Source organism: Perna viridis, chromosome 9 (assembly GCF_037379345.1).
Source record: "Perna viridis isolate PV_CMFRI_1.1 ecotype Kerala chromosome 9, ASM3737934v1, whole genome shotgun sequence".
Classification (NCBI taxonomy): Eukaryota; Metazoa; Mollusca; class Bivalvia; order Mytilida; family Mytilidae; genus Perna; species Perna viridis.
Window position 1 is genome coordinate 3250329 of NC_142453.1, and position 55202 is coordinate 3305530.

The following is a 55202-nucleotide window of genomic DNA, read 5'->3' on the forward strand; positions in this document are numbered from 1 at the left end:
CGTAATAAATACTGGTTGTTCATCTCACTAAATTGATTTGTCATAAGTGTTTTATCCAATACGATACTATTTAATTAATCAATAAAGTAAAACTTTGTTTACTACTGTTGTGTGTGTATATATCACACGTATAATTTCCCAATCCCCGTTTCCCGTTCTTTATGCCCCATTCACTTAGTGTTGATCCAGGTCGTGCATTTTCAATAGCAAAATAGTGGTAAGATTGTATTCTAAGAAAAGTGGTAGACTTTTTATATGTATTTTACTTGTAGTGGCTATATCAGCATTCCGTTGCAAATCCTCTTATGGCATATCCTATAAAATCAGACGGTGTCCTTCGAAAACACGTACATTTACATTATTTGCAAATGTTTGCGCTCTAAAGTACCTTACAATGATGTATATGTATCAAATGGTCAACGAAAGCCTTATTTTAAAGACCGAAAGATCAAGAGTGTTAAGCATATAAAATACATGCATCGATTCCGGAGTTTGGATGTAGCATAGACTTAATTATATGGTATATGCTGTGGGATACTTTGAATATGCCAATAGAGTACAACAACAATTTGAAACCATTTGATCGTGATAGAAATGATGTATGCAGCCATATGTGATGGAAATGTCTTGTGCGGAGTTAAACTGTCTGTGGAACACGCGCTTTATAAGTCAACTAAACAATTTTCACAAAAGGAGTCTACAAACCAAATGATGTTGATGTAAAATGTCGTTAAACATGGTTCAAGAAAAAGGATATCAAGATTGTAAAGATAGCAAATTATTAGAATGCACTGCGCTGGTATGCCTTACATTCTTACATACAAATACAAAAGAAATTTGGCTTCCACTATACAGATGTCAGTCGCTAGGTTAGAACGCATAGACCGACCAATGACGTAAGGAGGATTCAGATAACAGCAGGTATCGTTAAATCAAGGGATAGGGCAATAGGTGGATTGGTACGGTGCAAGATATTTGCAACCAATTCAGCCTAAAAACGTTAATGGATGCTACATAGATGCCAGTCTTGTCTTTCAGAACAGTAGGGAATCTAATGAAAACAGCTCGATTGATGTCCAGGAGGATCACCATACGTCCATGTATTGCGCAACGCAAATGCAGATTGACGTGATGAGGTTTAATGTATGGACATTGAGAAGAGTGTACTGGTCTGCTTACGATCGATCTTCTTGAATGTCGCATGACTAACATACTTTCCCAAAAGAACAGAACTGACCTGACTTAAAAAAAATGAATAACAAAAAAACCAAATCAGAAAATTCCTATTGTTCCCTCATTAACCATCTGGCTTCCGAACTATTAGAGCTTTAATCTACTTTGTAATTGTAATCTCATAACATAGGATCACCAGTATCATCTTTTATGGTAAACCGTTATGGCAATTTGTAAGTACTTAACTGTTATCAATTGAAAATTATAGCCGCGTCACGAATCTTTTACATTTCTTTCAAACTTTTTCCGTACAAATCATAAGTTGTTTTTTTTTAAAGTATATCATTACTGTCCACCTCTGAAATAAATTGAAATTATTTATGTGAACAGCATATGAAGACTTATAGACAAAGTTTTTGACAGCTTTAATGCATTCATATTTGATTAAATAGATGTCATTATTCGCATTCAAACATTCAACGGTACGGCTAAATTTTGGCAAACAAGTAATTATGATTATTTTTAACTTCACCGCATTTGCCGGTTTAAACTATTTGGATGTCACATCCAAATTCGAAGAATTTTCACATGAAATTTACGGAAATGAGTTTTTTTTTCATCTTTTGTCAATATCTTTAAAAATGTCATAAACCATTCACTCATTCCGGAGCTGAACCTTTCCTAGTATAAACATCTTTCCAATTGAAAACACAATAGCTATGGAATTTTAGCATTTCACTACATAAGGTCTACACTTTTCTTGTTTCATGACCAATTTACAAACGTCTGCAAAGGCGAGAATTAACAAGTGGTGCGTCCAGAGAAAGGTTCTGGTTGTTGGAGCCTCCCTTTAATATGATTAATAAAAAATGTACAAAATGTGAGCAATACTGAGCAAGTGATATCATAGAACCTCTTTAAAAATGTCTAAATTCCCTCTTGTCACTTATCTGAAACGAAAGTAGCTTGTTAATATTTCATGCAACCATCAACCGACCCTTCTTAGAATCAAGGTACGTGTGAACTATGATCGGGTATGGTTAAAGTATTGTAACATACATAACCTGAAGATTAAACAATTGAAAGAAATTCCCTTCTCTGATCTGCAACTTCTTTGCATTATTTAAATATTTAAAGACACTGCATCTGTAGGCAAGTTATAACACATAAGGTCAGCTTTCATAGGATACACATCATTTTATTCATTAAAGTTTTTTCAATATATACGGCTACAGGCTTTTTACCTTAAGTTCAAGATTACTATCAGAATACAATGGCATAAAAACCTATGCTTTTTCAACAGATTATACTTGTATTCCTCGTACTCAGTTAAAATACCGATTCAAAAACATTATATACCGCTTCTACTCGAAAAAAGACTGTAGTTGATACATATATGAAATTCTTTGTAGAAATCTCTCATACTTTGTCAAAAAAAACTATTCCAAATTATCTCTCAAGTATACCGTATTTGATGTTCTTAAATGGAGGACGTTTAGCTTGACTACATATTTGTTCAGTGTGGTAGATAAATGAAGGAAATTTCAATGGAACAAATTTAATTTGCTACATTGTACAAGATTGAAGTCATCACTATTCAAGTTGTATGGCCGTCATCATGAACTCGTTGATCTTTATGTATCCATCTGCGCCATAAAAACTGTTTTGTTCAACGTGTAATAGTTTTCCTTTCGTCTATCGTCTTTTCTGGACTTTTTATGAGCAACTCAGCGGTTGTTTCTAGAAAAGCAGAGGACGGTAACACTACCGTTGCACATGGTCCATGCTCCCAATTTTAATGGAGTCCGACTTGCTTATTTGCATTTGTTATTCTGTATGTTTGATTTTAATTACTTTTTATTGTATATGTCTGTTTCCCATGTCTTGTCTTTGTCCCTGGATTACATTCTTTTGATTTCCGCTAGAACCTTGGTTTCCTTAATTACTCTATATGCTGACTTATTCCTTCATTCTTATAAGGCTGACTTTATAGCTAATCTGATCAAAAAGAATGATTATCGTTTCGCTGGATCCTTTAATCTACTTTTCCGCTGTATAGATAAATTATTATCGTTAAACATCGTTATTGTTATTCCAGTTTCGAGTGTTTATCCATCTCATCTACCCAAAATAACTTGAGATAAAGGATACTGCAGACACTGTGAATTCCGTCTCATATCTTGACCTACATAAAGGGATCAGTGGTAATGAAAACTATTGACCAAACTATATGACAAACGCGATGACTTTTCGTTCCGTATCATTCACTTGTGGCTATATTTATTCAGAAACTGTGTATGGTGTTTCTGTATCACAACCCATACGTATTTCAGAACTTGTGGTAACTACGAAGATTCTTTGTATCGAATTAAACTACTTAAAATTAGGCTTCTGGAACATGGTAATGTTACTACAAGAATGAAATCATCACTACATAGGTTTTATGGCCGTCATCATGAACTCTTGGATCGTTATGGTCTATCTATCTGCACCATAAAATCTGATTTGTTCAACGTATCATAATGTTCCTTTCCTCTAACCTGGACTTGAGGATACTTACCCTACTGGTGTACCTTGTCCATGCTGCCCGTTTGTAGTGGAATTCGAGTTGCTCATTGACTTTTGTTACTTTGTATTTATAATTTTGTTTATTTTATGTTCCTTGTTGCCTGCGTCTGTTTTTCATGTCCGGTCTTTGTCCTTGGGTTACATTCTTTTGATTTCCGCTAGAAACTTGGTTCTTGATTAAATTTTGACTCAAATCATCATAAACCATTTCTTTTCGAAAATCCCATATCATTCACTACCTGCACTTTTCATTGCTGATATACCGCTCAAAATCTATGTACGCAATTTCTCTTAGTTTTTAAATATCTTAGAAGTTTTGTATATATAAGATTAGAGAACTTGTATGATTACCAATTAGACAGTCATCCACCTGACGGTTTCAATGATTGGCAATAACAATCTGTAAAAACAAATGAAGCATAACTATTCATTAAAGACAAAACTCAACCTAATTTATATAGTCAAAACACAAAACAAAAAAAACAAAAAACATGACAAACGACAACCTCTGGATTACAGGTTCCTTGCATTGGAGAGGCACATAAGGTATATGAGGGTTATCATGTTTGTGCGCGCCCAACCCTCCCCTAACCTAGGACAGTGCTGGAAAAATACAAAAATAAAACCAACCATGAAATATGTCGCATTTAGGTTTAAATGTTTAGATACATAATACAAACTTATTAACAAATAAAAGACAACAAGCTGTCCCAACCTCGAAAATATACCTGCTTTTTCTATTGTTTTCCAATTGCAAACGAGAAATCCTCCCCTTTTTCGTAAGTTTTAGGTTTGAGTTAACCTTGTGAAATGGAAATTATAAATCCGGAAAAGGACACTTAAAACGGTCTTTATAAGTTTTTTTAAGATAATTCTTTAGGGTAGATTTTAGCAGTGTATTTGAAAGTCGGTATTTTTTAGCGTAAAATATTTCTAAAATGGCGATATAAGTTATGTTTCCTATTCAATGGAATTCATCAATACATTATCTATAAAGGAGCATTCTTTGGTAGAATCATGCTTATTCTGTTATATGTGGTACACCCCCCAAAAAGGCTACACATTTCAATTTGTATCATTAAGTTGCTTTATAGGTATGAAAATGTTCTAAATTATTCATTTTTACCTGTCTGCCCTAAGGTGATAATCCAAAGCTTCTTCTGTGTTTATCATATATAAGAAGAAAATGAGATTTTTTTCTAGAACACGAATGTATCAATTATATTACAAACATGACATATCTGAAAACAAAATACAAACATTCGTGTTTGTGCAGGGGTGAGGGTACTTTTGACCAAAAAAATCAACCCTGTGATCAACTATTAAATCAAAAGACACAAAAAACGAGGTGTTGTTAATTAATGGTAATTAAGTAATTGTGAATACAGATGTTTGTTTTTGATGCGGGGAGTTAAAGGCTGTATATCATTATGGACACTCATCAACCGTTAAGCAGTCTATCATGTCTGGTCAATGTTGAATTTATTTTTTTTTGTTATACTGTCACTAAGACTAATTTATCTAATTTATTACACAAAACAGGATAGTTAACCAAATGAGCCAAATGATTCAAGACGATTTTCTTACAAAAACAACCAAATGATAAATATTATAACTACTCTTACTGAGATAATTCCTAACTTGCGCCTTCAGTATTACTTTACAAGGAGAGAGAGAAAGAGAGAGAGAGAGAGAGAGAGAGAGAGAGAGAGAGAGAGAGAGAGAGAGAGAGAGAGAGAGAGAGAGTCTGTGTGTCTGTGTGTGCCTGTTTTCTATTCATACCTTCAAAACCTTTTTTCCAATGGTTAATTTGGTATTATACTATTTCAAATCGATTTGATTAAGATGATAATACAAAATTAGTACGATTTAAACGATTTAAACTAATACTAATATTTATGGGTATGGAAGGTTGGAAGGTGAAAGAATCTCCGGGAATTTCCAGATTAAATCACAATAATTCAGCTGTAACCTATGAGAACGTCACAACCTGGTACGTAATTTATAGTTAATGTCGAGATAAACAATGGACAATTGTTAGGAAAGTAGTACAGGGCTGAACGGATGCGTCAAAACAAATGAATCGTAATGGCAATACCTCTTGACAATTATCCTTGTATATCTAATTATCTAATTTTTGGAAATTTGAAATTATAATAAATGCAGAATAAACAAACAACACAGATATGTATAAACTTACGTACATGTATGACCTATCTATCAAATGTGAAAAAAAAATTCTTAATCATTTACATGTAGGCAATGTCATAATATTTAATTTACGGTCCTTATGTAAATTTCCTCATGTGAATACGTTATATTACATGTGAAACTTTGTGTCATTTTCTTGAAAAGAATTAGTCGTGTTTATATTTGTTTTCAATACAGTATGAAACAGCTAAATATATTAATCCATCAGTAACACGTAAAATAGTCATTTTGTTCTCATTTCTTGTATCATTACATTCTGATGATATAAAGTTCATGCTTGTTGTAACAGAGCAATCCCGTGGTTGCTCTTTAACAAAACTATTAACGCTAAATCTATCATGATTTGCCGAACGAGAATACTTTCTTTTCCTTTTATGACGTACCTGCAGTGTTTAACCACTTTAACAGTATGCGTCAGTAAATCTTTTAAGTCAGTGAAAACAAACATCACATCAAAACAAAAATGTCCATTTACAGAAATACGTATTAATGAGTCTGAATCTGATTGGACATTTAGCATGACAAATATGTATATGCATACTTGATTATATATTTAAGAATGAAATAAAGCTTTTATACAGTTTGCAACTTATTTAGCTTCGATTGGTAAGTTGTATTTAAATATTGTCCAAATCTGCAAGTATGTGATTTACATACATATATGATAGTACATATATTTTATGTTTATTCTGTAATAATTGTTGTCTAATTAAACATAACATATTTGGAGAAGTATTGCATTAAATATTTGGAGAAGTACTGTATAATAATACAGTAGTTGGAGGACTAGTGTATGTTTAGTCTAAAAATATCTAATTTTCTTTTTTTATTAAGAGTAATCCAGGGAATCAAGGTTATAGCAGTAATCAAAAGAATGCATTTCAGGGACAAAGACCAGACATGGAAAACATACATACTCAACAAAAACCATAAAGTAAATAAGATCATACATACAAGGTAACAATAGCAAATGAGCAACTCGGACTCTGCTATAAACTATAGACCAGCTGCACCGGTAAGGTAAACGTTCTCTGTTTTTCTTGAAACACCCGCCGAGTTGCTCATAAAAATGTCAAGTCCGGGGTAGACGAAAGAGGAAAGGAAACCTATGACACATGAACAAATTAGTTTTCAATGCCCAGATGGATACACCGTAACGATCCACTAGTTCATGATGACGACAATAAAACTTTGTAGTGATGAAATCAATATTGTAGCAACATGGCCCTGTTCCCTTTTTGTTAGAATTAGGCTTTTGTTATAAACAAATCCAAACTTAAATAACATTCAAATACATTCATTTTCTTATTTATTTATGGTTTAATTATAGGCTTTTGTACATGTTTTGCATTGACTATTTCTATTTATATTGAGGTGAAAATGAAATTTCATTCGTTCTTAAAGCACGTGTATGTAATCATCTAAATCTTCATGTATGATTTTTGTTAGTTTTTTAAAGAATATGCGATGAAGTTTATTATACTGTTTGCAACAGTTGTAATTATATTTGGGTTACCTCAGCAAAAGGAATCTGTCCTTGACATTTTCCCTGGCTACCATGTTTTGAAGAAGTCAGTTGGTAAACTTGATGCGAAGGTAACTCGACACTGTAAGTATTGTGTTAAAATAAGGCTCATTTTATGACCAAACAATATAACCTCTTATTCAGTATTTGTAAGTGACATTAAAGACCTTGTTATGTAATGATAGTTGACAAATGTTGACGTTGAAGTCATACGATATTCTCATTGAAACATGTATTGCCAACTTTCGTGGTTCTAATATCTTTATATATTTCAAAGGTAATATTCATTTTGTACAAAGAAGAAGACAATCACAAATTTTGTGAACAAACTCCTGATCTTACTTAAAATGTAAACTTGCAACACTTTTTAGAGGTATAACACAAATGCAAATTTGGTTGTAATAATTCCAGTTACAGAACACATGTAAAGCAGTTTATGTTTTGCCATATTATATTTTTTATTACGGTTTTAGATGTTTGTAGCCAACCACTAAGAAAAGGAAGCTGTACGTATCATAGGCAGAGATGGTTTTACAACTTCGAAGAAAGAACATGTGAATCATTTGATTTTAGTGGCTGTGATGGGAATGACAATAATTTTAACACAAAGGATGCATGCTTGAAAACCTGTTACGATGAGCACGTGTCAGGTAACATTTTTATTTTAAAGCAGATAACAGGAAGTGAATAGACAAAATTCATACAGTGAAATCTGTCTGAACCACGCACTTATGTCCATTTATATCAATTCAAATATATCTTTAACTTTGATTAACCAACAACCTTTCTTAACCTAACACTTTTGTCAGACCAAAGGGGGTTAAGACAGTTGTCACTGCAAATATCAATACAAGCACTTTAATAACTAGGGTGTTTGACTCGAGATATGCTCAATGATAGTACTCAGCCAATTAAAACTTTAAAATTTGTTACATAATTCTACACGCTCCACATACGTTGTGACTGATAGTTAAATAATTGCAAATCATTATCGTACACACAATTATGAATAAATCTATGGCATTTTCCTTTATCTTTTCAGATTAAGTATCCCAAAAAACCTGTCTTCATCATTTAAACTATAAGAAATTGTACTATTTCCATTGATATGTACAGTTCAAATTATTAGAATAAGACTGTAGTCATTACTGTAAACGTTTGAAATAAAGTTAGTTGACTTTTTCCTTTCCATTGTGTTTTACTGGAACGGCATTAAATTGTGTGCTTAACGGAAAAGATAATTTGTGATAAATGCATACACTTTTAAAAAAAAACCGGCAGACACCTGTTAACCCACAATTTCTACCTACAGCTTTAAAGTGTAAACCCTGTAGATTACATAATAATTACAAATATATATATAAAGTTCAAGATCTTTGTTAACTGTCTATAAAATTTGATACGTCACAGGTATTCACCTGATTAGGTAATGAGTTGTGTTAACATACCATTTACTGTCATACACCCTCAGTTTATTTAAGGCACTGAAGGAGGTCATTTGTTGACTGAAATGTTTGCTTTGCTCATTATATATTTTATTATACCGTCTTAATATCTTTATCCGTATCGTTGTACAATCCATTAGACTTAAGACTCTCCAAAATTAATTTTTAACCATTATTTTCTGATATAATATTATATAATTATTAATTAAGTATTTTTTTACTATTGTTGTGTTTCTATCATAGTTTGATTTCTCACACCCCTTTTCCGTTTCTCACGTACCTTTCAATAAATCAGATCGACATACTGTCTGTAAAATAAAATGACACGTTTACAGATATCTTACCAAGCAAATATTACATAGTTGATGACAAAGCAATATTTGTATACGAAGATAAGACATAGTAATTAGAAAAGCTCTGAATAATCTTTTTTTTTGCAATAATAAAGCTTAGTGGGGCAAATTATCTAGAGCGATATATATCACATGGTTAATGAAAGTCTTCTTAAAGAGCCTTTTTAACCGAAAGGTCAAGGGTGTTAGGCTTAGTATAAGCGGTTTCGCTTTAGATATCAGAGTAGAGAATGTGTATGAATCTCACTAAGCGAATAACTGTGTATTTGCATCGCAAATTGTAGGCATTGATTCCAAAAATAGGATATAGCTTAGACTTGATAAAATCATGTATTTTGTGGAATAGATTTGTTTTGCCAAAACATCGAAACAATAACAGTAAAACTATATACTAATGATTAAAAATATGTATGCAGTCAAGTGACGGGAAGGTATTAAGCGGAACTAAAATGCGAGTACAACATGCTTTCGATGTATAACTCAACCTCCACAATTTTCGTCCGTAGAAGTTCGGTATTTTTAATCGAAACATATTGATGTAAAATTCATTGTCGTTAACCTTGGTTAAAAAAGGGATATCAGTAGCGTAACGATGGCAAATAATTTCCGCTGGCATGTTTTACAAACCAAACAGGGGAAACTATAGTAGTCAGTCGACTGGTTAGAAAACATTCACCGACCAATGACGTAAGGACCTACGGAGATCAGGATGATAGCATGTAACACTTAATCAACAGACAGAGCAACTGGTCGGTTGGCACCGTGCCATCCATTTGCTCAAAGTTCAGCCTTGAAATGTTAATGGATGTTTCATATACCCCTGTTTACCAAAACACATAGGAATTGCCTAACAACAGCTCGATTAAATTCAGGAGAGTTATCAAACGACCACTTATTGAGCAAAATAACAGCAGAAACCGATCGACGTGGTGCCTGGCGACACTAGGGTGGAATGTATGGACATTGAGCAGAGTGCACTGGTCTGATGAAAGTCGGTTCTTACTGAATGTAACATATAGAAGAATAGGAAAATTGAGCGAAAAGAATACAGCCTATACACCGATAAACTTTATTGCAACTGTTCGGCCATGGTTCCAATATCATACTGGGTTGCCTTTCCTATGACTGTTAATTTGATGTCGTAACCGCTCAAGGTAACTACATTTTGTCTCTAACTTTAAAACTACCTAGAGGTAGTAATCTTTTATTCATGGAAGATAATTGAAAGCTGCAGCTTTCCTGGATCCTTTACTTATAATTGATAATATTATGAATAAAAATTCAGCAGATAAGCAGTGAAAATACAAATTGCCGTAATAATATTTATCTATTATACAAACAATTTTTCCCTGCAATTGTAAATACACTGGCATTATTTGAAAAATAAGAAAAACAAATTAAATAAACTGTCTATCAAAACCCAACAAAGTCGACCCATACAAATTTGGTAGAGCTAATTCAAAGCATACTTTCAGTACAAACTACAAATATGTAGGCAGTGATTTGAACACAACAACGACACAATAAAAACCGAAAGACCGATTCTAATAAATGAAATTTAAAATGAGAAAAAAACAAATGTTGCTTAAAACATACATGTAGGTTATTTGCTAGGGCATTTTATATTGATTCCGCATGTTCAGTTTCATCTCTGTTTGACTGGATGAGATTTACATGTCTATACAAATAAAAATGTGTTAAAGTTTATTTTCATCCAACAAAAATAAACTAGAATATCATATAAGTCAAATGAAGTATTTTAGGACAGGATTTCGTTTGTCCCTGAACACGTTAAACCCTCTAAATATTAAAAAAAATGGAGGCCATTTATGACGTATATACTTTCTCTGTAGTAACAGTACAGACCTGAATAAAAAAAAAAGAAATGACAAATCTAATAATTCTTATTTTTTTCTCATTAACCATCTGGTCCCAATTCTAAAGAACTATAAGCTTCAATCATTTTTGTAATTGTGATATCACAATACAGGTTCGCCAGTATTATTTTCTATGGTAAGTGTAATACAGTTATGACAATTTGTAACTACTGAACTGTTAATAATTGATAGTTGATGTTGAGTCCTGAATTTTATAAACTTCTTGAAAACATTTTCCATTCAAAACATAAGCTGTTTTGAAAGTATATCATTAATGTTCACCTCTGAAATAGGTTTTATATTATTTTTTGTGAACAGCATGGAAAGACTGATGGACAAACCTTTTCATAGATTTGATACACTCATATTGCACGAAATAAAAGTCATTTATACAACCGCACTGAAAAATTCAATGATACCGCTGTTGTTATTATTTTTTTTTTTTTGGTAAACAAGGACGTATGGTTTCTTTAATGTTTTTTCCGCAAAAATAGGACTTGGGATTTCCTAGTCTAAACTGTTCAGAGATCACATCCAATTTCTAAGAAATTTCACTTAATAATTACGCGAGTGAGGCTTTTCAACATTTATTCAAATAAACCATTAACCTTAAACTAATTCAAAAGCTAAAAAACTGAATTTTACTAGTATAGGCATCTTCATGTTTGAAAACACAATTTCTACGAAATTTTGACATTTCACTACTCAGGGCTTCCACTCTTTCTTTCATCATGACCAAGCGCTGCACTTATATTCACGAAACAATGCTGAAGTTAATACCTCAATAGTATTATGAACCCATTCAGGTCCGAGAAAATCCCAAAACGGTGATGGGGATGTACTAGCGATGTTCAGTACTTAGTATGACAGAGTTGTACAAGCTTTGTAATAATCAACTTGTTTCTGCACAGGCAGATTTACCTGTAGTGGATCCAGAGAAAGACTTTGGTTATTGTAACTTCTCTTTCGGTGGACAAGTTGATTTTTTGTTTACAAAATGTGAACAATATAGAGTGATTGATATCCTAGAACCCTTTATTTAAATGACTGAATCTATCTTTTGTTACTTACCTGAAACTAAAGCAGCTTGCTGAAGTCTGGCGACAAATATTTCATGACCCAATCAACTGACCCTACTACAATGAAGACATGATTAAAAGTAACCTTGAGCATCAAGTAAGGTGGAAGTGCTGTAATATACAGAACCTGAAGATTAAACAATCTTTGCAGGAAAGATGAAAGAAATTCCATTTTCCGATATGCAAAAGCCAGGCGCATGCATTGGGTGTGTCAGAAAAGTAAGCGTCGTCTGCTCTTTGCATGGTGGCAGTTTAAAATTTATAAGTGCATACTTTTGCAAAAAAGTAATAGTGCGTTTCCAAGCACAAACGAGTTTGACAACCATGTGGTAAGGATAATTAATTAGTTCCTGAAAGATAGCGGCCCTACACTTTTACAGTTTAAATATATTTACCAGAATTGCGCAAATGTGACGGACTGCCTTTGTGTTTCCTGTGAATCGAGTTTCCAAGAATATTTCGTGTGAATCATTCACGTGAAAGTCATGTGAGGTGAATGAGTAATCAAGTGAACCAAGGTTATAGCGGTAATCAAAGGAATGTATTCCAGGGCAAAGACCAGACATGGAAAACAGACATACACAACAAAAAACGTAAAGTAACTAAAATCATACATACAAAGTAACAAAAGCAAATGAGCAACTCCACTAAAAACTGGGAGCATGGACCAGGTCAATGGTAGGGTAAGCGTACTCTGCTTTTCTAGAAACACCCACCGAGTTGCTCATGAAAAGTCATGTCCGGAGTAGACAAAAGAGGAAAGGAAAACAATGGCATGTTGAACAAATCAGTTTCCATGAAGCAGATGGATACACCGTAACGATCCACGAGTTCATGATGACGACCACAAAATTGCAGTAATTTCAAAATAAGCTTAAAATGGCTTTACAAAATCAGAAGGAAAAACAGGTAGATAAAAAAAAATATATCAATTTGCTTTACAGGTATATTGATTTAATGTAACGTTTTTAAATATTACACCGACGATTCTGTTCCTGAAATATTAGTTTTGATCTTTTCCATTAAGGTATATTCCTTGAATCCCAAGTAATAGTCATCTTGGAGATCTTTGTCCATTGGTTTCCACCTTTTACTTGGTTTTAAAGAATTTTGAATTTTCTGTAAAATATTCAATTAATACAACTATTAAGAACGTTTGAGAGAGATATCTTCTTCAGTTACACGTTATGATCCTAGACTATTATGTTTCAGACAACATGTTATTTTTCCGTTAGGATATTTTATTTTACGATGACATTTTTTGTTAAAATACGTGATATATAACATGGCCTTTTTTCAAATTGCCGTTGTTGTCAGCCCTATTGTAAGGAAGTATTTTGTTTCGTGGATATAAATTTTCGTGGTTTGGGGAGAGAACACAAGTTCTTGGGGTTTTTTCAATACGTAGTTTTGAGTTTTTAAGTAAACATATCAATGGTAATCTTCTTTTCGTTGGGAACCAAATTTCATGATCTGGTTCATCCATGAAAACCACGCAAATTGGTACCCCACAAACGATAGTACGGTATATAATATACCTCGATATATTAAGTTGATGCCTAGGGTGATATGATAAAGTCACGCATGAAACTTTTATAGTTTGTGCAGCAACATGTAGACTGTAACTTATCTGTATTTGTGTGATGAGTCACGTGACCTTTTTTTGTATCATTTTATTCAGAATTGTTCGGGCATTAAAATTTTGACCTATATAAATTTCAAAAAGATCCTTTCCTCTTTAATATTATTCCCAGGCGACTTATATACTTCAAATATGGCAAAACCTATAATTGGTATCAGCGGGATGGTTGCAATAAAAGTGCCGATCATAGTAGCGTAGTCAGGATACATATAAGAACCGTAGGTTGGTGGTTGGTATCCGACAATTGCCGCTATAATTAATACCTGAAAAAATAAAAATGAAAAAAAATCGAAACAAGAAGTCAAAATAAATGCGCTCCAGTTCAAAAATGCGGTTGTTTTGACTAATAAGACATCAAACAGAATATATTACAGTGGTGAATCCTGAAGTACTGCCGACTAATCCCAATCCTTTTAATAGAGAACTATGGTAATTTTGACTAAAATGTTTAATTATTTACCTTCAATATCAGTATCAACGTTACATTAAGTTGCATTAGTTTGCTGATTTAAAATCAACGATTCATAGCAGTATAATTTCATGACTTGCAATAATCATGTCGAGTATATTGAGAAAACTGAATAAATTAAACCCCTCATTAAATGGAATGTTCCAAATTATTCCTTAATTTTAACTCATGTGTAATAATTAAAGAAAGCGTGTATAATGTGTAGTAAAAAATAGCAGAGATTTTATTACATTATCTAAGTATTTGTACATCTTGACCTTTGGAAAAAAAACATCAAAGAGTTATTTAGAATCTTGCAATTTTAAGATCTTGATAAGTCAAACTAAGATGAAAATTGCTATGAATTTTCCTAGTCTTTTCCCTACCTAAACAGATAAAAAAATATCTACCTCACAACTGAATTCTACAGTTAATTCTATATAATTTATATCTCTTATGTACAGGGGTTATATGAAAAATCACATGATTATTTCTGTTTACTATAACGTTTTAAACAAAATATCAAAAATAAAAATATGAAGGCTTTTTCACCATAAATCACATTTTGCATGATTCAAAGCTGTAGTACTACTTAAAATCTGCACAAACCAAAAATGAGGAAAAAGAATAGTTTAGTCAGTTTTTTATGGAAGTAGAAATAAGGTTTTAATCACTTAACGCCTTATTAAAAACACATACCATTAGAATCAAAGGTGTAACAAAACTAAGGCAAATTCGGTAAAATAGATGAACACCTCTTCCTAGCATCAGCTCGATGTCTTTAGAGAAGTTTTCAGCGCCTGATAATGTAAGTGTCCGACCCAATTACCGTTTATTCGAACTTCAATACATGTGTGATTCTTCAAGTATGATACAGTTTTTAGTAACATATTCTGTACAATGATTCTGTGAGTTTCGGGTACAGTGATACCTGTCCAAACTGATTACCTCCCGGACTTTAAAAAAATGGTTCGGTTAAGGCGGCAGATCCAAGTTCAGGGGCATAACTCTTTAAATCAGTGATATGTTTTTATCATATTCACCAGAGCTTATCAAGCTTTCACACAGAATAAAATCAATCCAAGTTACTTTGGTGCTTACTTGAGTTTCATGTCAAACATTTGAATGCTGAATACAAACGTTCCAATGATTTATAAGAGTTGTGTCCCTTACCCTAAGTAAACCTCTTTAAAAAATATGTTCGGTTTACTAAGGTTAAAAACAACATTTAAACTGATATAAATGGATTTTGTAATTGTCTGGTTTCGAATTCGGGTTACACACGGTTTTATTTGACAGACGAGATGCGTATTCCAAGTCAGAGATGTGGATTTATATGGACCCTTTTTAAGCAGCAGTAATACATTTGAGAAAGCCCCGTATGTATCATAATCATTGCAACAATAAAAAAAATAACTTCCGATATATTTTTTTTCTGTTTGTAACAGCAATATCTTTCGAAAAGTCTTACTATGAAAATATTAAACATAGATCCTTGTTCCGAATATTGATTTGAATTCGGTTTACCATTGGTTATGTAGAGGAACAAAATGATGGCACCATTCAAATGCAACGATTTTAAATACAATAAGTCTCAAAAGTAACGCCAGTGTATGCTTGAAACAATGAGGAATACAAATAAGGATTTATGCCCTGAATTGTACGATTCACCTGATGAAAATCAATAGAATACTAGTTACCATAAATCCATGAAAATATGATACACTCCAGAAAAGCCATTATTGGAAGAGCAAATGCAGCAATATACCAATCCATTAACTGATATACATACATTCCTCCCTGTCATAAAAAAAATTGTACACTTTTCATGTATGCACATGGGAACTGTTGTAAAAGATGCTGATATTTGACCGATAGAGACGAGGTCGAGGGTTACATTGGTACATGTACCCGGAAGGTACTCCGTTGTAACACCCCATTTCGCATTTTCTGTAATATTATACTGAATATTTGTTTTCAATGTATTGTAATTTTAGATAACAATAATAACTGAATACTGTTTTTTCAATGTAATTGTAGTTTTAATCGATTTGATGCATTACGGCATCATCAAGCGAATTTCATTATGTAGGTTAAGGTTAATATACGAACATTGCATTAATTACTTTATTTGTGTTCTAATAAACGCAAAAATATTAAACTATTGAATGTCATCTAGATTATCTTTCAGTTAAGAATTATATTCATACCTCTGAACAAAATATGATACCAGGAAGGAATAAAAGGGTACAGAAAACAGCTGTAAATAACATCCCACTTTCTCTGAGTAATTTTGATTTGTCTTTTAAACCACTAATTAGGCTTTCACAACCTACAAACTTAATACGAAGAAACAATGAAAGTTTAAGAATAGATAATTTGATCTATATCCCATGAATCAAAATTTGATATTACATGTACGAGATCATTTAAGTAGATCGTTAACCTCCCGATACATACAGTTTATTGTTTATTATGGTTTCTCCACTTAAAATATTCACTTGATATAAGTAGATGCAATCAAAATTAAAGTTTACACATATCGAAACGTGGTACAAGTCACCTCCCGAACGAATATTGTATTGAAACCTCAAACTTTAGATGCGGCACATTATATTCGCCCTTACAACCAAAGTTTGACACAAAAAAGAACATTTTGAAGTTTGGAAAGCAAAAACTACTTTCACGCTATCTCGAAATTCCAAAATGTAGCTGTATAAGGTCAATCTCACTCTTGAAACAAGATTTCCTCCAAATCGGAGCATTTTAAAATTATGTCATGAAAATTGGTTGCCATGGCATATCAACCTCAACCACTTTTTTCAAAATTTCAAGTTCCAAAGTATCTAGCTATAGTTTTTTTATATACATGTTTTTTTCATATTGGTAGCCGCTAACAAATCGTAGTACAGTAATGGCTTATCAAAGAATAACCATGCCCAGTATGATCTGCCTATTTTCCAAAAGTACCGACAGTTTTGACTATAGGTGTTACCTAGGTTCTGGTGGGGTTATAATTAAGATTCCCAACTGTAAGTGATTTTTATCTCAACAAGCATTGTATTCATGATTTTAAGTAATGATATTTCGGTCAGAGTCAGAACACAATTTGCCTGAGTTAGGGTCATACATGTATTCATCAATGAATCCAAATGACCTGTTCTAATCTATATTTGACTTGTTAAAATGCATTAAACATAAAGCAAAGAAATATCTGTGTGTCGAGACCAACAGACAAAAGCATAACAAAGAAGATCACAGCCCACAGGTTCTGTCCTGGTAAATATGATAGTGCTTCAGGATACACAACGAATCCAAGACCTGGCCCTACATTGATATGAGATGTACAAGTCAACATATTTTTCAAAAGGGCAAAGTGTGCAGCATGCTTGATTTCCAGATTGATAATATACTTAACAGGAGTATTTTTCATTCATATAAGTCTGAACCTCGTAAAGTATAAAAAAATAAATCTTTTCATTTCAAATATAGATATATTGATGATGTACAACCCTTCGTTTTGTAAATGGTTACATTCAGTATACCCACTAGAGCTCGAGAAAAAAGGATAGTATTGAAACAGCTTGTAGTCGACTTTAGTTATAAAATTACAAATTCTCCGTACCTGTTGAGCAATATACCTTCATCTCCTGCATATGGTGTTTATATTTCACATTTGATTGTCTACGTTAGAGAAAGTATTAACTACCATGATTTCCTTGAACGCCATAAATGTATTCGTAAGAGACCTCTGAATCAGAGGTATGAGGGACTGTGTCTCAAAAAGTCTCTTACTAAATTCTTTTTCAGATATCAGTCCTGGGTTGAAAAATACACAGTTTCTACTAAAACAATGAATAAAGATTGTTTTTGTAATTCATTCTTTGTTCTAATATGAACACCGATTTACTAATTATGACACTATGGCATGCAAATGCAATTCAATCGGCACCGGTATTTTCACGCCGAAATGAAAAATGAAATATTGGCGCGCTGTAAAACCTAGATTTAACCAACCATTTGGTTTGAATTTCTATTCCAGTACAGGATATCTGCTGTATCAGCCACTCCGGTGATTAAGTATCTGTTTTGTCAGATTTATTGTTGACTTGACTTGACGAATAATCGAATAAGAATTCAGTAATTTTGTTGTTACCCTTATTCAAACAATATCATTATCATTTGTTCTTTTATATTAAAGTCATTTTAATGTTTGTAAGACTTGATAAATATTTGAGTGAAGGGGCATTTCCAGTGAATTACATATGCGATTATAACTCTTAGTTCAAATATCAACAATCGTATTTTCTTTTTTTATCATGAAACAAATGCAATTATAATTACCTGATTTTATTATTTTGTCGAAGGGAATGGATTGTTTTGCAGCCATAAATCCCAATACTGAATAGATAACCAGCCCAGAAAATACACTTGTAAACTCGCTTGCAAAAACAATTAATATTGAATCTCTGAAATGTAACATATCGATTTATTTATTTATTGATACTGTTCTTGACTTTTTAAAAGATCATCATACGCCTACCTGGATGACTGTAGTATTTTTATACTTTTATAAATAAAACACCCATACTAATATATTTTCAATATAAAAAAAGGGTTTTGTTTTTTCGTATATATTTTTTTTTATTATTTTCGATATTTTGCATAAAAACTAAAAGACTGCTACTTAAAATTGTGTACATAATTTTTCTTTTTATTCAAAATTTAAATGACTACAATCTGTGCTCGACAGCAACAAAAGTCATACAAAAAGCACTCGAATTAAAATTGAATAGCTTTTTTATCAGTTTGCTGAAAACAAATATAAATTCAAAACAAAAAAGTGCAAATTTTTGAACTCATCAGCCTTTTTTATTACAAAGAAGAAGAGAAATCTTGAAGCCATAGGCGGACGAATCTGTCTGTATTTGTTAAACATTTTGAATGTTCACCATTATATTTTTCTGAGGTCCTCACTCCGCGCCTTAGTCCAGGGATAGCTACTGTTATTTATTTGTAGTGATTTATTTATTAATCACTACCTTTTGGTTAGAACTACTTTGAAACGCGTATCACAACATTTCCAACAGAAATTTTTTCTAGAAAAGATTCTCCTTTCAGTGAAGGGGAATTGGAAAAGTTCCGACTTTATTATTCCAGTTAGCTATTTTTTACCTGCGAAAGTTGTTTTTAAATTTATTGAAACTGGACAAAGAAATGGTTAGACCGGAACCTAGACCAAGTGAGTAGAACACCTGAAGTGCCGCTTCTAGCCATATCTAAAATGTAAAAAGGTATCAATGTATCAGGTATTATTGGAATAATGGTAGAAAATCAAATATTGATAAAAAAACTAATATTGATAAAAACATACTTAAAGGGTTTCTGACTGATAATAATTCTCATATTGTTTCACCTCTTCTACTTTCGGTAAATCATTAACCTCTTGATACATTTTTGTACGTATTTCAGAAAGCTAAATGGGTATGTTCATTCAAGGTAAACCGCCAATATAAAAGTACAGAAACGTCACATAATATACAAGTGACTTATTGTTTTTACTTCGTTTGTTACTATTATTTTTTCTATCATATTTTGTCTTTGTATCGATGGGACTTTTAAATGCTCCGCATTGGATGAATTTTGGATTTAAAAAATGGTATACAGACCTACCGACTTAACGCGAAATAAACTGGTATAATCTGAAGTTGAACTTTAGCTTTTCGAAACTTCGATTAAGGCGTAAATTTCGAAAAAAGAAAAACATAGCAATTTCTCAGAAACCTAGGCGGCCATGAACTCTGTTTAGATGAAATTTAGTTTGTACGGAAATTTTGATGCAACAAGCGCACGGGAGGTGACTTTCCCCACGTTTCTTTAATCGTAATTAGTTTATTCAATATTCAATAAATACAGTTCTCATTTCCATGAAAAGGCGAACTTTATTACTCAGTTTGACAGAGTTGTACAAGCTTTAAAATGGTTAATATGCATGAGAAATTGTACAACTGGTGGATCTAATAGAAGGTCCTAGTTGCTGAAACCTACTTCTGTTGGATAAAATGGTTATTTTTTACCAAGATTTGAACAAAATGAGCAACTGATAGCCTGGAACTGCTTTAATTGATATCTGAATCCGCCCCTTTGTTACATGTTGTACTTACCTGAAAAGAACGCAGCTTGCTGAAGTCTGGTGTCAAATACTTCATTATTCCATCAACAGACCCTTCTAACATCAAGGCACGTATAAGAATGATTGTGAGGATCAAGTAAGGTAGAAGGGCTGTAACATACACTACCTGAAAATAAAACAATTTTACATGATCGAAGTTTCCTGATAAGAAATGCTGATTCATGGTATGCAACTGGTACAGTCGCAGCTCTGTGGTGTGAGGGTTTTTTTCGTCGTTCAGTTCACTGAAGACCCATGTTGACCTTGAGCTGTTCATTCCGGTTGGAAGTTTGTCCCTTTCATATATTCACCATATCCATTTTCGTTATATATATATTGAGGGGTTTGTTTTAATATACACTAACGGTTCAGATACCTTGTAGGATTACTCAAAAAGCATAGCAGAAATTATAACGAAAAACATTTAAGTTAAGTGGAAGATTGTGTGTGATGCCAATATATGCCTTAATAAGATGCATTGCAACAAAAGCGCGTTAATAATTGGAAGCAGCCGTTGCACCATGTTTGCCATGCGTTACCTACTATTAGGTGACTGCAGTAATAACAGGAATATATTTTTTCATTTAGTCAATTGAAAATATTAGTTTCACATATAGGATAATTATCGTAACGCGACTCCGTGGTTTAATTGTATGGAGGTTAATTTTTACCATAGTTCAGTATTAAACGCAAAGTAGCTTTTCGTGTTAAAATACAGATAAGAAAAGGGAAAGACCACCTTTGCTTGAAGTTAGATTCGTATAAAATATCATACCCGTGTAAGCAAAAAAAAATAACCTTTAATTCAAAATGCGCTTTTGTAAATTGCTCAAGGCTATGCAAAATTCTTAATCTTTGAATGTAGATAGCCATCTTGTAGAACTCTCCTATTTGAAGGAAGATCATAAGCAGACTTTATTGATTTTAACCGATAGATTCTAATTAGCTCGTGACGTCACTAAGTCGGTTTGGTACTGATACAACTACTGCATATAATAAGTAAACAAATGCCATTCCGTAAATATATTTTAAGGATCCTGCTTATCTAATCACCAAAACATGGTGTGTTGTCAAGCTTACGATTGCACAAATGATAAAAGAGAAATAATGTTTGACCGGCAACACCGGCGTTCGGAAGTAGCCATTAGATTTTCTACAGATTATAGTCTTCTGGCTGCAAATCCCGTTGTTCGTCAATGTTGTCTGCCATTTGCTGACACGTTGTGCCTCAACCTCTTCTTTTGTATATTTGGGTTTAAATATAGGGGGAAAGTCCATAATCTGCGCTTGCTTTGGACATTGTAATCAATTACCTACTTACTTTCACTTCACAAACCGACTTCGTGACAACAAAGATCAACGCAGGAAATGCAAATGCCCTAATTATTAATCCCGGTTAATAAGTTAACAAAAGGAAATTATTTTGTTTCAATTTAATTTTCATGAAGGTTTAACAGAATAGTTTCGACATTTATAACTTGCCAACATGGTCTTCTCACTTCGGAATCCATCTGCACCATGAAAACTGATTTATTCAACGGGTCATAGTTTTCCTTTCCTCGTCTATCTACCCCGGACTTGACTTTTTATTAACAACTCGGCGGGTGTTTCTAGAAAAGCAGAGGAAGCTTACCCTACCGGTGCACCTGGTCCATGCTCCCAGTTTTTAGTGGAGTCCGAGTTGCTCATTTGCTTTTGTTACTTTGTATGTATGATTTTAGTTACTTTATGTTCTTTGTTTTGTATGTCTGTTTTCCATGTCTGGTCTTTGTCCCTGGATTATATTCTTTTGATTAACGCTGTAACCTTGGTTCCCTTGATTACTCCTTCTCCTTTAAGAAAAACATAGAATACAAGTTTTTGCATTGTTATGCAGCGTTTCGAGATCCCAGAAGTCCGGTCGTCGGATTTCAATGCATTCTACATCGGAAATTCTGGAAAAAATTAAACTAGTTCGAGACTTACAAGTCCTAATGACGATTATTTTGAAGTGCTATTTTACTGTATCAACACGAAAATAGCAGTTCATTCAGATTATGAAATTGCTATTTGTAATAATAATATTTGATGATTCGACTGAAAATGCACTTGGTCTTCTAAGAATTCATATTTGAGAAAAAATATCACGAATAATACAATAACCTTTCCGACAGACTTGACGCCCTTACATATGCAGAGACCGACAATAACCCATGCACACAAAAAACATAACAATCGATCTGTCCTATTTCGTCGATCCCGGAACTTATACCAAGGATTCCATGACTGAAAAAAAAGGCAGATATTTTTGTTAGAATACTTTTCGATTCTGTTCACATGTTTTCTTTTTCAATCAACTCATTGAAAAATTCCCACTCATTACATCTCTCTTTAAAAACATATAAAATTTTAAATTCAATATTACGATGAACATTATATCGAGTGTAATGTAATATCAACCTTGTCATCGACATCGTAAGAAGGGTCATCACCAAGTGCTAGGAACAGTAATAAGATCTATCCGAACGGAATGCGTAATCTACACATCTTCATTTACCTGCTGTGCATGTCACGTTTCTCACAATGGAGATGCGCAAATAGTGGAAGTCGTACACTTTTCAAAATAATGACATCAAAGAATACTCAATGTCTTATACTTCAAAACAAACTTACTGCCAAAAATCTTCCGATGCAGTGATAAAGGATGACCGCCTTGAATCGCCTATTGCCCAGGAAATGTTAAAAAAAGACGACTGGTTTTGCAAAACAGATTGGTTATGTGCAGTTTCCAATTTGCCATGATCCGTCACACAATTGGGGCTGTTCCATACATTATCACATGTACTCCATGGTAGTGGATTGAGGAAAGATTTTGTTATGTAGTAAATGGTCCATGCTAAGATTGAATTATAGTATACGACAAAAGACATGCACAATGTCATCATACTCCAGCCTAGTCCTTAAAAGGAAGAAATAATATGTCCTTAGTATAAAACAGTACGTTTTTCTTTGCAAAGCGAAGTGCCAAAATATATGTTGGATGATGTGTAGGCGTTTTATGCTATACTACCAGTGCATACCTTGACAATCGTGTTCGACTTGTATATGACAAGGTTTATTGATAAGTTGCTGAAAGATGGCGGTCATACTCAAGCAAACACTTTTAACATGATTGTTACTTAAATGAGTTCAATTGAAATCTATGTGAATCAAATAACCACGTATATTTGTTATGAATTATTATTATTTCATCTCAAACTGGGACGTGAAAATCACAGTTTGATAGCTAATTAATGTGGTTTCATGTGAATTCACTTGATTCCATGAGAACTATTTTGCCTTGTGTATGAGTGTACATCTTCCTGACGAGTACTACTCTTTGGCTACTTTTTTAATATAAACATTTATTACGCTCAGTGTAACACGATGTTTCTTCGGCATCCCATTGTCACACGTCTGTGTGATTTTTTTTTTAATTCATTTTTACTGTCTGACTGGTGAACATCTTTGAAAAGCCGTCATTTTCCAAATGGGATTACGTACAATAGCCTGTATAGGTGTAATACCACTATTTCGGAAACCAGTCGCCTGAACATACAAGAAAGTAGTTCATAATGACATGAAGTAGTCCCAATATAGCACTCTATAATTCTCCTTGTTTAGTAGAGGTATGCAAATTTAGTGTCATCTGAAAGCTGAATGAATCAGCCATACTCTTAAAACCTCATTTTCTTTATTCAATGTAGGGTAAAACAATTCTGAGCAAAAACTCTAGGCCCCTTGATATGGCTAAATTTCAAAACGAAAGTAGTGATTTCTGCACCTGTCTACTTTCACTTTATCGTTCTTTCTTAGAAGGCACATAATGTTGTTGATATTTTTATGAGAGTAGAGGTAAAGGGTGACCATCATAATGATACCCCTCTAGCACCATCAGTACTAATGTCGAAAAATGTTTTATGTTCCCTAACATGATAACAATAAGAAGCAATCCGAATTTCGATTTTCATACTGCTTACTTGTAGTTCAGTAGACAAAATTAACAGTTTGAACAGAAGAATAAAAAGCGATCTCCTAGAAACTAATGTCAATGAAACAGTTTACAAAAACAAAGTGAAGTTTTATAGATCAGCAAAAGGAAACAACCGCAAACTGTACAAAAAGTGGGCTTTAAACATGGTGTACAAGTGACTTGTATAGAACTTCGTCGAACTTGAAACGACTTATTCTGTCAAGGATCCGTATTGTATAACTGCAAATTTTGATGTTCTATCAATTTACAGCCATGTAAATATTGTCAACGACCGCGAAAGTGTAAAAATATTTTGTCGATCGACACTTCTGGTGGTTACAGGACTGACAAAAATCAACGTTTATTGATCCTGTTTCAGTTAAAAGAATACAATAAAATGATTAAAACTATATTTTTATACATATTTATTGATTATTGAAATATAATATATATGAAAAATATTAGTCATATCGCGCTGGTGCTAATATCATGCGTTTGAACCTTATTAGAGCAGTGTGTAAAACTCACACCTTAGAAGAAGATAACACTTCAGGGGACACTAGATTTATAACTATAATGTGTATGATAAAAGAGGTATTGTGTGAATATAGGCCCTCGCAGAGCATCAAATTCCAACCGCAAGGTCATACAATCTGCTTTGGCCAATATTGACTATTATTCATAACATAAATAACACTTTAATACTACTATATCTAAAGTTAGTTTGTAAGAAATTATACACTAGCAGATATAAAACCAATTACAATGACATTCACAGAACCTACCTTTGAACAAGGGACAAACTTCCCAGACGTCAATAAATCCTTTCCCACTGAACTGCCCTATCGACAATTCAAGGAATTCAAGTGGTAATGCAAATATTATGAGAAATATAAAGAATGGTATCAGGAAGGCTCCTGTTTCAATAAAAACAAAACAAAGCAAGTAATGCCATTAATGTATTTACAGCTCTGTGAACATATATGTGTATATTATGAATATCATAATGCAATATGTGCAGTGTTTAACAATTGAGAAATATGATTGAACGGTGCATAACAATGGTTGTGAACCAAATGTCCTCGTAGTTATTCACCAACCTAAAGGACAAGGGCCTATAAGGCCTTATTCTACCTACTGAAATAACTGGTAAAAAAAATTTCAAAAATTCGGAAGAAAACTAAATAATTACATAATTTATATTGTAAATTTCTAATTTCATGGATTAAGTTTGTAATTTTAAAAGTAACGATTGAGAAACGCATGCATAAAAACCGTCTTGAATGCTTTTCAGTAAATAACATTTTTTCACTCTTCTGCAACTTATTTTATAGTGAGATCCAGCGTTAACTGAAATCAGATTGAAACTGAAAGTTTGCATTTATAAATTCTTTCTACTAGAAAAAATATTTTTCGGTCAACGCTGGATCTCTATGTGCATTTATTTAAAACGATCTTTCAAACTTCATACTAAAATTGCTTAAAAAAGTCCAACATCACCTGTCCATGTATTTCTGTGTTGACTGAGAGGCTTTTAATAAGCTGGTACATGTATAAGCATTAGTGTATAGAAACCAGTAGCACACTCTAAAGATAATTTTGTTTGTATGTTTCAACGCATTCCATTCCAAATATGATCCGGTAAAGTTAGAAACATTGTTCTAATATTAAACGCAAATAAAGACTTAACCCTCTCCCGATTCTTATTTTTGCAACGACAAAAAACAGGCTGTGTTTATTTATTTAATAATATGATTATTAAATATAAAATATCTCCAATACATGTATATGACTGTGCAATACACACATATCGCAAACACGTCCCTGCATGCATTCGCTATTGCAAAGTTTGTGCGATATTTATTAATTTTCTACGCATTTTTCTGTGTATTCAATCCTGTTACTTGAATTTTCTGTTTATTGCTATTTAAAAAAAATCAACAATTCTTTCGTATTCGGTGTATACTTTTTTAAATATATGTATGCCAATGTTGCCCATAATTTATATCAAGCTGGTGATATAAGCTGGTGCTGTTACCTGATAAATTACTTTGCCATACCGTTCATGACATGCATGGATGTACATGTAAATTTTCAACGGACATGTGTAAATATCTATCTACATGTAATTTTGATATTTGTTAAGACACGTATAATCAGATATTGGTTCCAAACGCTCTTATCTTTCTGTTTGTTCTCAGCAGTTCAGCTTTTGGTCGTATTTTCGAATATGTTCATACAAATTTTAGCGTCTATAATTTGTTTTAAACAAAGTTGTCTTTTATTTCAGTCAGCTGCATCCTGTTTTACGTTTGTTTTAAATTATTGTCTTTCAAAATTGTGTTATCCGCCTCTTGAAAATGTTGAAAGACAAAGACAGGCGCGTCTCGTGTCGTGGATTTGAAGAGGCGCGACCATACATTGTGGATTGTTATGTTATATAACCATGGCCTGGCCGCGAACCATTTGCGGTTTTGTGAGAAGAATATCCACATCACATTTAAACGAAAAGAAAATGAACGTGATTTTAACATATGACAAGATTTTTTTGCATTTGAGCGAAAATATCATTGGCGTGGGCGTTAATGTTCGGAAACTCAAGAGAAGTAGAAACCCCCCTAAAATTTTCCGGAAGAGGGTGATTTGACGTAGCGTCAATTTTACGGCACATTTTATTGATAAAAAAAACTACGCTAGAATTTGAGATAGATTAATTTCAAACATTATAACACTGAATTGGTATTTAGAAATAAAAACTGATCCAAAATTTGAGTGTGTCATTTCTGAGCTTCATGACACCTTTTTTCTCCCCACCAATGAAAACCGAAATTCCGAAAGCGGCAGGTTTCAAGCTCCCGGATGAACAGTAGGAGATTACGGAATGTATGATGCAATACCTAAAGGCGGGAGAGTACACACATATATACAGATGCATTTATTTCAAACTTTCCTACACCAGTTTAGTACATTTCGCTATCATAAGTTTTTTATTGAACAAGTGTCATTTGTTATTTTCTATGACAAGTTCATCAATAATGAATTATACCTATACATGCTTATTGTGTTTTACCTATTGTAATGATTACGAAAATATTAAACACTGTGCAGCAGGGATTTGTCTGTCTGTCTGTTTCTGTCTTAGTTAAGTACAAGAATGAAACACCAGTGACTTTTAACACGCAGTGTGACCATGTAGTTTAGAAGGCAATGGTAACACATGTTTTGTGTTTTTGTCTCTTTTCTGTTGGTTCCGATTTCAGAGGAATAGTCTCAATGATCACCGAATTTTATATAAACGTGTTTTTAAATATGTCAATAATTATTGAACAACACTACTTTACGGAACTGAAGACATTATTGGTTGCGTATAGCTTGCTAATGCGTAGATTGAAGTAAAGATTCTTTCAGGGATGAATACGTGACTGTACCAAATCGTGACTACCCAATATTGTTTTCTCGTATTTACGTCGGGCACTGTAGATAAACTTGATTTATATATATTTGATTTTGTTAGAAAGTAAGATAAAACTTTTACATTTTACAATACGGAAAAAAATGAATTTACTAAAGGGAGATAATTTCATTTCTTCTAGTACGCGCTAGAGAGCCTTCTAATGATGTACCCTCATCCTTTCGGACTTTTCTGAAACCGTAAATATATCGTTTATTATTTATCCTTTTTGTATCGTTACAGTCGTTTGCATTGATATATTACAAATACTATTAAAATAATTTAAAAAAAAAAAAACTATTTTCATCTGGATCTTCCTATGTATTTGATTTCAATGTTGTTGATGAACGGTTACTCATTGAAACCCACGAAAGCATATCGAAATTTACAATATCTATCTGAGTGGTATTTTTGTATTTTATCTTTAAACATAAAACATTGAATGATAATTTTATATCATATACGGAAACACGACATTATAGATAAATTACCTCCTCCATTTCGCATGCAAATGTAAGGAAAGCGCCACAGATTCCCGAGACCGACTGTAAATCCGACCACGGAAAGAATATACTCTCTTTTATTTGTCCAAGTTACCCTAAGTTTGATTTCATCATCAGAATCAACGGATCTAGCTTTATTTGAGTCCTTCCCAGCTAAAGGAACGCCTTCACCAGTCATATCTGTTTCAATTTACGATGATTGCAGAAGCTAATTTCTTTTTTCCTTTAAATATAGTGACCCATATATATTGACAGATAGTTCTTAGCCGAAGCTTGTTAATATTTTTCAAAGAAAATATTGAAGGAGTCCTTTACCAAAATACAACACCTAACTGTTTTAAGTATTGAATCATGAGATTTATTTGTACAAAAATGAGGAGTTTTTTTTATTAATAAAGACAATTTGAATAATGACATATTCTTTCAATCAATGATAACAAGATTCTTTATACTGTGAAAATATTATTGTTCGTGGGGTACTAATTTTCGTGGATTTCGTGGGTAAGAAAAACTACGTAATTTGATTCCTAACGAAAAGGATCACTTATTTTAACTGAAAATGACAGAATCATAAAAACCACGAATTCAAGATTCTAAGAATTTGTGCTTTCTCATTAACCCACGAAAATTGATACCTCGAATACAAGTACTTTCACAGTAACGTCAAGCTGCTGGATAATATTTATAATCAATTTGATGTTAAAATGATACACAATGCACTGGAAAATTCAAAAATACAGCTTATAATTATATTGCCTATTTTTTCATGGTTTCAGGAGGTTATTTTTTATCACAAGTAATGCACTGAGACTTCATTCCTTGTATTGGAGAGAATAGAGCATTTTTTAGTGGATTTGGCTTCCTATTTTAGTTTTGGTTTTGAGTACTTCTTGTATAGAATTGATTTTCGGATTTAAACTGTCTATGCATTTGATAATAATGCTGCTATAAATGAGGTTATTCATTGTAACGTGTTACAATATGTGCATTATTTATGATTGATATTTTTGTTTTTCTTTTAAAGAGTAATCAAGGGAACCAAGGTTATAGCGTGAATCAAATGAATGTAATCCAGAGACAAAGACATATACAACAAAGAACATATAGTAACTAAAATCATACATACAAAGTGACAAAAGCAAATGAGCAACTCGGTAATTATACGACATTTCTTTTTTTTATATCTATTTCGGAATCGAAGGTGGAAAGTATAGATCCTTTCCCGTAAATTCGTTTCTGTATTAGTTGTCGGTCGTACAACAAACCGGATAGAAAGTTGAACCACCTCAGAGGGAATATTCAGCTGTGTTCTGACTCTGTAGGAAGAAGTTTATCTGGTCTAGTTTGGGTGTTATTATGTATATTGAAAAGAGAAATTGTAAATGCACCCCTGAAGGTTCGGGAAATAGAAAGTCTGCTAGAAGACTATAAGAAACCAAAATAAATAGGTGAAGACAAAATTAACAATCACATGTCTGTAATAACGACCTTTTGTATTTCTATAGGTGATGATGATACTGCTCTCCCTACTAATTATTGGATAGAGAAGCTCCCTTATAAACAGAGGTATGCTGTCGGGTCTCGTGCTTGACCAAACCGATAACAAAACTCCTTGCAAGTTTCCTCAAAATGGACTTAAGATTTACTTTGATAAAACCTACTTTGCAAGTGTTGTGAATGAGATGTTGATTCTCAAGAATTCAAAAGACCTTCATGAGTGTCATATTTCCAGTAGCCGATTTGTTTGTAGCAGTAAACAACCTTTTAAATGTTTCCTATCTTGTACATCACACTGCTGCTTGAGAAGTCAATTCTACGTGATCTAATACACAAATGCATTTTATACAAAGCGGGAAACTGACAAACCATGTGCTTATCTATTTATTTTATTTATTTTTTTTTTTTTTGACGAAACACACTGATTCGAACAAAAAGTACTCTGACTCTGATGTAGTTAAAATGCTGGAATATTTTGTCAAATTCGCTAGAACATGCATTTAAGTGGACTATAGGGATATCAATGGGAAAGATTTTGTATAAATCTAGTCCGACTTGTTTCTATATTCCTTTGAAGTCATTTTTACGAATTTTCTGACCGAAAAAGGCAAATAGCCCGCCGTTCCCTTAATTTCAGTATACGTTTCATAAAGGATGAATTGTAATCCTTATTTCTACAAATACATGTGTTTACAAGATTTAATTGCTATAAAACACAACGGGTACATATTTACATATTTACACTAGTTCCCATTTCGAATTATTTAACTCCAAATCTTCCTCAGCCGAAACGGAAATAACTTTATGCACTAAATTTGACAACTAAGGCGAAATGGGAACAAGCCGGTAGCAGGAGTACCGCAACGGGTGTGTTCCCATTTCGCGTAAGCTTTAAATTACAGGTAGGAACCTCAAGGTAAAAAAGTACTAATGCAAAATGGGAATTTTTATATTGTCATGACATTTAAAAATAAAACAGTAAACTAATAAGATGTTATAAAAATAAATAAGACAAAATTATTATAAAATCTATTTTTATCATTTTTTATGCCAGAGCTTGCCGAAACTCTATAGACTTTTTGTATCGCGCTAGAATTCTTACAAATACGCTTCTGGAACAGGGTTATGTAGCTTAAAGATTGAAGTTTTATGGTCGTCATCATGAACTCGTGGATCATTACGGAGTATCCATCTGCGCCATGAAATCTGATTTGTTCAACGTGTCATAGTTTTCCTTTCCTCTTTCGTCTTTCACGGACTTAACTTTTTTATGAGCAATTCGGTGTTTCTAGAAAAGCAGAGGACGCCTACCCTACCGGTGCACCTGGTCCATGTTCCCAGTTTTCAGTGGAGTCCGAGTTGCTCATCTGCTTTTGTTCCTTTGTATGTATGATTTTTTGTTACTTCATGTTCTTTGTGCATGTCTGTTTTCTATTTCTGGTCTTTGTCCCTGGATTACATTCTTTTGACTACTGCTATCACCTTGGTTCCGTTGATTACTCTTTAATATTTGAAATATTTGAATACTTTTCAAGTTATGATTTGTCTTGATAAAAAATTTTTTTTAAAAGATGCCAATAAAGTATATACTTTTTTCTCATGTCTCAGTACACGTACAATTCAGGGACTTGAATGACTTTGAAAATGAAATATGATTTTTTTTAATGAATTGAATGAGCATATGCGTATGATTAAATTCAAACAAAAGCAGTTATTATTGAAGTACTTATTATACACATATGTAAACGTGTTATCTAAACTCCAACACAAGAATCCATACAAATAACGTTTCATAGCTGGATCTGCAAAATGTACCACCAAACCTCTTTCAAAACTTTTATTTTCTATACTCACAACTGTCAAAGAGGGTTTGCAGTCCTACCACAACACTTGTTACTCCCGTAGTGGTATTAATTCATTGTGGATCCTGAAAAATTTGAAAGATCTTTTGGAAGCAATTAGTTCAAGACTATTATCTGAATATAATAGCATTAAAACCTATGATTTTTCAACACTGTGTACTTCTATTCCCAATACTTAGTTAAAATTCCGACTTAAAATCATTATTCATCGTCGTTTTTCCAAAAAAGATGGTACACCTAGATACAAATATATAGTTCTTGGTAGAGATTCCTCATACATTGTAAGAAATAATTCAAAATCATCTTCCAAATATACAGAGGAAGATGTTTACAAAATGACAAAATGCTGGAATTTTTGATCGACAACATATTTGTCCAGTGTGGTGACGTGTTTTTCAACAAACGGTCGGCATTCCAATGGGAACAAATTGTGCTCCTTTACTTGCTGACCTATTCCTTCACTCTTATGAGGCTCACTTTAAAGATGATCAGATCAGAAAGAAAGACTATCGTTTGGCTAGATCCTTCAATCTCAGTTTCCGCTATATAGATGACGTGTTATCTTTAAACAATCCTAATTTCGGGGATTTGATACATCGCATCTACCCAAAAGAACTTGAGATAAAGGATACTACAGACACTGTGAAGTCAGCCTCATATCTTGTCCTACACTTATAAATCGATGGTAAAGGAAAACTATTGACCAAACTTTACAACAAACGTGATAACTTTTCATTCAGAATTGCCAACTTTCCTTTCATCTGTGGCAACATCCCTTCAGCACCTGCGTATGGAGTGTTCATATCAAAACTCACACGTTATGCCAGAGCTTGCCGAAAATACGCTGACTTTTTGTATCGCACTAGAAGTCTAAAAAATAGGCTTTTAGAACAGGGTTATGTTGCTATAAGATTGAAGTCGTTACTACAGAAATTCTATGGTCGTCATCATGAACTCGTGGATCGTTAACGTGTATCCATCTGCACCATAAAAACTGATTTATTCAACGGGTCATAGTTTTCCTTTCCTCGTTTGTCTACCCCGGACTTGACTTGTTATGAGCAATTCGGCGGGTGTTCCTAAAAAAGCAGAGGATGCTTACCCTACCGGTGCACCTGGTCCATGCTCCCAATTTTACTGGAGTCCGAGGTGCTCTTTGCTTTTGTTACTTTGTATGAATGATTTTAATTACTGTATGCTCTCGGTTGTGTATGTCTGTTTTCCATGTCTGGTCTTTGTCCCTGGATTACATTATTTTGATTACGGCTATAACCTAGGTTCCCTTGATTACTCTTTCCAACTCAAAAGAATGAGTGCTCTCCAAAGGTGACTTGTTTTTGCGTGGCCTATTTAAGTTTTTACAGAAGTTTACAGACGTGACAAACAATTTAAAATGTGATCGTTCAGGTACAAAACGAATAGTTCACGTTGACAGGATGAAAAGAAAAGTGAGGCAAGAGCTTTAAGGAGAATCATTTTTTTATGACAAGCCTGCAAACAATGATGAAAATGAAACCGAGCAAACTGAGTGTGAAGCAAGTATTGAGGATGAGGAAGCCATGTTACAAATAATACAGAAGGAGACGATAGATGCTTAAGAAAAAGCCTTAATTGACGAAGAATTATTTTGTGAAATAGCCAGTTTGTGTATGTGTGTTTAATCATATGTAAAATTTTATTATGTTGTGAATTGTTTATTTTATACTTCAATTCATCTCTAAGAGAGCAAGACCTGTTGTTCTATTTATATCATGCTTATGATTTTATTCATGGCAAAGACCAAAACGACTCCAAGGATATGCTGTGAGTTTAGGTATGGTTTCAGTACACTGAAGTTGTTGACCAGGCAAGAACGGAGTAACGACATAGTAAAATGTAAAAGGTGATCCTTTTCACATTGATATCTGTAATTACCATACGGCTAGGTTGAGTAATCTCCAGAGGCATACTAAGGCTAAGCATAAAAGTGAAGCTGTTGAACAAGAAAGAGACAACAATAACAATACCGGGGCAGGTTGTTTAGAGATGTATTACTGAGAACTTCAGGAGACTGGCAGTTTAATTGCTGAAGAAGAGAGTAGAGATGGGAAGTCAGACAGTGAAAGTATTGTTGATACCGGAAACTAAGTAGTTACTACAAATTATATGACGGCTATTATCGGCAAATTTCATCTGTTGAATCCCTTTAATATGTTAAGTACATATTTACGCTGACCATCGCGAGAGATTTAAATATAGTTCACTCTTTATACAGTCATTGACAGAAATAATGCACAATTGTATGGTAAGTCCATTTGTAAATTATGATGTACACGGTTGATTTATTATCATTGTTAAAATTTGTGTTTAGCTATTACAATTGGTGTTTTGTTTGCCTACGGTAAGCTGGACTTGTTTATTCGACAGAGGGTAAAACCATCATTTTTAATACAGTGTTATGGCTGATAATGTGTTAACCTCCACTGGCGTAAATAGACTGAACCAGTCATAGGGTTAGGTTATATGATCTGGGAATATTAATACCATTACACTCGGTAATTCGTACTTTTTCATCTTGTGGTCACTGGGCTAGAGTAAAACTGTCGATTTTTATACAGGAGCAAGTGTAATTAATTCCTTTAGTATTAAGTAGTCTTGAAGCGAGAGTCTACGAATGAAGTATAATATTTACTTGATTGTGTTCCAATGAATGTTCTATTAAGTGACTCAGTGAGAAGTTTCTGTAAAGTGTTTAGATAAAACCTACTCAGTTGTAATTAATTTAGTTATGTAGATTAATTTTGAATATATATATCATTGTGTTTAATATAGATAAGTTTTACTGTTCTGACGTCGCGGACATTTCAAAGCGAAATACTCATTGAGGAATTAGAAATGAAACACATTATATATTGTTGTAAACACTCGGTACACGTAATACAAGTTACAAGATAATTTAATAAACTGTGAATACTGTATTCTAAATCACTTACACGTAATCTTGCGTTCCCTTCATTAAAAATGATAAATAATATTAAGCTACCAGGCTACCACTTTTACTATGTCGTGTAATTTTGTAATGATTTTAAGGCTGAAACATTTGAAGTGCTGTCAATGTTATTGTAATCATGTAGGCCTTACCCAGTTACAATTAGCACTAGCAAGGGTCATTGCTACTGCTGATTAATTGTATTAAAAAAACATTCCACAGCATTATTTATCATGATACAGTATAACATTTGAGGTATTGAAGTTAATATTGACGTTTAGGATTACTTCGTGTCATGTAATGTATTTGGAGAGCCGTAAATGCTGGACTGTATGATGATATTGTTATATTCTTCATTTCTATTGATTTTGTTTTGTACAATTGTTTTTTTTTTTTTTTTTTTTTTTTTTTTTTTTTTTTTTTGCCGTCTCTCTAACAGTACAATGTGCGTCAAAACAACGCTCAATCAGTATACTCTCGCGATCCCAAATGCAGATGAAAATGTCTCATAGACTGCCAATTAGAAGTGCGTAGGACATGAAATCGATAAGCGCAATACCTTTATATGAAGTTGCATTCCAAATATCATAAGGGTGAAAACTGTTACTGTTGACCACCTGTACATGTATCAAATTCTCATCAAAATAAACTTTTTTCAGAATTGACCTTGCATTATTGCCGTTTGACCTTCAGACTGACGCAAATACACTGCATATATAACACAAATATGAAAACGTCTTATATACAATAGTTTACATTAAATGAAGATTAAAATATGTGCCGGAAGTAGTTTGAATCTATTTGTAAGTAGATTTGTTATCACCAATATTTGTTAAATAAATTTAGTCACGGGTAACTAGAAAGTACATGTACATAACTATTAAGCTCTAAATTTATGTAATAAGTCAAAATTCGAAAAAAAAATATTCTAGGACAATGAAGATTGTGTTATATTCATACATGTACCACTGGCACTCGCCTTGAATTATTCCAGTTTTTTTTAAATTAATTATTGGAGCTTTTTGATCCCAAAGTTCAAGTAATTTGACAAAATTTTACTTTATGACAACTTATTTGATTGAAGTAGAAACGTTTTTTCTCTAATTTTAAATAAATGTAAAAGTTATTCAGGTGCATTAAAATCTGTTTCACATCTCAACGCTCACTGTGTCTTAAGTGAGTTTAAGTATGCTTTGCATATTGTTATATATTTCCCCTAAATGCTTAATAAGATGATGAGATGCCAGTGGGAATAAGATGTAGATCATTTGTCCCATGTCGTTTATTTTGAAAACTAATTGTCAGGTCTAAATCTCAGTTGGTAACTAATCTCAGTACATATACTTGTTTACACATTAACGTTCACTATACCTGATGCGGTATATCATAATAAATTCAGGATAAAATAATTCACAATTTTGTTACTTTGTCTGTGCAAGTGAGCTCTAGATAATTTTCATGTGATATGAATTGTGAAAGGTAAATACCAGTATACATTATTTAAACAATTAAATGCATTTATGGCTTACTTTTCACGACATTTGAAGAAAAGAAATTACTAAATACAACAAGACAAAGTGTCATTCTTAAAAATATTTAGTTAAAAACAGAGAAATATTGTTCGTGGTTAGTTATAATAACATTTTTCCTATTGAAATTATTAACCTTAAGACATGCATTGTCTGTAAAATTAAAAAAAAAAAGCATGATCAGTAGAAATGAAACTTACCTACAATCCTTTTGACAGTGATCAAGAAATGTATTATATGGATGGATACTTATTATTGAAACTTTTACGCCAACTTAACCAAGCTGGCAAACTTCGACTTGAAATTTTGCAGGGATTTTTTCCAAATCGAAAGTGGATGGCTCAGGATATATACTTATTTATTTTTTTTCTATTTTTTTCTGTCAAATGCTAACATTTATTTCTTGTTAAACAAGAGTTTATGGTCTCCTCATGAAGAAATTTTATTAAAAACAAAATTTGGCATGTGCCACTTACTTTTTGGGTCTTCAATTGACGATGCGGAGAACTCAAAGTTTCCAAAAACTGTAAAGTTATCTGTGACCTGCATTAGATACCATGAATAACTTTTAAGTTTAAGTATTTGTTATATCGTAATAAATTCATGATAAAAACTTTAAAATTTTTTATGGCGGTGTCCATTTATACATTTGAATACAAAATAGTATGCAGATTAATTTATTTCGAAAAATACCTCCGTCATTTATCGACTAAAGATTCCAGAGACTTATCATAAATCATGGTGATTTACAAACTGTTCTTTGTTTCACGCTAACTTGTAATATGAATATCAATAGATGGTTGTATATTGTTGCAATTTACATGTGAAAATATTGGATGTAATCAAATATATTGAAAGACAAAAATTCTCATGACATGTTTTTGTTTATTGATTGTTGTATTGTACTTTTTTGTATTAAATATTTTTGTAAATTATTCACTCTTTTGCCATGATTATATACAAAGTTCATAATTTCCATAATTAGCGTATTTATGTAGCTTTCCTCTAAAATGATTTATTGGTAATCAAGTAAGATATGAATCATTTTCCCTTTTCCATGAATTGCGAAAAGTGGTATTCAGTTACTGCTAATCGTTTTTTAATTCAAATACCTTGTCATCAATTTCGTTTTAGGCCATCGAGAAAAGGAAAAATTACTGAATACAGCAAGGCAATGTCGCATATTAAACCTCATATCTTGACCTACACTCAGAAATCGATGGAAAAAGAAAACTATTGATCAAACTGTACGACAAACGTGATGATTTTTCATTCAGAATTGTCAATTTCTTTTTCATTTGTAGTAACATCCCTTCAGCACCTGCGTATGTAGTCTTCATATCACAACTCATAAGTTATACCAGAGCTTTGTGAAACTACGCAGACTTTGTGTAAAGCGCTAGAACTCTAACAAATAGGCTTCTGTAACAGGGTTATGTTGCTACATGATTGATATCATCACTACAGAATTTGTATGGTCGTCATTATGAACTCGTGGATCGTTAACGTGTATCCATCTGCACCATAAAAAACTGATTTATTCAACGGGTCATATATTTCATAGTTGTCTACCCCTGACTTGACTTTTTATGAGCAATTCGGCGGGTGTTCCTAAAAAAGCAGAGGACGCTTACCCTACCGGTGCACCTGGTCCATGCTCCCAGTTTTTAGTGGAGTCCGAGTTGCTCTTTGCTTTTGTTACTTTGTATGAATGATTTTAATTACTGTATGCACTTTGTTGTGTATGTCTGTTCTCCATATCGGGTCTTTGTCCCTGGATTACATTCTTTTGATTACGGCTATAACCTAGGTTCCCTTGATTACTCTATCTCATTTTTTTGATCCATTTGCAAATTCAATATCAATAAATTGACATTATTTATATGGGAGCATAAAGAATTGGTAATTAAATGAAAGAAGCTAAATATCATATTATTGAAATTTCGGTGGCTTATACTTAAAGCTTTGTAAATTATTGCAATTTAGGTCTTTAATCCTTTAATAATGGTACATATTTGCAAGCTTCAATCTGACTCCTGCAGTGAGATCTGCATCCATATTGGAGGTTCAGCATATCACACCTTGGGGCTTTGCGATTATTCACAAGTCTGCTGCTGATCTCAGGATATACTTGTCTTCCGGTGTTGCTTTTAATTTTGTTCTGTTGGAATCATGCTTTTATTACGATTTTTATCAATCTTTGTTGTATGTAAGTGAACATTGTTATTTGCCTCTTCATTATTTTATGCTTATAAATGTGATTTTTTGGCAAGTTTATATGAATGTGCTCATTCATATCATATTTATATCGAATTTTGCTGTTTAGTTCTTATTTATATAGTCCATTAAATGAAAAAAAAAACAGGTAAAAAATAAAAAGCCCATCATAAAAATATTATAACAGAAACCCAACCAAAGCCACTTAAGTAATTTTTAAAATCAATAGCCAAAAATACCAACAAAAAATATAGAGATCTACATACACATATGTATATAAGTTTATATGCTACATGTATAAAAATACAAGTACATGTAGCTCTTATTTACACGTTTACAAAATTTCCCACTTCGCCTAAGTTCACTCAGAATCACACTTAGGCAAAATGGGAATAAATTTTGTACCAAATTTCACAGCAAAGACGAAATGGGAACCAGTCCGCAACAGGTGTCACTGAACAAGATAATGCTATCTGGAAATCTTTTGATCTTCACCTGTGACATACACAGAGACATGCACAACAAAGAACATAAAGTAACTAAAATCATGCATACAAAGTAACGATCGGCTAGGTATGCCGATGATTTTTTTTCTGTTACGCATGCTTGTTGTATGCACAAACCCATTGAAACTTAATCATATGTTACGAGAAGCCATCTACAAATCATGATTTATTTGTAAAGCAGTAAGGTTGTTAAAGGTTACTAATGCGATAGTGAAATCTCTTGTATGGTTAAATTAATAAACATCTGCATTGTAAATACAGAGGCATGCTACATGTATAATTAAATATGTGAAACCCATTGAATTATTCTCCGAAGAATATTGCATTTTTTCCGAGATTCATGTCAATAATTGTGTACTTCACATGATTGATCTTTAAATTTTATTTACACTTAAATGCATCCAATAAAACTTGTAAATTTTGGATCGGACCAAAAAGACTAACATATGCATATGTAATGAAATTGTTTTATGTTTATCGTCAATTGATGGTAATAACTCATATGGCCTTGGGCCAGGTGAGCTGAAAAGGGCCCCACGTTCCAATTATGTACCAATTCCAGGTCAATATAAGGGAACAGGGTCAATTACTCAATCTTGGGATCACAATGGATGGGATTTTTGGCCTGCACTCATCCCAGTACCAAGATGAATTAATGGACCTTGGTCCTAGCCACCGACTTTTAAGTTGGTACATAAGTGGTTAGAGGGGACTTTCTAAAGTTCTCGGAATACAGCGGAAGATATTGAAATTCACATTATTTTGGGACTTGATAGACCTTAAGTAGGTCAAAAATCACATTCCAGTCCTAAGATGGACTGGTGGACCTTAGTTCCACCCATCGTCTTTGGAATTGGTACAGAAATGACAGAAATGTCGTTAAATTTTGTAATTGTCTTAATCGGACACATCATTTCCGAAAAATTATCTTGATATTTTAAGATTTAAAGATTTCACGATTTTTATTTACATTCAAAACAGCATATGCAGAAAAAGATGCAGACATTAACATATACAAAGCATTTTGGATACTCCTCTGCTATTATATGGAAGTTTTATGTTTCATGCTTAAGGTTCTGTCATGCGTTCTGAACTATAGCATCATTGCATTTTTTGTTCATATTTGCTGAGTTATTGGTCAGAAGCTAGCGATATTTGACTAATCAAGGCATCACTAACTAACTAGTCCAATATGAAATAATGGACGGGTAAAAGTTGTATTGGACGGCTAAATCCCGTGTTGGACAGATAAATCCCGTATTGGCGCACTTTTGCATTTTATATTGTTTTGCAGTTTTGATCATATTTACGCTAATATTTGAACGTTAGCCAATAATATGTTTTATTAAGCCGAATATCCAACTAGAAAAGGTCAAATTACTTTTATAACGTAGTTACGAATAAGAATTTTATTTGCACTTTTCGAAAATTACTGCGTACGTATTCATTACAACAAATCTTCAAGGTTCGAATACATAAAATTACATGTATTTGGAAACGCAGTAATGGCTTAAATATATATTAGATTTTTAGTTTGATAATCAGAAATTATTCGAATATTCAGTGCACTTTTCAAATAAAATTTTATCTCACCATACATCAATGTAAGTTAACACTTTATATGGAAATCGAATTTAATCATGGTTAAATCATAATCATATGTCATTTTATCTCAATATATATCTTTTTTTTATTTTTATATATTTTTTTTTCATGAATGAATGATTTTCTATTGAAAAGATGTAGAAACTAAAAACTGTTAAAAACACAGTAAAGTACAGAGTCAAGCGCCAGTCACCTTTGAAATACTAAATATCAAAATCCTTGTTATGATTTGATATTTATTGAAAGATCTTACGAATAAACCATCATATCAATCAATTGACAAGTTAACACTTTCTATTTGGAAATTGAATTTAATCATATGTTTTACGAATTTTCTTGTCATCTGATCGAGTTAAGATTCTTCTCGTGAATTGTGTCGCAAAATGAAGACAAATATCGGAAAAAGTCCATACTTAATTACAAGACAGTTATTAAAACTTCGATTATACACATTTTTGCATGTATCTCACACGGACAATACAAGTATATAGCACCGATACAATTTACATGTAAACTGTATACGTCTATGAATATCAATATAAATTCCTTGTATTGCCAATTTCGTATACTAAACGAAAGCATGCAGGATTGATTTAACAAAACATAATTCTTTACAAGCATTCTAAACAGAACTTTGTTGATACATTTAATCTATATTACAACGAGTTATCAAATCAAATATTAGTCAGTGACGGATCCAACCGACAGGATCCGACCTACTTCCCCCATTTTGTTGAAGTTAAAATAACCACCCCTTTTCGGGAACCTATCTAGAATCCAATTTTCAAAATTTCTTAACCCGGTCCCAACCCTGATAGCACTTTTGAAAACAAAGCAAAGAAGTCTTATTATTGTTTTCTTTTTTATCGTTTTCATTACATAAATAAAATTCGAATTTTGATCGTTATTGATGGCTGGCTTTGTTACTCCGGTGTCCAACTTCTAAAAAGTCGCATATTCACGGAGTATACGTTCGCCTCTTAACTCACAGCTAAAATTGGCATGCAGTTTGGAAAATGATCTTCTATAATTTAAGCTTGGCCGTCAAACGGTCGTACTCGAAAATTGAAAACTGTTATTGCGTGTGCTCCCCAAAATGGACTTGTTTTTAGCGTGGCCAATTTAAGTTTTCACAGAAGTTTACAGAAGTTTACAGACGTGACATACAATTTAAAATGTGACTCTTGAGGTACAAAACAAGAAGTTCACGTTGACAGAAGGAAAGAAGAGTGATGCAAGAGCTTTAAGAAGAATCAATATTGTATGACAATCCTGCAAACAATGATGAAAATGAAACCGAAAAAATTGAGTGTGAAACAAGTATTGAGGATGAAGAAGCCATGTTGCAAATAATACAGAAGGAGACGGTAGTTGCTTAAGAAAAAGCCTGAATGGACGAAGAATTATTTTGTGAAATAGCTAGCTTGTGTATGCGTGTTTCATCATTTATAAAATTATATTATGTTATGAATTGTTAATTTTATCCTTACATTCATGTCTGAGAGGCAAGTTGTTGTTCTAATTATATTATACTTATAGTTTTATGCATGGCAAAGACCAAGCGACTCCTAGGAAATGTTGTTAGTTTAGATATGGTTTCAGTACAATGAAGTTCTTGACCAGGCAGGAAGGGATGACGACATAGTAAAATGTAAAAGGTGATCCTTATCACATTGATTTCTGTAATTACCATAACTCCAGAGCCATACGAAGGCGAAGCATAAAAGTGAAGATTTTGAACAAACAATGGACAACAATAACATACTGAAGCAGATTGCTTTGAGAAGTATTACTGAGAACTTCAGAAGACTCGCAGTTTAATTGCTGATTCCACTGAAGATGCGAGTAGTGATGGGAAGTCAGACAGTGAGAGTAGTGTTGATACCGAAAACGAAGGTGAAGCTGTGTCTAAGGTACTGAATTATCATCTTTAAAAGATAAGGTTAATTCCGAGCAGTTACTACAAGGAAGTGTAGTAAGAATTACAATTTGCACTATACTGGCGATGTGTTTGTGCGAAAATTGAACAATCAAGGAATTTAAAAATCACATCTGTTATTTACATAAAGGGTGGAGACCACCACTGAATTTTCAGATGGGAGAGGGCAAGGCGATCATTTTTCAGGATTGTAAAGATAAAGATGGATATGTAAAGGTGAGACTAATTTTATTTTTTACAAAAGTTATTGGTTCACAATAAATGTGAGTAACGGTAATAAGTTAGTTTTCTTTAACAATGACACATGCGGTTGGTACACTGATTGAGGCGTGGGTTATTTAATGAAATTGATCAGTGATAAGCTGTCAATTATACCGTTGTCAAATGTGTTTTAATTTAGACAAATTATAAGAAGGTTATTATCGGCAAAATACATCACTTGAATCCCTATAATATGTTAAGTACATAATTACGCTGACCATCGCGAAAGATTTAAATATAGTTCACTCTTTATACAGTCATTGACAGAAATAGTGCACAATTGTATGGTAAGTGGATTTGTACATTATGATGTACTTGGTTGATTTATTACCATTCTTAAAATAAGTTCATTTTTATTTACCTGTTACAATTGATTTTAGCTGTATTGTTTGCCTACGGTAAGCTGGACTTGTTTATTGGACAGCGGATAAACCCATCATTTTTAATACAGTGGTATGGCTGATAATGTGTTAACCTCCACTGGCGTGAATAGATTGATCCATTCATAGGGTTACTTTATGTGATTTGGGAATATTAATACCATAACAGTCAGTAATTCTTTCTTTTTCATCTTGTGGTCAATGGGCTTAGAGGAAGTCTCGCTATTGTGATCGACATCGTATAAACAACGATAGGTTTTATTTTGTTTTCATACAGGAGCAAGTGTAATTAATTCATTTAGTATTAAGTAGCCTTTAAGCGAGAGTCTACGAATAGAGTATAATATTTACTTTATTTTGTTCCAACGAATGATCTATTGAGTGACTCAGTGAGAAGTTTCTGAAAAGGGTTTTGATAAAACTTATTGAGTTGAACTTGATTTAGTTATGCAGATTAAATTGGAATATATATATCATTGTGTTTAATATAGATAAGTTTTACTGTTCTGACGTCGCGGACATTCCAAACCGAATAAAGACCCCTAGATAGACCCGTTGCAGAATTAGAGATAAGAAACATTATATATTAATGTAACCACTCGATACACGTAATTCAAGTTACAAGATAATTTAATAAACTGTGAATACTGTATTTCAAATCAGTGGGATGAAAAATGATACTCTTGAACGCCAATATTGACAAAAATACTGTTTAAACAGCTGTAGGAAATAGAAGTGCGTCGGACATGAAATCGATAAGCGCAGTACCTTTATATGAAGTTGCATTCCAAATATCATGAGGGTGAAAACTGTTACTATTGACCACCTGTACATGTATCAAATTCTCATCAAAATAAACTTTTTCAGACTTGACCTTGCATTATTGCCGTTTGACCTTCAGCCTGATGCAAATACACTGCATATATAATACAAATATGAAAACGACTTATATATATATTAGTTGACATTAAAAGAAGATTAAAAAATGTGCCGGAAGTAGTTTGAATCTTTTTGTAAGTAGATTTGTTATCATTAATATTGTTTAAATAAATTTAGTTACCGGTAACTAGAAAGTACATGTACATAACTATTAAGCTGCAAATTTAAGTAATAAGTCAAAATTCGAAAAAAAATGTTTTAGGGTAATGAAGTCCGTGTTATATTCAACCTTATACCGCTGGCACGTGACATTTGTTACTTTTGTATGTATGATTTTAGTTACTTTATGTTCTTTGTTGTGTATGTCTGTTTTCCATGTCTGGTCTTTGTCCCTGGATTACATTCTTTTGATTACCGCTATAATCTTGGTTCACATGATTACTCTTGAACTTTTCCGTTTTTTTAATTAATTATTTGAGCGTCCGGGTTGGACCCAACTTTTTTTGAAATTTTATTATTTTTGCATATATCGGCACAAATAAGCATTTAATAGCTTGAAATTCCCTTTTTCAATATGGCATAATTTTGCACCGCTAAATCGTTTAAAGCATGTGGGTTTTGAAAGGGTCAGAGTGTAAGTACCCAATTGAACCTATTGTTTTACTAAATGAAATAAAATATATTCTACAAATTCTATACAGGACTGGGTGTTCTGTTTGAAGTTGAATACATTTGTGCTTGTTTCAGGCTTTAAAATGTTATATTTGGCATGTTTAGATGTAAGTATCTTTATCATTTTAAATATCTTTATATAAATTTGTACAACCTACAGCCACTGTAAATTGTGTTAAAAAAACAACAACCTTATTTTATTTAACAAACTGATACAAATGACAAAAATCTTACGATGGACCTTCATGTGGTTTTGTACGACAAAACGCTGTAGTATTGCAGAGAAATGTATCGGTATGAAAACAAAATGATTAAAGTCATACTGATGATTCTTATAGTTTTCAATTATAACAATAAAATAACTCAATATTATATATATTCTAGAGTAATCAAGAGAACCAAGAAGCTAGAGGAAAGCAAAAGAATCCGAGGATAAAGACTAGACATGGAAAATAAACAAACTAAACAAAAAAAAACATAAAATAATCAAAATAATACATATAGAAAAACAAATGTAAACGACCAAATCGGACACCACAAAAACTTGGAAGCGTGGTCCAGGAAATGCTTAATAAAATGATGTCATACATTTATATTATGTGAAGGAAAATGTTTTCACTCCGAGTTATTGGAAATGTACTACATTTTTTTTCATGACAATATCCTTTCCCATTTTGACCCCAAATTGTCATAAAATTTGCGACAACTTATTTGATTAAAGTACAAACATTTTTGTCTAATATTAAATAATTCTGAAAGTTATTCTGGTGCATTAAAATCTGTTTTACACCTCAACGCTCACTTTGCCTAAAGTGAATTTAAGCATACTTTTCATATTGTTGCATATGCCCTCTAGATACTTAATAACATGATGAAATGCCAGTGGAAATAAGGTGTGGATCATTTGTCCCATGTCGTGTATTTTGAAAAATAATCGTCAGGTCCTAATCTCAGTTGGTAACTAATCTCAGTACATATACTTGTTCACACCTTAACGTTCACTATACCTGATTCGGTATATCATAATAAATTCATGATACCATAATTCACAATTTTGTTAATTTGTCTGTGCAAGTGAGGTCAAGATCAATTTCATATGTTGTGAATTGTGAAAAGTAAATACCAGTACATATTCTTTTTAACAATGAAATGTATTAATTGCTTTACTTTTCACGACATTTGAAGAAAAGAAATTACTAAATACAACAAGGCAAGGTCTCATTCTTTAAAGCATTTAAAACCAAAGAAATATTGTTCGTGGTTAGTCATAACATTTCTCCTATTGAAATTGTTAATCTTAAAACATGCATAGTCTAAAAAATGTAAAAAAAAAAAACATGATAAGTAAAAATGTAGCTTACCTATAATTCCTTTTGACAGTGATCTTTAAATTCATTATACGAATGGACACTTATTACTGACACTTAACGCCAACTTAACCAAGCTTGCAAAATTTTTCCTTATCGAAAGTGGATGGCACAGGTTATATACTTTTTATTATTATTATTTTTTTTCTGCCACATGCTAACATTCATCTCTTGTTAAACATGAGTTGATGACCTCCTCATGAAGACATTTTATTAAAAAACAAAATTTGGCATGCGCCACTTACTTTTTGGGTCTTCAATTGACGATACGGAGAACTCAAAGTTTCCAAAAACTGAAAAGTTATCTGTGACCTGTATTAGATATCATGAATAACTTTTAAATTAAGTATTTGATATATCATAATAAATTCATGATTAAAACTTTTTAAAAAAATTATGGCGGTGTCCATTTATACATTCGAATACAAAATGGTATGCAGATTAATTTATTTCGAAAAATACCTCCGCCATTTATCGACTTAAGATTCCAGAGACTTATCATAAATCATGGTGATTTACAAACTGTTCTTTGTTTCACGCTAACTTGTAATATGAATATCAACAGATGGTTGTATATTGTTGCAATTTACATGTGAAAATATTGGATGTAATCAAATATATTGAATTGAAAGACAAAAATTCTCATGACATGTTTTTGTTTATTGATTGTTGTATTGTACTTTTTTGTATTAAATATTTTTGTAAACAATTCACTCTTTTGCCATGATTATATACAAAGTTCATAATTTCCATAATTAGCGTATTTATGTAGCTTTCCTCTAAATGTTAAAAAACAATTATTTATTGGTAATCAAGTAAGGTATGAATCATTTTCCCTTTTCCATGAATTGCGAAAAGTAGTTTTCAGTTACTTCTAATTTTTTGACTTAAAATACCTTGTCATCAATTTCGTTTTAGGCCATCGAGAAAAGTAAAAAAATACTGACTACAGCAAGGCAAGGTCTCATATACAACTTCATATCCTAACCTACACTCAGAAATCGATGGAAAAGGAAAAATATTGATCAAACTGTACGACAAACGTGATGATTTTTCATTCAGAATTGTCAAATAGGTTTCTGTAACAGGGTTATGTTGCTACAATATTTATATCATCACCACAGAATTTTTATGGTCGTCATCATTAAATTGTGGATCGTTAAGGTGTATCCATCTGCACCATAAAAACTGATTTATTCAACGTGTCATAGTTTTCCTTTCCTCGTTTGTCTACCCCGGACTTGACTTTTTTAAGTTGGTACATAAGTGGTTAGAGGGGACTTCCAAATTTCTCGGAAGACAGCGGAAGATATTGAAATTCACATTATTTCGGGAATCGATAGACCTTAAGTAGGTCAAAAATCACATTCCAGTCCTAAGATGGACTGGTGGACCTTACTTCCACCCATCGTCTTTGGAATTGGTACAGAAATGACAGACATGTCGTTAAATTTTGTAATTGTCTTAATCGCACACATCATTTTCGAAAAATTATCTTGATATTTTAAGATTTAAAGATTTCATGATTTTTATTTACACTCAAAACAGCATATGCAAAAAAAGATGCAGACATTAACATATACAAAGCATTTTGGATACTCCTCTGCTATTATATGGAAGTTTTATGTTTCTTACGAAAGGTTCTGTCATGCGTTCTGAACTATAGCATCATTGCATATTTTTTTTCCATATTTGCTGAGTTATTGGTCAGAAGCTAGCCATATTTGACTGATCGAGGCATCACTAACTAACTAGTCTAATATGAGACAATGGACGGGTAAAAGTTGTATTGGACGGCTAAATCCCGTGTTGGACAGATAAATCCCGTATTGGCGCACTTTTGCATTTTATATTGTTTTGCAGTTTTGATCATATTTACGCTAATATTTGAACGTTAGCCAATAATATGTTTTATTAAGCCGAATATCCAACTAGAAAAGGTCAAATTACTTTTATAACGTAGTTACGAATAAGAATTTTATTTGCATTTTTCGAAAATTACTGCGCGCGTATTCATTACAACAAATCTTCAAGGTTCGAATACATAAAATTACATGTATTTGGAAACGCAGTAATGGCTTAAATATATATTAGATTTTTAGTTTGATAATCAGAAATTATTCGAATATTCAGTGCACTTTTCAAATAAAATTTTATCTCACCATACATCAATGTAAGTTAACACTTTATATGGAAATCGAATTTAATCATGGTTAAATCATAATCATATGTCATTTTATCTCAACAATATCTTTTTTTTATTTTTATATATATTTTTTTTTTTCATGAATGAATGATTTTCTATTGAAAAGATGTAGAAACTGAAAACTGTTAAAAACACAGTAAAGTACAGAGTCAAGCGCCAGTCACCTTTGAAATACTAAATATCAAAATCCTTGTTATGATTTGATATTTATTGAAAGATCTTACGAATAAACCATCATATCAATCAGTTGACAAGTTAACACTTTCTATTTGGAAATTGAATTTAATCATATGTTTTACGAATTTTCTTTGTCATCTGATCGCGTTGAGATTCTTCTCGTGAATTGTGTCGCAAAATGAAGACAAATATCGGAAAATTTCCATACTTAATTACAAGACAGTGATTAAAACATCGAGTATACACATTTTTTGCATGTATCTCACACGGACAATACAAGTATATAGCACCAATACAATTTACATGTAAACTGTATACGTCTATGAATATCAATATAAATTCCTTGTATTGCCAATTTTGTATAATAAACGAAAGCATGCAGGATTAATGTAACAAAACATAATTCTTTACAAGCATTCTAAACAGAACTTTGTTGATACATTTAATCTATATTACAACGAGTTATCAAATCAAATATTAGTCAGTGACGGATCCAACCGACAGAATCCGACTTCCTCCCCCCTTTTTGTTGAAGTTAAAATAACCATCCCTTTTCGGGGACTTATCTAGAATCAAATTTTCAAAATTTCTTAACCCGGTCCCAACCCTGATAGCATTTTTGAAAACAAAGCAAAGAAGTCTTATTATTGTTTTCTTTTTTATCGTTTTCATTACATAAATAAAATTCGAATTTTGATCGTTATTGATGGCTAGCTTCCGTGCCGGCTGGCTTTGTTACTCCGGTGTCCAACTTCTAAAAAGTCGCATATTCACTGAGTTTAATTTCACCTCTTAACTTACAGCTAAAATTGGCATGCAGTTTGGAAAATAATCTTCTTTAATTTAAGCTTGGCCGTCAAACGGTCGTACTCGAAAATTGAAAACTGTTATTGCGTGTGCTCCCAAAAATGGACTTGTTTTTTGGCGTGGCCTATCAAAGTTTTTACAGAAGTTTACAGAAGTTTACAGACGTGACATACAATTTAAAATGTGAGTCTGGAGGTACAAAACAAGAAGTTCACGTTGACAGAAGGAATGAGTGATGCAAGAGCTTTAAGGAGAATCAATATTGTATGACAATCCTGCAAACAATGATGAAAATGAAACCGAGAAAATTGAGTGTGAAGCAAGTATTGAGGATGAAGAAGCCATGTTGCAAATAATACAGAAGGAGACGGTAGTTGCTTAAGAAAAAGCCTGAATGGACGAAGAATTATTTTATGAAATAGCTAGCTTGTGTATGCGTGTTTCATCATTTATAAAATTTTATTATGTTATGAATTGTTAATTTTATACTTGCATTCATGTCTAAGAGAGCAAGTTGTTGTTCTAATTATATTATACTTATAGTTTTATGCATAGCAAAGACCAAGCAACTCCTAGGAAATGTTGTTAGTTTAGATATGGTTTCAGTACAATGAAGTTCTTGACCAGGCAGGACGGGGTGACGACATAGTAAAATGTAAAAGGTGATCCTTATCACATTGATTTCTGTAATTACCATAACTCCAGAGCCATACGAAGGCGAAGCATAAAAGTGAAGCTGTTGAACAAACAATGGACAAGAATAACAATACTGAGGCAGATTGCTTAGAGAAGTATTACTGAGAACTTCAGAAGACTCGCAGTTTAATTGCTGATTCCACTGAAGATGCGAGTAGTGATGGGAAGTCAGACAGTGAAAGTATTGTTGATACCGAAAACGAAGGTGAAGCTGTGTCTAAGGTACTGAATTATCATCTTTAAAAGATAAGGTTAATTCCGAGCAGTTACTACAAGGAAATGTAGTAAGAATTAAAATTTGCACTATACTGGCGATGTGTTTGTGCGAAAATTGAACAATCAAGGAATTTAAAAATCACATCTGTTATTTACATAAAGGTTGGAGACCACCACTGATTTGGGCGTGGGTTATTTAATAAAATTGATCTGTGATAAGCTGTCAATTATACCGTTGTCAATTGTGTTTTACTTTAGACAAATTATATGACGTCTATTATCGGCAAAGTACATCACTTGAATCCCTATCATATGTTAAGTACATAATTACGCTGACCATCGCGAAAGATTTAAATATAATTCACTCTTTATACAGTCATTGACAGAAATAGTGCACAATTGTAAGGTAAGTTAATTTGTACATTATGATGTACTTGGTTGATTTATTACCATTATTAAAATAAGTTATTTTTTATTTACCTGTTACAATTGATTTTAGCTGTATTGTTTCCCTACGGTAAGCTGGACATGTTTATTCGACAGGGGGTAAACCCATCATTTTTAATACAGTGGTATGGCTGATAATGTGTTAACCTCCACTGGCGTGAATAGATTGATCCAGTCATAGGGTTACTTTATGTGATTTGGGAATATTAATACCATAACAGTCAGTAATTCTTTCTTTTTCATCTTGTGGTCAATGGGCTTAGAGGAAGTCTCGGTATTGTGATCGACATCGTATAAACAACGATAGGTTTTATTTTGTTTTCATACAGGAGCAAGTGTAATTAATTCATTTAGTATTAAGTAGCCTTTAAGCGAGAGTCTACGAATGGAGTGTAATATTTACTTGATTTTGTTCCAACGAATGTTCTATTGAGTTACTCAGTGAGAAGTTTCTGTAAAGTGTTTAGATAAAACCTACTCAGTTGTAATTAATTTAGTTATGTAGATTAATTTTGAATATATATATCATTGTGTTTAATATAGATAAGTTTTACTGTTCTGACGTCGCGGACATTTTAAAGCGAATGAAGGCCCCTAGAAAGACCCATTGAGGAATTAGAGATAAAAAACATTATATATTAATGTAACCACTCGATACACTAATACAAGTTAGAAGATAATTTAATAAACTGTGAATACTGTATTTCCAATATCATGAGGGTGAAAACTGTTAATATTGACCACCTGTACATGTATCAAATTCTCATCAAAATAAACTTTTTCAGACTTGACCTTGCATTGTTGCCGTTTGATCTTCAGCCTGATGCAAATACACTGCATATATAATACAAATATGAAAACGACTTATATATATATTAGTTGACATTAAAAGAAGATTAAAAAATGTGCCAGAAGTAGTTTGAATCTTTTTGTAAGTAGATTTGTTATCCTTAACATTGTTTAAATAAATTTAGTTACCGGTAACTAGAAAGTACATGTACATACCTATTAAGCTGTTAATTTAAGTAATAAGTCAAATTCGAAAAAAAATGTTTTAGGTTAATGAAGTCCGTGTTATATTCAACCTTATACCGCTGGCACGTGACATTTGTTACTTTTGTGTGTATGATTTTAGTTACTTTATGTTCTTTGTTGTATATGTCTGTTTTCCATGTCTAGTCTTTGTCCCTGGATTACATTCTTTTGATTACCGCCATAACCTTGGTTCCCTTGATTACTCTTTAATATTTGAAATTTTTGAATACTTTTCAAGTAACGATTTGTATTATTCTCCAATTGCATTTTTTCCGAGATTCCAGTAAATAATTGTGTATTTCACATGATGGATCTTTAAATTTTATTTATACTTAAATGCATGCAATAAAACTTGTAAATTTTGGATAGGACCCAAAAGACTAACATATGCATATGTAATGAAATTGGTTTATGTTTATCGTCAATGGATGGCAAAAACCCGATATGGTTGGGCCAGGTTAGCTAAAAAGGGATCCTCGTGCCAATTATGTACCAAATTCCAAGTCATTATAAGGGACCAGGGTCAATTACTCAATCTTGGGATCAAAATGGGATTTGTGGTCTACTCTTATCCCAGTATCAACAGGAATTAATGGACCTTGGTCCTAGCCGCCGAATTGTAAGTTGGTACATAATTGGTTCGAGGAGACTTTCAATATGTCTCGGAAGACAGCGGAAGATATTGAAATTCACATTATTTCGGGAATCTATAGACCTTAAGTAGGTCAAAAATCACATTCCAGTCCTAAGATGGACTGGTGGAGCTTGGTTCTACCCATCGTCTTTGGAATTGGTACAGAAATGACAGAAATGTCGTTAAATTTTGTAATTGTCTTAATCGGACACATCATTTCCGAAAAATTATCTCGATATTTTAAGATTTCAAGATTTCAAGATTTTTATTTACACTCAAAACAGCATATGCAGAAAAAGATGCAGACATTATAATATACAAAGCATTTTGGTTACTCCTCTGCTATTATATGGAAGTTTTATGTTTCTTACTTAAAGTTCTGTCATGCTTTCTGAACTACAATATCATTGCATAATCATTCATTCAGAATTGTCAATTTTCCTTTCATATGTAGCAACATCCCTCCAGCACCTGCGTATGTGGTGTTCATATCACAACTCATACGTTACGCAGACTTTGTGTAAAGCGCTAGAATTCTAACAAACAGGCTTCTGGAACAGGGTTATGTTGCTACAGGATTGAAGTGATCACTACAGACGATTTATGGTCGTCATCTTGAACTCGTGGATCGTTACGGTGTATCCGTCTGCGCCATGAAAACTGATTTGTTCAACGTGTCATAGTTTTCCTTTCCTCTTTCGTCTACTCCGGACTTTTTTGTGAGCAATTCGGCGGATGTTTCTAGAAATACAGTGCACCTGGTCCATGCTCCCAGTTTTAAGTGGAGTCCAACTTGCTCATCTGCTTTTGTTACTTTGTATGTATGATTTTAGTTACTTTATGTTCTTTGTTGTGTATGTCTGTTTTACATGTCTGGTATTTGGCCCTGGATTACATTGTTTTGATTACCGCTTTAACCTTGGTTTCCTTGATAATTCTTTAACATAATATTTCGCATCAAACAAATGTGAAATAACTTCCAGCAAAAACTCGTCCAGTTTTCTACCAAACCTAGACATTTTAACATTAAAATTTGTGACCGAAAGGCAAAAAATAGCTTTCACCTACTCTCGTTTCATATTAATTCAAAGTAAGCCTATATATATATTTAGTTAATAGGCTATCGCAATATATATTTCTTGTGGTGACATAACTCATTTGTTCATACAATTACATTCGTGTGCAACTTAAAAGCTCGTTTACTATACAATTTATCATCTGTTTTATTTTTATTTATTATTTTATTTTTTCTTTTTCTTTCTGTTATGTGCTTAATTGTCATTGCTATATCAGTCGTTACGCTATTTGCAAAGCAATTTCTTCAAATTCCTGAAAATATATTGTCGCTTGATAACGCGTATAGCAAAAATCAGTTATGTTAAAACAATATATTTTTTTTTAATTCAGCGGGAACATTAGTTTTTGACAGTTATTATTATTATTATTATTATTATTATTATTATTATTATTATTTCGAAAAAGAAAAGGATCTATTATAACCGTTCCAATAATTATATCTGTTTTTACACAATTTAAAGATATGCCAGCAAAAATTTACTCCTATTTTCTGTCCCTCCATCATTGTGACATTTGGTAGTCGCACTTGATTATTAGATAACAATATGATATTGGGAGACAAAACGAGCGGGATTATTCCGAACAAAATAAGGTTGAGTTCGGGGTTATTGTGACAAACATAAATAACGGTATGTGCGATTTTTTTCCCTATTTTTAGACAAACGTTGTTGTTTTTTTTAGGGAAGGTCTAGTTCTTGGTTATTGAAAAACGGCGAGGAAGGAAAGATTACAGGAATAAGATAGAAGTTAACGAGCACACTAGATGATTTTGATTTTGCCCATGACATCACCCTACTGTCGGGCAAGTTCAACCATAAACGAGACAAAACAACAGCCATTAAAAAATGGGCAGAGAAAGCTGGGTTGAAGATCAATGCTTGGAAGACAAAGACCATGAGATTGAATTTGAATATAGATAAACCAGTAAAAATTGATTACCATTTTGGGATCAAAATAACAAGGAAAAGTGGAGCTGTTGATGTCATGAAAGTCAGGCTACAGAATGCCAGGAATGATTTCATTGCCTTAAGTCCAGTTAAATCAAAATATACATCATGTAGACCAAATAATGATATTCAACAGTAATTTAAAGTCGGTATTGTGGTACGGAACTGAGTGCTGGAGGATGAGGTCAAGAAGTGTGAGGCAATTCTTAACAGATATATAATGAAATTAATTTGCGCCCTGAACTATGTTGCTTTTCGAGTAAATCATTTTCGAATTCAAAGTGGGCTCCATGTTTTGAACCCCTAATTTTGTTTGTTTTTTTTTTATACACAAATCAGCAAAAATAGCATGAAAGTCCCTTTTTTCTATATTTTTGATTTTTTTCCATCTAAAGCATCTAAAGCAAATGGACTGTGAAAGGGTCAAAGTGAAAGTACCACTCTGACCTTATTTTTTAAAATAAATGAAATAGTAAACAAGAATTCGCATTATTTGGCAAACTATATTCAACAAACCAAATTCGGGGCTTGGTGTTCTAGATCTGCTTGAGGTGGAACACACTTTTGCGGGGCTTCAAGGTGTTACATTTGGTATTATTAGATGTATGTATCTTTATTATTTTAATTATTCATTTATTAGTTTTTTACAAATTACAGCCGCTCTAAAATATGTTAAAAGAGCTATTCAAAACAATTTTATTTTTAATGTTTAGATAATATCGTATTCAGGATATCGCGCGCTTTCCGTATGCCGTGTCCATTTCATGTACCGTGTGCAATCCATTTACCGCAACACGGGTCTATTAAAATTCCGTGTACCGTGTTTAGTGTTCCGTATGA

At 32.7% G+C, this 55202-nt stretch overlaps 1 protein-coding gene and 1 pseudogene across 2 annotated transcripts; one reads left to right on the forward strand and one right to left on the reverse strand.

The window, feature by feature from the left end:
• Positions 1-6540: 6540 nt before the first annotated feature.
• Positions 6541-8666, forward strand: LOC148606132 (colostrum trypsin inhibitor-like). The gene is made up of 4 exons (XM_088545224.1): positions 6541-6558; positions 7412-7561; positions 7951-8127; positions 8520-8666. The coding sequence occupies exons 2-4, from the start codon at positions 7420-7422 to the stop codon at positions 8522-8524; spliced, it is 324 nt and encodes a 107-aa protein (XP_088401350.1). The 5' UTR covers positions 6541-6558; positions 7412-7419; the 3' UTR covers positions 8525-8666.
• Positions 8667-13172: 4506 nt separating this feature from the next.
• On the reverse strand, positions 13173-28661 carry LOC148606133 (sodium- and chloride-dependent creatine transporter 1-like; annotated as a pseudogene). Its single transcript, XR_015915342.1, has 12 exons — positions 28427-28661; positions 25270-25401; positions 23146-23431; positions 22636-22758; positions 20486-20620; positions 19497-19600; positions 18666-18790; positions 17512-17648; positions 16532-16660; positions 16022-16121; positions 15021-15121; positions 13173-14136 (listed from the first exon to the last, which is right to left on the reverse strand). The product of XR_015915342.1 is annotated as a sodium- and chloride-dependent creatine transporter 1-like (transcript).
• Positions 28662-55202: the final 26541 nt, after the last annotated feature.

Coding starts and splice junctions, on each gene's coding strand:
- LOC148606132 (XM_088545224.1), top strand. CDS start 7,420: ATGAAGTTTATTATACTGTTTGCAACAGTTGTAATTATATTTGGGTTA. Junction 7,562..7,950: donor TGCGAAGGTAACTCGACACT/GTAAGTATTGTG, acceptor TTACGGTTTTAG/ATGTTTGTAGCCAACCACTA.